This window comes from Ziziphus jujuba, chromosome 1, assembly GCF_031755915.1.
Source record: "Ziziphus jujuba cultivar Dongzao chromosome 1, ASM3175591v1".
Classification (NCBI taxonomy): Eukaryota; Viridiplantae; Streptophyta; class Magnoliopsida; order Rosales; family Rhamnaceae; genus Ziziphus; species Ziziphus jujuba.
Window position 1 is genome coordinate 1,642,855 of NC_083379.1, and position 53,489 is coordinate 1,696,343.

At 34.1% G+C, this 53,489-nt stretch overlaps 1 pseudogene; it reads left to right on the plus strand.

The window, feature by feature from the left end:
• The first annotated feature begins 36,831 nt into the window (after window positions 1-36,831).
• On the plus strand, window positions 36,832-51,063 carry LOC107420174 (GDSL esterase/lipase At1g29670-like; annotated as a pseudogene).
• Window positions 51,064-53,489: the final 2,426 nt, after the last annotated feature.

Consider the following 53,489-nt stretch of genomic DNA (forward strand, 5'->3'; position numbering starts at 1 on the left):
TGAGGTTGGTTTCATTAAACGGTTATCTATTATTACCACGGACTGTGAGGTCGGGTTTATTCAATGGTTTATTATTATTACCACGGTGCCTTGAGGTTGGTATCATCCAACAGTTTATTATTGCCACGGACCGTGAGATTGGGTACGTCCCGATGGTTATTTATTATTTCCACGACACCGTTCATATATTGAGGGTCGTGAGATGGGTATATCCCACGGTTTACAGATTGGTACATCGTAGGGTACATTGTATATGTTTGTATATATTGTTGATTTACAAATATTGTGGTGATTTCTGCATTTTCATATTCATTTGATGGAACTGTATTTATTATAGTTTATGCTCAAATGTTTATATCTTGATTTGAGACATTTCATAATATTACAATGATCGTTCATTCATACTTTTGAGCATCGGTTTTTATGATATTAATTGGGGTACAAGTTTGGGTTTTGTGAAATGACTTTTAAATGGGAAACTTTTCAACCGAGTGGAATGAGAGGTCTTGAGAGAAAGATTTTTCAGAAATAAATCATTATTTTTCTATTATACTATGCCATTCACTGAGATTTCTTTATCTCACGTTTTATTGTTTTAAATTCCTTCCCCTAGGCCCAGACAGCTAGTAGCAGTCTACCTCGCGCACAGCTTATCGTTTTGTTCCTTCCACGACAGCAGCCGTATTTATCTTTCCTTTACCTATTGTTATCTTTTGGACTTATTTATTACTTATTTGTACTTATAGACTTTGTTGACACTCTTAGAATGCTCTGATTTTAAATATGGGATTCAATAGAGACCATGGTACTCATGTGTGCAGTTATGGCCTGTAGTACAGTAGGCTGGTTGTGGACTTATTTATAATATATATATATTGAGGTATTAATGTTAATGCTGGTGTTTGATTATCTACGTTTTAAGGTAAGGTTCCATTGGATATTTTCTAGGGATTGTCCAGTGGGACTTCACTAGGCAGGGCCGCCCGGGAGATCCTGGAAAGATTCCGAAGGTGGGTCCTGTAACCTTATCCCTCCCACCTTACTACAATAATTTCCACAACGGTAGCACTTCGATAACAATTTATATAAAACACATACGTATATATATATATATATATATATATGCAATAAGAATACTCAACTAAATAAACGACCAATTATACCTTTAATTATTCATGTCCGCCTGCACCACCCACTGATTGCCGTACATTTTAAATATTGTGTTACAAAATATACCGATGCGTAATTTAGGAAGAAAAGTAAAACAATCATCACATCAACAACAACAATAATAATAGCAATCGTTTTCATGATAAAAATAGTACTAATATCATCTATCATATTTATTCCTAGGTAATCACTTGTCCAAGAATTATCACATAATCACAGCTGTCCAAAGGACTATCTCACATGCTCAAAAGCTACCATTTGTTCCAAGGACTATTATACTTGCCCAATGGCTATCTTTCTTGTCTGTAGGCTGTGATACTTGTCCGGATATACCATATGATAATAATAATAATAATAATAGAAATAATATTAATAATAAAAATAAAAATAAATAATGGCAATAATAATAATAATAATCATAATAATGATGATAATATTAGTAATAATAAAAATAATTGCAAACATAATTCTGATAAATAATAATTGTAATATTAATAACAAGAATAATATTAATAATAATAATGACAATAAAAGCAATTAAGTATAATGTTAGAAGATAGAATAGTATGAGGTCAAATAATATTTTAAATTCAAAATATATTATGAAATTTACACTCGTATCAAAGGTATAAATGATACCTTCCAACATGCTGTGCAATCCATGATTCCAATTGTCGCCGGCACCTTGCTACCAATATAGTTCGGGATGGTTATCTAGATTGGCCGTCCAATCCCCTGAACTCGTAGGCAACATATTTACGAGGCTAGCTCTTCATGGACCACATCGGATCGCTGTCCCCGTACAGTGTGATACATACAAATATAATATATATATATATATATATATATATTTACAAAAAAAATAGTTAATGCACATATTATATACCAGTGGTGTCCCAAAGCATCGTCTGACGGGGAGGTTAAAGAGAGAAACTGGCATACGATTGCGTGGCGTCCCACTGCACCGTTGCTTAAACCGTCATCCCGGCCATGGAGGGGGCAGCTATGGCCAATATCAAACTTGCCTGTCCTCAGTCCGATGGCAACTCACTGGAGATATTACAACCTACACGCTAATCACATCCACATCCATCTGTGCACTAATCACATCCACAACTACAGAACACCGGTACATGTATGGTGCATCTAAAAACTATAAATTTTTATAGTATTATTAAAATAATAAGTTTCGATAAAATAAAATAAAATTAAGTTTATGAATTAATTAATTAATTAATTAATTAATATATAAATATATTTTATTTTGAAAATACTAAATTAATAAAATCAATTCATATCAAATATCTTTAGAACCACATAAAATGTTATATATAAGTAAATAAATGAGAATACTTTTGCTATGCATCATAACCTCAATAACAAAATTAACAGTAATTTTGCAACAATTGAAAACTACAATTTCCTTAATTTCGAAGATATAAATTAAATGCTATACATAACTTTGGCACCATAATTTTAAAGAACAATTTTATTTAGGCATTACACACATAAATTACCATAATACAATATTTATATATATTTATTTACACATACACATGCTCATGTACTTACAAAATACATGTGCATATAGTAATATATATATAGTAATATATATATCAAACTAGCAAATACCATGGAATGCACCAACACTTATATATCCGCATATGTATACATGAATGAAACACATATACATTTACAAACATACATATACATAAACATATATACACAAAACCCGATTTGCCTTAACTCAAAAGTTGGGGTTTTTCAACATCTTGAGGATTAATTTAATTTAATCATTTCTTTGGCCTCTAACAATCATTAGGAACTTAGCTGTAATGAAATTTGACTGAAGACTTCTCTAATTTCTGTCCAATTTCAACATAAACATAACTTAGTTTCATCAATGGCAACTTCCTAAATACTCAACTATAATTCACATTCTAACTACCAATTTGAAGCTTATGGTGAGAGCACCAAGAATATACCTTCAATTGGTTCAACCGACGCCGAAGATGGCCAGAATCCCGCCGGGACCTTATTGCCAAAATGGGTTTTGTCATATCTCTTACACGAGCAAGTTTTGAGCCAATCCAAGCTTGGAAATGGACTTAGGGGGTCTGAATTTGTAGGAATGGACAACCCATTCGACCTCATGCTCATTAGAAGATGGCGATCGGAAAATGCATCCCTCGCCGGTTTTCATGGCTTCCCGACGAGTCTAGACCATTTCATGGCATGATAAACATGGCTATGGTTTCCTGGGATTGTAGGTTTCAAGTTGGTATAAACATTTCTTGATGGGTGTCCAAAATTGAGAGGAAATTTGTCAGGACCCGTCCAAAGTTCCTCTCCGGAACCCTAGACAAGCCCTCATCCCAGGAAAATACCACCGAACCTTCCAACGGAAAATCCGGCAGCATCTCCCCTAAGGGTAGGACTAACCAAAGATTTCCTGCACTGAAAACACACTTCTATGTACATCCCCTTATTCCTCCCACGTTACTATAAGTTGATTCAAAAAATTTACAGCACTCCAAAAGAATAACAGTAACCCAGTGCATAATTAATACATAAATGTCTGAGACAGTATACAGAGCTTCATGAAGTACTATTAAGCATAGAATACAACAAGGATGAAAGAAATATTACAATAAAATAAATGAAGACAAGGAGGACTTCTCGAACTAAGACAGCGATGAAGATCAAGTCCGCTCCGGATGAATATTGACAAAACCTGATACCTAGAGGAACGGAATTTAAAAAATATGAGATGCTAATCATCTCAGTGAGTGACCCTATCTACTGTACAACTATAATACCACGATAATTAAGTAGATAAATAATAATTAATTGGAAATAATATTTTCTCTCAAAACCCTTACGATTCTCTCGGTTGGAAAAGTTCCCCTTTTAAAACAGTTTCATAAAACCCTTTATTCGTATTCCCCGAAAACCAAGACATCAATTTATTCGACTAAATATCAAATAAAATATAATAAATCAAGCATTCAAAATTTAAAATTAAAAGAAATTAATTTATTGAATAACTAAGTAAAGGGAAAATTAAATCAATTTAAAATCCCCATTCAAATAAATAATAAAAACAGCATTAATTATGTTCTTAATTCCAATACAATTTCAAAATATTTATTTTAAAATCCCAGTTCTGAAAATCACTTGATGCACCCACTATATACCAATGGCGCCAACAGTACCCAGCGTCCCAAGGTACCGCCAGACAGAAGGTTATAGAGAGAAACCGGCATACGGTCGTGTGGCGTCCCACCGTGCCGCTGCAAACAGGTGTCCTGGCCATGGAGGGGCGGCCTACCCTCATCCAATGGCAAACACAAGACAACCCCATAAATCACCTGCGCACTACTCACACCCACCTGCACGCTAATCACATCCATGTGTGCACTAATCACATCCATATATACAGAACACCAGTACGTGTATGGTGCGTCTAAAAATCATAAAATCCACATATTTATCTTATATCTCAAAATCTCAAATTTTCCATAAATATACCGGGTTTATTCCATCCAATTAAACCCGTAAATTTTCCACAATTCCTTTATAATCATCGCCATAAATTCATCACATAAATGCCATAATTTTCAAATCCACCAGCTCTCAATTTCCACCAATTTAAATATTCAAATTTTTCCAATGGCATAATATTTTTGAAATATGATAAATTAAGTCACATAATATTCCATGGGCATACTTATAAAAATTGAAGCCACCAACTTAAACAAATATTTTCCTTGAAATATTTGAAAATCAAATCATGCCCAAAAATAGTATTAAAATCCAAATAAAATTAATTAATTGAAACCACTGTGCTCATGCGTGATAAATACAATTAAATCACAATAAAAATCAGAAATTCATTTCTAGCCCAACTTTTCATTTAGCAGCAATAAACAGATGTATACATATAAAATAATATTTTCCCACAATTAAATTCAATTTCCACCGCATGAACATAATTCTGGATATCAAATTAATATAAAATAAATATAATTAATCACCCCAAAATAAATTAAAGGTGGGTCACTCACTTGGAGCACGTAATTAAACTACGATCCACCATAGGATCGATTCCACAACTCACACGTGCTCCTAGAACAACAATTTACACACAGTCAAATAAAATAATTTTATTCGGATAAATAATACTCGGTACCCGGAGGGTTGAACACAAACGTTAACCAAATTGACGAGTAATATATCGAATCGAAGCTTGAGGGATGAGGATTACGAATCCGGTCTTACTTCCCAGAGATCGGACCGGTGGTGGTCGGAATCTCACCGGAAAGCTTTCGGGATTCAACTCTTTGATTCTCTCAAATTGTCGCGAATTGGAGGAAAAGGACATCGGATCTGGGTTTAGGGGGGTCGAAATTGGTGGGGAGGGACCGGCGGTGCAACTGGGTACTCGCCGGAACAGTGACTTCTCCGGCGAACCGCCGCGATCACCGGCAACCGTCACCGGCGGCGGCACGTCCGGTGGCCGATGGCTGAGATTTTTGGGGGTTTTGTAGGTCAAGGGGAAAGGGTTCCAACGGGATCGGCGATGAGGCAAACGGAGGTTGGAAGGCGAAGAAATCTGGGTTTGAAGATTTTCGGCCCCTCGCCGGAAAATACTTCGATCCCAGCGCGTCGGAGGTCCGGTGGCCATGAAAGTTGGTGGGTAGTCCAGAATTGAGGAGGTGGTGAGGGGTGGCTGGCGTGTGTGGCCTGAAAATGGCCGAAAATGGGTCAAACGGCGATGGCCGGTGGTGGAGTGGAAAAATCACCGTCACCGGAAAACGCTTCGGTTTGGGCACGTCGCTGGTCGGTTGGCCTTGAGATTTGGGTGACCGGTCAGAAATGGAGAGACGCTCCTGCCTGGCCGGCCGTGTGGCCGGACGGTGGCCAACCGGTGGTGGCCGGTCGTTTCTCTCTCTAGCTCTCTCTCTCCTCTCTCTCCTTCTCTCTCCTTCCCCAGCCGTTTTGCCAAAATAAAAGCCATCGTGGGTGACATTGTTCACCCATGTGGACCTCTCAGACGTCGACACGTGGTGTTTCACTGTTTACCGATTCAAAAATATTAAAATATTATAGTAGTGGGAAAACTTCATATGTCCATAACTTTTTAACCAGATGTCCAATTTAAGCGTGCCGCTAGTCTAAAAGTGAACTCATATCGACGAGAACTTTACAACCATACAAAAGCAAAGCAAAATTCTACAACCATAAAAAGTCAACTCCCGGCACCTTTTGGACATTTTGAATCTCCACTTGTTTTGCCCATAACTTTCAAACCGTAGCTCCGTTTTCGACGTGCTACTAGTCTACGAACTCGTGCCAACGTGTACTTCGTAACGGTACCTCAGTCAACCAAGAATTCCATTCAAGTCAAAAAGTCAACGATTAACGGTCAACCTTGGTCAAAGTTGGAAAATTTCCGTTGTACTTTGGGACGGGGTGTTACAAAATTGGTGATGGAATATGGTTGCCGTGAATGAGCGAGGAGAGGAAGAGAGGGAGAGATCCAGAAAATTCCATAAAGAAGAAGAAGAAAAGAAAGAAGGAACAGAGGTCTCCCCGCCCTGTTTTCCCATGTGGGGAAAAGGAAAGAAAAAGAAAAACAAATAAATAAAATAAAGTAATATTAAAATAATAATATAATATAAATAATACAGTAATGTAATATTTAATCATGGCTGACATGTGGCATTAAAGTAATGTAATATTTAATCATGGCTGACATGTGGTATTTTCTCATCGTGACACATGGCACTATGTACTAAGTTACACGTGGCATATACGGTGCACATGTTAAAAAAATAATATTAAAATAATACGATATTTGAAAATTTTTGCAGGCCCATAATTTTAAAATCACATGTCCGAATCGAACGTACCGCTAGTCTACAAGCTCGTATCGATAAGTACTTCACAACCATACATAAGTCAAACCTCAATTTTACAAGAATAAAAAGTCAACTCTAGCATTCTTGGACAGTTCGGACCTCAACTTGTTTTACTCATAACTTTCAAACCGTAGCTCTGTTTTTTACGTGCTACTAGTCTAAGGACTCTGATCGATGCGTACTTCGTAATGATGCCTCGATCAACCTAGAATTCTTACCGAGTCAAAAATTTAATATTTGATCCTTCTCTATCAACGACGGTCAACTTAAGAAATTTTCAGTGTACTTCGGGATGGTATATTACAATTATTGTTGTCACTTTTATGTATAAGATTATTATTGTTTTAGATTTGTTGATAATTGGTTATTTCTTCAGTTTCGTTCTCAATTCCTTGAGAGAGACTAGGACTTGTTGGAGTCCCACCATGCAGCTACAAGAGCAAATTAATAACTGATACAACAACAATTACTTTATACACATCTGCCAATCGTACAAAAAACAGAGATACAGGGGGTTTGAATTCCTAAATTATCCAGTGAAAATAACTTATGGGCTAAGACTGACCCGAATAGAATGATCAAAATCATAATTTAATCGTTATTATATTCCACGTGAAGTAAAATGAACATGTGTGTTGAGAAAACTAGTGTGAATTGTGTATAGCAGAGAGGGAATATAAAGAGAGAATCCATTATTATAATTTTTTTGGGATAGATTATCATATTGAATGCCAAAGTCTTTTTTTGTTTCTTTTTTCTTTTTTTTTTTGGGTTAAAAGGACCCAAACTTAAAAGCATTTTAATTTGGATTTTGATTTGTTATTATTTAATTATATAGAGTGAAAACATTCTATAAAAAGGTGTGAAAAGTAAATAGATAGAAAAATAATCTGTGAAAAGTAAATAGATAGAAAAATAATCATGTTCTATTAAGATGCTCACTTTAATTATATATAGAAATGAGAAATTATTTAGTAGAAACGAGTTTACTACGTCTGCCGCACACTTATCTAATTATATTTTGTCAATTCATTAAACATAACATATCATTTTTGTTATTTTTTTTAAAAATTAATATAATTAAAATTTAAATTATTAAGTTATCCGCCATCAAATTATCTTCCTTATTTAATCCATTTATTAATATTTTTAGTTTCTTCTAAAGAATAACTATATCATTTATTTTATAGTATTCAATATATATACATATATATCTCATTTACTTTTCAAGCAAAAAAAAAATATATATATATATATATATATCTATATCATTTACTATATTTACTTCATTCAATATACATTTATATATAAACCTTAAAAAATGCTAGTATGCATTTCATATTCCATCCAATGTATATATATATATATATATATATATGCACACACAAGCATATTCTTTTTATTTTTGAAAAAGAAAGAAATATTTTTTTATACTTCTTGTTATTATTTTTAAAGAAAAATAATATATATATATATATATATTTATATGCGCCTATGCCAATTTCTCAAAATGCTTATAAAAAATAGAACAATGGTATATATAATGTTTTTATTTTCTTCAAAATAAATTAATAATAAAAAATAATAATATTTGTATTTTTTTTTTAAGATTGTTCGAGAAATAAAATGAACAAGATATACTTTTTAAGAAAATTAAATTTATTAATAAATTCATATTATATGAGCTGATTTCTTTTGAATGAAATATTAAAGGAGTTTGATTTGTTACCAAATTAACTTACCATTTTAGAGTTTAATTATATTGAATTTTAAAACTGAAATAAATGATGTATTATATTTGATGAATTGGTGTAATATAATTAGATAAACCTAGGGAATCGTGGTAGACCCACCCTACTTACTAGGTACTTTCTCTGTACAAATTGACCCATGGCAGCATGGCAAACAATTAATTTCAATGACCAGAACATAAAAAGGAAAACAACACTAAATTCATATATATATATATATTGTACATTAATGTTGAATTAATTCCCAACTAATATTTTTCTGAGGCCCAAACAAAATATATATATATATATATTTTTTTTTTCTTCTTTTAATTAAAATATAGAATCTCAAATAAGGCAAACATTGAATTCGACCACAACATTCCTGATTACTGATGTACTTTAGAAGTTAATCATGTTATTCTAAATCTATAAATATATTATATATACATATATGTTACAAATTCAAGAACATATAGCAAAGTAGAGAAAACAGATGAAATAGAAGATGGTGGCCAAACCCTCAATTTCCTGCATTCTCCTCGTTCTCATAGTACTCACACCAGGTATTATTCTTTCAATTCATATCCCCCCTTAAACAAGCTTGTGATTAATTACTTCCTTTACCTCTTTTTCTTTTTTTTTTCTTTTTTTTTTGGGGTCATTTTCTTTATTTCCATTGCTTGTCGTGAACTCTAATTTCAATGGAAAAGAGGAATTCAACATAAAGCAAATACCAATTAGAATACCCTCAATCTTCATCTCGTTTTCTCTTTTATGTTTGATACTAATTTACTATATAATTATAATTTGATGGATGCAGGTGCAGTTCTAATGGCAATAGGAGGAGACCAGCAGGGTAAGGATAGATAAGAACCGTCTCCACCAATATTGTTACCGGTGATGCCAAATGAAATGTGCAGGTCTAAGATGAGAAAATGTAGTGATGACTGTGGTCCCAAATGTTGTAATGCAATATCTGCGGCAGCGCATAGGGGAGGTTTTGGATTTTGTTATGGCCGCAATCCTTCCGTTTATGGTGATTGCCTTTGCATGTGGCCTCCGCCTTGCTATATCCTTCGTTTTTAGAGTAAAATTATTGTAACACAATAAAAAAATAATAATTTTATTACTTGACAAATAAAAGATTTAATAAAGTTAGTCATCAATCTCAAGCTTAATTGATTTGTTGATTGTTTTTTCTCATGGTTATCAGGATCCGTCCAAGATCCCTCACCGGAACCCTAGACAAGTCCTGATCCCAGAAAAACCCTACCGGACCCTCCAATGAAAAATCCGGCAGAACCTCCCCTAAGGGTTGGACTTACCACAAAATTTTCCTGCACGAAAAACACTTCTAAAAATATCCCCTTATTCCTCCCACCTTACTACAATTTGTTTCCACAAATTTACAACACTCCAAAATAATAACAGGGAATCAGTAAGAAATTAAAAAAATATCTGTCTAATCCGTATACAGAGCATTATACAAATAAATATGAAATTAATACTGTAACAGCCCAGTACAGACCACCCCGTATGCAGATATTGTCCTTTTTGGGCCTGGAGAATCCTCTTACAACCGAACCCTCAAGAATTTAAAACTCATCTCAGTGGTTAGGGGGAATCCTCTTCCAACCACTACCTACCAGTCCCACTAGCCCGGGTCTCCCAGGTCCAACCGAGATATTGTCAGCTTTGGAAGCTAGGTGGTGAGCCCAATCCTACCCCTCACGGTTTTACTTTCCCTCGTAGGAACGCATCTTCAAGGGAAAGGTATCCACACGCTTATAAGCCATGCTTCGTTCCCCTTTCCAATTGATGTGGGACTTTACAATCCTCCCCCCTTGGGGCCTAGCGTCCTCGCTGGCACACCGATCAGGGTACTGGCTCTGATACCATCTGTAACAGTCTAGTCCAGACCACCCGCATGCACATATTGTCCTCTTTGGATCTGGGAAATCCTCTTACAACCCAGCATTCAAGGGTTTAAAATGCGGCTCAGTGGTTAGGGAGAATCCTCTTCCAACCCTTACCTACCAGTCCCACTGGCTCGGCCTCTCAGGCCCAACCAAGATATTGTCCACTTTGGAAGTTAGGTGGTGAGCCCAATCCTACCCCTCATGGTTTTACTTTCCTGTAACACCCCGTCCCAAATTGCACCGGAATCCGTGCACGTTGACCGAGGTTGACCGTTGACCGTTGACTGAAGGGGGTCAAAAGTTGACTTTTTGACTCGGTGGGAATTTCGAGTTGACCAGGGTACCGTGGTGAAGTGCACGATGCCCCGAGTTCGTAGACTGGTAGCACGTCGAAAACGGAGCTACGGTTTGAAAGTTATGGACGAAACAAGTTGCGGTCCAAATTGTCCAGGGGGTGCCAGAGTTGACTTTTTATTTATGGAGAAATGAGATTTGACTCGTGCATGGTTGTGAAGTGCTCGTCGATACGAGTTCACAGACTAGCGGCACGCTCAAAACGGACATCCGGTTAAAAAGTTATGGACGTTTGAAGTTTATCGGATACCGTAATATTTTAATGTTTTTGGGTCGGTGAACGGTGAAATGCCATGTGTCAGCTTCTGATTGGTCCACGTGGCATGAACAGTATCACACAGGGGTTTTTATTTGATAAAATTCTCAGGGAAGAGAGAGAAAGAGAGAGAGGAGAGAGAAAGAGAGAGAGAGAGACCGCCGGCCACCGGAATTTTTTCACTGTTCCGGCCGAGTTACTGTACATGCACCGGCCAGAAAGTTTGCCCTCCCCATTTCCGGTAAAACCTCCAAGTTTCACGGCGAACGGCCGCCGGACGCGCCCGGATCGGACCTCCGAAGATCGGCGGCGACTTTTTCCCCTCCACCGCCGGCCACCGCAAATCGACCCACTTCCGGCCATTTTCTGGCCACACGCGCCGTACACCCTTGATCCTCTCCTCAATTCCGGCCGACCCACCAAAAATCACGGCCATCGGACCACCGACGCGCCGGGATCGGAGCATTTTCCGGCGAGGGGCCGGAAATCTTCAAATGGTGATTTCTCCGCCGTCCGACCTCCGTTTTGCTCACCGCCGGTCCCGTTGGGTTGCTCTCCTCATGATCTACAATTTTGCAAAATTTCCCGACCAACGGCCACCGCACGCACCGCCGCCGGTGACGGTTGCCGGTGACCGCGGCAGCTCGCCGGAAAGTACTGTTCCGGCGAGTACCCGAATTTTCGGCCGGCTCCAGTCCGCCGTGTTCGACCTCCTGAACCCGAATCCGGCCTCCGTTTCCACCAATTCGCGACGGTTTGGGAGAATTGCGGAGCCGAAACTCGAAAAGCTTTCCGGTGAGATTCCGAACCCGTCGGGTCCGATCACCGGAAAGTAAGACCGAATTCGTGATCCTCATCACGCGAGCTTCGATTCGGTATATAACTCGTAACCTTTAGATATCGTTTGGTGTTCGCTCCCCGGGTACCTATTTGGGAATTACCCGAATAAAATATTAATATTTTTGGTTTGTGCACTGTGGTTGTTTATGTGCACGTACGAGTGGCGGAGTTGATCGCGAGGAGGATCTTGGTTGATTTGCGTGCTCAAGGTGAGTGACCCACCTTCAAAAATTATTTTGGGCGATTAATTATATTTAATTGATATTTAATTTGGTATTTAAATTATGCTCATGTGGTGTGGTTTATTATGGTTTTATTTTGGTTTAATGTATTTATTATGCATGAGCAAGGTGTATTTTGGTAGTATTTGTACGTGGTTTTAAATTTGATTTTTCGGGGCATAATTGGGTTAAATATTTTACGAAAATATTGGTTTGAATTTTATAAATTATGCCCGCGGTATTTTTATGGGTGCATCTCGTACTTCGAGAAAATTGTGGTTTGTTGATTATCGCCGTTTCGTACCGGGTTATTAAATAAAAATATGTGGGATGGTGTTTTGTGAGAATTTGGTATACTTCCCACGGTAATTTTGGAAAACGGTACGGTTGGTTATTATTGTTTATTTTTAGACGCACTCATACAGTATTGGTGTTCTGGTGTATGGTGTATGGACACGTGGTAGTGCGCGGTTATTATGTGGTTTAGCGCACGGTTATTACTTCACCCATGAGTTGCCATTGGACCGTGGGCAGGCAAGGTTATTGTTGCGCATAGCCGCCCCCCTCCTTGGCCGGGTGATGGTTTTAGCAGCGGTACTGTCGGGACGCCGAAGTGACCATTGCAGGTTTCTCTCTTTAACCCCCCGCCAGTCGGTGCTCGGGACGCTGGGTATCGGAGGGCATCACCGGTATATGGTGTGGTGCGTCGGTGTAAATTGCAAATAATGGTTTAAACCCCAAAGGTGTTCAAAATTATTTACTATAATTTATTATATTTTTATTATATATATTGGAGTATGTTTTTATTTAATTATTGTTTATCAAATGGTTTAATCCCTTGGTTTTTGGGAGGTTTGTACATTGGGTTTTGCGAAAAGGTTTAAAAAGGGAACATTTCAAACGGAGCGATTGGTGAGAGTTTTGAGGGAAATTATTATTTTCCAACAGTTATTATTATTTATTTATTAATTGTTGGTATTTGTTCCATTCCTTAATTGCTATTACTATTATTTTTATTATCACAAAAGGTGTTCAGTAGTTCGGGTTACTCACGGAGATGATTAGCATCTCACACTCTTAAATTCCGTTCCCTTAGGTGCAAGTGGTGGTAGACGTTCTTCCGGAGCGAACCAAGTTTTCCGTTGCTGTTGTGTTTCGAGAAGTACTTCTGTACTCTTTCATTTCAGTGTATTATTTCTTTCAGCTTTGTTGTATTTATGTTGTTTAGCACTTCTTAAGGCTCTGTATACTATTGGGATACTTCTGTTTTATTTATGCACTGGACTGTTGTTGTTTTTGAGAAGTGCTGAAATTTGTGGAACAACTTGTAGTTTGTGGGAGGAATAAGGAGATGTTTATAGAAGTGTGTTTTCAGTGCAGGTAATTTGTGGTAAGTAAATCCCTTAGGGGAGGCTCTGCCGGATTTTCCGTTGGAGGGTTCGGTAGGGTTTCCCTGGGATCAGGGCTTGTCTAGGGTTCCGGAGGAGGAATTCTGGACGGGTCCTGACATTCCCTCATGGGAACGCATTTTCAAGGGAAAGGTATCCACACGCTTATAAGTCATACTTCGTTCCCTCCAACCAATATGGGACTTCACAAATGCAATGACAGATGAAGCAATACAAAATGGAGAGGAAAAAGGGAGGAAATGGAGACGTCGGGCTCGCCCCGGATGATTAACATCTTCCAACCTGGGCCTAGGAGAACGGAATTTAAAAACACGAGATGCTAATCATCTCAGTGAGTGACACAATCTATTACACGATTATAATATTAATAATATAACAATAAAAGAAACTTAATTAATCAATACCAAACAATTAAATAAATAATTATAATGAATATTTGAAATAATATTTTCTCTCAAAACTCTCACAATTCACTCTGTTAGAAATGTTCCCCTTTTTAAAATGTTTTACAAAACCCGCTATTTGTATGCCTCGAAAACCAAGGAAACAATTAGTCAACTAAATATAAAATAAAGTACAATAAATCAAGGTTCCAAAATTTATAATGAAAATAAAATCAAAATAGAAATAAAAATAATTTTGTAACAATTACTAAATGATTGGTAAATGTCATAAACAAATAATATAAAAAATATTAATGAAACTTACATTAAGAGAATTCAGGAAATAATTAAAATAATTAGAATGAATTAATTAATTGAACAATTAAATAAAAGAATAATTAAACCAAATTAAAATCTCCATTTAAAATAAATGGTAAGAACATAGTAAGATCTCTTTACAATCATCAAATCAATGTAAATAGTAAAATTAAGATAAAATGCATTGTTAAAACATTAATATAAATAGGTAATTAAAAACATAATAAAATTCCATAAAATTTGTATTAAAATCTCCAATTGAAAAAAAATAATAAAAACAACATTAAATACATTCTAATTTAAATATAATTTCAAAATATTTATTTTGAAAATCATGTTCCGAAAACCACTTGATGCACCCACTATATACCAGTGGCGCCAACGGTATTCAGCGTCCCGAGCACCGCCAGACAGGAGGTTAAAGAGAGAAACCAGCATACGGTCGTGTGACATCCCACCGCGCCGCTGCTAACAGGCATCTCGGCCATGGAGGGGCGGCCTACTCTCATCCGATGGCAACCACAGGACAACCCCATAAATCACCTGCGGGCTACTCACACCCACCTGCGCGCTAATCATATCTATGTGCGCACTAATCACATCCATATACACAGAACACTAGTACGTGTATGGTGCATCTAAAAACTCATAAATCATAAATTAATATTTTTTCAAAATCTCAAAATTTCATAAATATCATCGGGTTTATTCCATCCAATTAAACCCATAATTTTCCACATTCTCTTTTAAATCATCATTATAAATCCATCAAGTTCAAATCCATCAATTTGAATATACAAATTTTTCAATGGCATAAGGTCAAGCCATTAATATTTCAATGCATAAATATTTTTGAAACATAACAATTTAAATCCATATTTTTCTCAAATTTTCAAAAATCAATTTAAATCAATAATATGAAAAGCATATAAATTCCATATATAATTAATTCATATAATTGTGCACAATAATTGAATAATAACAATAGCAATAATTAAAATAAATCAAAACCACAATTTCTTTAAATTACCAAATATATTCTTTTGGCACCAAAACATATATTAAAAATATTATAAATTGGCAATACAATTCTAGATAGAAATTCTTATAATATCGAACATATAAACATATTTTTGAAATATTCTATTATGAAATATTCCAACAAATTAATTTAATAATTAATAATTTCAATTTCAATTTCATAAAATTCTTTATATCAAAATATTTCTTAATATATAAATATTTTGATTCACTCAATTTTTCCTAATATAAATATACTAAATATCTATCACATAGAATATCAATTTCAAATATTCAATTAATACAAAATATTCACAAATTTTATTCACGAAATTAATTTGAAGGTAGGTCATTCACCTCAAGCATGCAATTAACCCAAGATCCTCCATGGAATCAATTCCACGACGCACACGTGCTCCTAGAACAACAATATTACATAACTCAAATAAATTAATATTTTATTCGGATAAATAATACTCGGTATCCGGTGGGTTTAACACAAACGTTAACCAAAATTTGTGAGTAATATACCAAAATGAAGCTTATGGAATGAGGATCGCAGATTGAGGCTTACCTCCTGGAGATCAGACCCGTTGTGGCCGAGATCTCGTCGGAAAGCTCTCGGAATTCAAGTCCTCGATTCTCTCAATCCGTCGCGAATTGGAGGAAAGCGACCTCAGATTTGGGTTTAGGGAGGTCGAATTAGTGGGGAAGGATAGGTGGGGTGATCGAAAACTCACTGGAATTGGATTTTCCGGTGAGCCATCGTGGTCACGGGAATCCGTCACTGCCGACGGCGCGTCCAGTGGCCACTGGCCGTGAAACTTGGTGAAGTGGTAGATCTGGTGATAGGTAACTCAACGGGACCGCTGTGAGGCAAATGGAGGTCTGGTTTGGGAGATATCGGCGAGAGAAGGAAATCGACCACTCGCCGGAAAATGTCTCAATCAGGGTGCATCGCCGACAATCTGGCCGTGATTTTTGGTTGGCCAGTCGGTTTTCAGGTGGGCTTCAAGCTAGGGTGGCGTGTGTGGCTTAAAAGTGAATGGATAGCAGTCAACGGTGGTGGTGGCTTCTCTCCCTCTCTCTCTTTCTCTCTCTCTCTCCTCCACTCTTTCTCTCTCTTCCCCTCGGCTCACGTGTTTTGGCCAAAATAAAAGCCACCCGTGGGTGGCACTGTTCACTCATGGGATTGGCTAAAAATACGACACGTGGCACACACTGTTCACTCAAGTCAAAATATATTAAAATATTTCGGTATTTGGAAAATTTTACATGTCCATAACTTTCAAAACACATGTCCAAATAGAATGTATCGCTAATCTATGAACTCGTATCGATGAGTACTTCACAACCGTACATGAGTCGAAGCTCATATCCCCAAAAATAAAAAGTCAACTGGCACCCTTGAACAATTTGGACCCCAATTTGTTTTGCTCATAACTTTCAAACTGTAGCTCCGTTTTCGACATGCTACTAGTTTATGGACTCGTGATAACGTGTACTTTTTAATGGTATCTCAGTCAATGTGAAATTCCATCACAAGTAAAAAGTCAATATTTGACCCCTTCTCGGTCAACAACGGTCAAACCTGGTCAATTTTGGTCAAATTTTAGAAATTTTCGATGTACTTTGGAATGAGGTATTACAAATGAAAGATTCCTTATTATATCAAAAATTAAAATTAAGTTAATTTCATTTTAATACTTTTGATTTTTAAAATCTTACAATTTAGATATTCAATTTTCAAATGTAGAGCTTTTTAAGTTCTCAATTATCAATTTATTATAAATTGGTTCAATCTTTAATTTATCAAATAAATTGATAACGGTTTCGTCCATGTGACTGATTTCTTTTATTTGCTCAAAGACTACTTTTTCCACTCCATTACAAAATCAAGTTTACCAACCAAACATTCATCAATTTGTTAGGCCAAATTGGGGATTGAACTAATCTATAATAACTTAAAAATTTAAGGATCTCAACCGCTATTTTTGAAAATTAAAATATCTAATAAAATTGTTAGATTGTTATTATTTTAGGTTTGTTGAAAATTGTTGGAGTCCAAGCCATAAGTATTAGAACTGTTGCATCCCTCACCTTACAGTAGCAGGAGCCAAATAATTGATACACGAGTAACAATTACTTTATGCACAGCTGCCAATTGTACTAGAAAACAGAGAAAAACAGGGGATTTGAATTCCTTAATTGTCCAGTGAAGAAACTTATGGGCTAAGGCTGACCCGATTAGAATGATCAAAATCAGTCTAATCGTTATTATATTCCACTTGAAGTAAATAAACATGTGCGTTGAGAAAACTAGTGTGAACTTTGTATAGCAGATAGGTAATATAAAGAGAGAATGCATTATTATCATTTTCAGTTTTTTGAGGTAGATTATCATATTGCATGGACCCAAAGTTAAAAGATTTTAATTTGGATGCTAATTTATTAATGATTTGATTATATGGAGTGAAAACATCTTATAAAAAAGGTGTGAAAAAGTGTAGAGAGATAGAAAAATAATTAATATTCTAGTAAAGGAGCTAGCTTTAAATATATACAAATTGACTCGTGGCAGCAAGGTAAACAATTAATTTCAACGACCCGAACAAAAATAGGAAAACAATAATGAATTCATATATATCCTGTCCATTGTTGATTTCCCAACTTATATTTTCCTTTTAATTAAAATATAGAATCTCAAATTAGGCAAGCATTGAATTCCACCAAAAGATTCCTAATTATTATATATTTTAGAGATTAATCCTGTTACTCGAGATCTATATAATATATATATATATATATCAGAAATTCAAGAACATATAGCAAAGTAGAGAAACACAGATGAAATTGAAGATGGTGGCCAATCCCTCCATTTCCTGCATCCTCCTCATTCTCATAGTATTTACATCAAGTATTTCTTTTTCTTTTTTCATTCATATCCCCTTAAACAAGCTTGTGATTAGTTTCTTCCTTTACCTTCTTTTTCTTTTTTTGTCATTTTCTTTATTTCCATTGCTTTTTGTGAACTCTAATTACAATGGAAAAGAGGAATTCAACATAAAACAAATACCAATTTCCTTTTTTTTTTTTGTGCTTTTTTTTTTTTTTTCAATCGTCTAGTTAATTAATTATTTTGAATACTTATAGAATACCCTCAATCTTCATCTTTGTTTTCTTTTCTTATATTTAATACAAATTTACTATATGATTATAATTTGATGGATGCAGCAGCAGTTCTAAAGGCAATAGGAGACCAGCAGGGTGAGGATAGACAAGAACCATCTCCACCAATGTCGCTGGCATTGAGGCAGGCGGGGTTACCGGTGATGCCAAACGAAATGTGTAGGTCCGATATGCAGAAATGCAGTGAAGACTGTGGTACCGAATGTTGTAATTCAAAATGTGCGCGAGCGCATACAGGGGCTTTTGGATTTTGTTATAGCGGCGGCGGTCCTGACATTTATAGTGAATGCCTTTGCATGTGGCCTCCGCCTTGCCAGCCTCCTTTTTAGCGTAAAAATTATTGCAATCTAATAAAAAAAAAAGTTTTTGTTTTTTAATTTAATTGTTTGACAAATAAAAAAGTTTAATAAAGTTTAGTGATCAATCTCAAGCTTAATTGATTGGTTGACTGTTTTTCTGTTGGTTAACAAAAAGTTTCTTATCATATTATAAATTAAATGTTTAAATTGTTATTTTTAAAAATAAAGTTGTATATAAAATTATTGGATTATCATTTAAAAGATAATAACCATTTATTGATAGAATTCAATTGTTATTAAGAGTGAACCTAATTTTAATAAAATAATGAAAATTTTATTTGAAACTGACTATACTTATATATATATATATAAACAAAAATTCTCATATTATGATGATTTTGATGAAAAATCAATAGAACCTTCCTTATCATCCATCAAATTGCTTAAAGGGTAGAAATTTAAAATATATATAAGATTTTTATTAGTCATGATAGAGTTTATTTTACATTCTATGCCTTTAATATGTCATTAAAAGATTATATTTTTAAATATTACCTTTTGAATCAATATACAAAGGTTAGTAATTTTTCATCAAGATGCTATGATAGAAAATTGACTATATATCTATATATATAATTTTAGTCCTCTCAAAACTATCTTCTTTCCCAAAATAAATAAATAAATAAATTAGAAGAAAAAAACTATTTGCTTATTTATAATAGAAGGCATAGGAATTATAATATGAGAAAAACATGTTTTTTACACTAGATTATTTTCATAAGGACGTTTATCCAACTCCTTATACATAATATAAAATTCTCAAATTATTTATGTAGGTTTCTAGGGCATGTTTCTATCCAAATTTAAAAAAAAAAAAAAAAAACGTTTCAAGTTTTGTTTTTTGTTTTTTTTTTTTTTTTTTTGTTTTGTTTTGTTTTGTTTTGTTTTTTTGTTTTTTGTTTTTTGTTTTTTGTTTTTTGTTTTTTTTGGGAAAGAATGATATCGAAAAAAAACAAACTGGAAAATTGAAAACTATAACGACAAAAACCAGAAGACGCAGCAAGAAGATAACAGTAAAGCTAACATCTTGTTCAAGTAATCAATTCATTTACTTCCCCGGTTTATTCATAAAGTTTTTCTTTTCAAAAAAACAAGTGCATTTTCACGTCAATAGACGAACAATGCAGCTTACTGTGAAATATTTTCTTCAAATGCTGCTTTTGGCAGTTCATCCACAAAGTCAAATTTAGTCATTCCATAGAAGAATAAGAATTAAAGAATGTATATAATATATCTCCAGCAATCATTTAGCCAAAACGATGCCCCCAACAAAAAATATGTTAGCCAATACCATGGCTACTTTGGAATTCTTATGTCAGAATAAGCAATCACGGTGTAAATACATATGAGTTTATGATGAAGAGAAAATTTTCTTCTTTTTTTTTTTTTTTTTTGGGGGGGGAAGAATGATATCAAAAAAAAAAAAAAGAAAAAAAAAAGAAAAACAAACTGGAAAATTGAAAACTATAACGACAAAAACCAGAAGACGCAGCAAGAAGATAAGGGTTAAGGGGGAATAGTAAGAAGTATATTGAGAAGAATTTGGAAGTTAACAAAGATGGGTGTTCCCTCCATAATAAATGGTTAAAGCCGTCCTCGCAGAAAACCACAGGATTGCACAAACAGAAGAACAACGGAAGCATTTTGAAACGGAAGTAAACAGACTTCAACTGAAAGTGAAAGCTTTGAAGAAATACAGACAAAGACAGACACGTAAAAGACAAAGTGTAGACGGAATTTATTAGAAAATGAGTCACAACAACCAAAAAACATAACAATACCAAACGGGTCTTGGAAATCCAGCATTCCAAATTTACACGTTAGAGCTATCACGAATTACTATAATCTGAAATCCGATAAAAGATGCAGTTAAATTGCACGGCAGAAATTTACACATTTAAAGAAAAATAAATTTACCCAAAAAAATCAAGCTCAGCTGAAATCGAGCAATACAACATCATAATTTGCATTGGATCAGCGAAAACCAATTACATCATACCCATCCGTCAATCCGATCAATCCCACAAGAGCAAAAATATTGGAAAAAAAAACTAAAAAAATAAAATAAAAAGAATCAAATTTTGCTAAAATCTATAAGAATTTATTGAGAAACACATTTCACTAATCCCACACCTCAAACAAAAAGCTCACACATTTCAAAGGGTTTATTTTATTGGATTTCGCAAAACGAAACAAATATTCACCAAACTCATTAACATTAATAAAAACCAAAATTGACAAAAAGCAGAGGAAAACCAAAAAAAAAAAAAAAAAAAACCCAACATCAGAATCCAAAAACTGGTAGCGTACCTGATGGTCTCGAGGACGAAATCCGATTAAGAATTTGCATAAAACAGAATCAAAGAATCAGATCCAATCCAACGGACAAAAATAACTGGAATATATATATATATATATATGATAGAATTTTCCAAGGAACAGCAATTAAAGACAAAATTACGGAAAAAAGCTTAGCTGAAACAGTAAAGTGGGGGCCGCTAGAAGAAAAAGAAGAGGAAGTAAAATGAGGAAAAAAAAAAAAATGCTAGAGAGAGAGAGAGAGTGAAAGAGAGAAAAGCAAAGAGACAGGCGGAGAGAGAGCGAGAGAGAGAGAGTGAGATAGAGAGAGAAAAGAGAGGAGTTGGAGGGAATGATGAGTTGCCAGGCGTGCTTATCACTAACGGCAACAAAACAACACCCCAACAAAGGACATATAAACTGTGAATCCCCTCCCTTCCTTCCTCCTCCTTTTAGGTATATTCAATTTAAAATAAATTATAAATTTAAAAAATTCCGATAAATTATAATAAAATTTTATAGAATTTATGGATAATTTATAAAAATCTAATAAAATTTTTAAAATTAAAATTAAATTTTATATTAATCATTTTTTTCATAATTTTACTGTTAAATTTTTTTTAAATTTATTAATATTTATTATTTTTTAAAATTATAATTTTTTAAATACTATTATATTTTAAAAAAAATTTATAAAATATTAATTAAATATATCTAAATTTTTATAAAATTTATTAAAATTTAAATTGAATATTATTGAACTTGTATATATTTTTTTAAAATCTAAATAGAATATATTAAATATATTTCCTTAATTATATTTCATTTTCCGTTTTCTACTTGTTTGGAGGGACTTAAGCCATTCCCCTTTTTCCCATTTTCACTTTCTTTTCTTTTCTTTTCATCCCCACCAACGGTTAGAAAAAAAACAAAAAACAAAAAACAAAAAAATATTTTTTTAACTTTTTTTAATAAAAAAATGTTAGAATTCAGAATTCAGCTGCCCATTTTTCGGTTTTTTTTTATTATTTATTTGCTCAATATGTAGAAAAGGTTAAATCTTTGTAAACCCGCATAGATAAAACAATGTGTTCTTATTACATAGATAAACTATGTGGGAAATATTTGTAAACCCACATAGACAAAACTGTGTTATTACCACGTAGATAAACTATGTGGGTTTGGTTGGAAAGTTAATGAAAGAACAGTGAAAAGGTTAATATGTCCATTTGAAAAAATTATAAATATACAAATAATATTACAGAGAAAGATAGATGAGGTCAAATAAAGGAAATGTAGTACCTTGAATCAAACCCCTTTACAGGTAGAATCTGTTGCTGTTTTTTGGGTTTTGACGCATTTTTGGTTTTCTTTCTCTGTGAAAATGTGTACGTATCTTTGTCATCTGAATTTTGTTCTTTTTTTTTTTTTCTTAATAATTCGATAATAAACAATTAAGAAAATTAAAAGAAAAAAAATGGGAAGGAAAAAAAAAAAAATGAAAGAAAGAAAGAAAGAGATGGGAGAGATTGACAAAGGTGTTGATGGCTGGTAATGGGGAAGGCAGACTTCCGCTTTGTGAGGAATGAAAATGAAAAAATAAAAAATAAAAATAAAAATAAAAAGGAGAAAAATTTTGAGAGACTGTGAAAAAGGAAAATAGAAAAGTCGGTCACCGGCCATCATTCTTTCTTTGGCTATTAACCTTAAGGTGGGGCTTTATGTTAGGCTTTTCCTCCTTTTTTCCCTTTTCTTTTTTTTTAATGGTTAATTTCATTTTCAAAGATTAGCCTATAATACTTTCATTTTCCCCTTTTCTTGCCGCCTCTGATATGGATTGGGACCCATTTTTCTTTTTTTTCTTTCTTTTTTTTTCCCTCTTTCCTTTTCATATTATATATAAAAAATATAATATGTATGTATATTGGTTACATATGCATGTCATGGAAAAAGTAATAATCCAGCACAACCATTGCTGTTGATATACCCCACCTTTTAAATGGCATATATTTATAGAGTAGCATTATATTAAGATTCCTAATATAAATGATCTTAATCTAATAAGAAGTAAAAATAATAGTAACATATATATTAACATGATCTTCTAAAGAATATTACTACAATTTTAGTTGAACAACATATCACTTATTTTTATTTTTTGACTTTTTCTTTTTTTCTGTTTTTGTTTTGTTTTACGTATTAGTTTGAAGGAGGGTGATAATAATTGTGAAACATATTGATGATGGAATTGGAAAATGTGGAAAATGGAGTTGTGGATTAGTAGTGGCAGACCGACCAAGAAGAATCTCTTTGTTGCCGATGGAGTACAAATTATATCTGCTACTCAACCTTTGTGAATTCTGTTCAAACTTTGGGGGATCCACTTTTGAGATATTTTGAATGTCTATGAACTCTTCAGCTGGTTTTTCATTGAGAAAAAAAACATATATGTATATGTTATATATATATATATATATGATGCGCGTACCAATTCAGATAATTTTTGCTTCTAAATATCTTCTTCTTCTTCTTCTTTTTTTTCTTTTTTTGTGGGGATTGAAAAGAAACTTCATTAAGCTAAACAGAGGAAGATACATCATCCTTTAAAGAAGGAAGAAGCCCAAAAGGCTAGCTTCTTCTAAATAGTTATCGTTTTTGTTTTTTTTTTTAATCCTTCTTCTTCTTTTTTGGTACATGTTGTTTTCAGCATTTAGATTCATTAAAACGTATTTTTATTTTCTAACTTTCCATCCTTTTGTCAAAATTATCCAACTAACAATTTGCATTCTTATTACTATTAAAAGAAGAAATTAATGGGCCAAAGCTTTATTTGGAAATTTGATCTTACTTTAGAAACGTGCTTTTCAATTAATAACTTTTTGGGGAGTCGTAGTATATGGCCCTCCTGGTCCACCATTAACATCATGAAAATATAGAATTTATTAGAATTTATTCAACAAGCTGACATGATCATTTTAATTGCATGTAACTTTCAGAAGTATAGGAGCATATATATGTAAAATAAGCCGCAAAACACAGAGGAGCTTAATTAAATCTAATCATAAAGTTTTCATAGTTGTTTTCAGTGACAATTAATATTAATTTGACCCTAAGAAAGCAAATTATATACATATATATATATATATATATATATCGTAATACATTGAAAATAGAAAACAAGAAAACAAAAAGATAGTCAATAAAAAGATATGTATTAAACCAAATATATTATGCTCTCAGATCGCTATAATTGTAACTTTTGTAGTTTGTGGCTTTCCCTTCCATATTGAAAATGATTAAAAAAAAGGGTGAATTTCATTGGCATATAATATCTATATATATATATATATACAGTATAGATGTATTTGCATGTCCTCATATAATTGAATATAAAAGTTGGCTTTTTCCATCGGATTTCAGGATTGATCTTAGATGCAGGATTTAGAATTTAACAGTAAAAAAGTGTATAAAGGTGTGCTACAGTAATTAATTAATTCACTCTATGTATCTAAATGGAAATTGGTTTGATGAAATCGTCATATACTTTATTTGAGCTAGCTTAGCCAGCTAGATGCTTGTGTACCTACCCAAATTCAAAAGCTTTGAAGGGCTAAATACTGGGGACTTAACAACTAATGGCATACCATACATATATATATATATATATATATAATATTTTATACAAAACTGTCACATTGAATGGATAGGAGCTAGGTCTGGGTCACTCCAGGACATATCTAGATGATAACAACTTCATAATTATCACACAGCCTTTCACCACAAATTATAAATGGACTCCTCCTTAGACTTTTCTTTAGAATATGTCGTGCTGGATCTCCTCCTCGTACTGATTGTGAGGTTCGAGTTCCTTTTTCAACCATATGCATGGATTTTAGCCGAAATTTGATACAAACAAAGGAATTTTTTTTGCTAGATGTAGAAACAAAGGAATGTAAAGCATATATACGTATACCATGCACACATATATATATATATATATATATATATATGTATATATGTATTCGAAGTTGCAAATCCTTATATACGTAGCATAGCAAAGAAACTGTACCTGGACTAAAGTGAAATTAAGGAAAGGGGTAGCCAGTGAAAGTACCTAAGAAAAACAACTTTTTTTTGTCTGCTTAACTCTTTCCTGGTAGTTGGCCCTGTATGTATGTGTATGTGTGTATGTATTTGAATTTGCATACTTATATACATAGTAGTTGCATGCTTATTTATATTCTGTGCTTTTGCAGTTTCTAAAAAAATTTTGTTTTGTTTTGAAATTACAATTATTATATATGTACCTGCCTTGTTGATTTATTCTGTTTGAACTAAAGTTGTCAGGACCCGTCTCAAAATCCTCACCTGAACCGTAGACAAGCTCTGATCCCAGAAAAACCTTACCGGACCTTCAAATGGAAAATCCGACAGAACCTCCCTTAAGGGTTGGACTTACCATAAATTTCCTACACTGAAAACACACTTCTATATTCATCCCCTTATTTCTCCCACATTACTACAATTTAAGTTTCACAACTGGCAGCACTTCGATAACAAATTATATAAAAGGCATATAATGGAATTAATTTAGTAAATAACCAATTAAAATATGCCATCATAGATTCTCGTCCGCCCACACCATCCAGTTAGTGCTACACATGCCAAATACACTTTAAATATCGTTTTACAAATATGCTAATGCGTAACATAGAAAGAAAGGTAAAACAACATCACATTAACAATAAAAAAAACTATAACAAACATTTTAATGATGATGGTATTGATGTAACTTGCCTTAGGGCTATTATATTCCCATACATATATTAATGTAACTTGCCTGAGGGCTATCATCTTCCCATACATGTATTAATGTAACTTGTCTGAGGGTTATCATCTTCCCATACATGTATTAATGTAACTTGCCTGAGGGCTATCTCACCTATCCAAAGGCTACCACTTGTCCGAGGACTATTATACTTGTCCAATGGCTATCTTTCTTGCCCGTAGGCTGTGATATTTATCCGAAGGTACCATATGGTAATAAGAATAATAAAAACAATAACAAAATTAAAATTAAAGATCTCATAATAGTGTTAATAAAAATAAAAATAAAAATAATAATCAATAATAACAACTATAATTATAATAATGATAATAATAGGAATTGGAATTTCTATAAAAATAATTATTATAAATAATAATAACAATCTCGATAACAGTGACAATAATGATTAAATAAATAGTTAAATACAATTAATAGTAATAAGAATATAATAACATCGATTAAGAATATTAGTAAGAAATTAAATCACAAATAGATAACATAACATAAATACATAAAATCATATCTTAAAATCCATAGCATAAAATGAAATATGCACGCTCGTAATGGAGATACATACGATACCTTCTAACATGCTACGTGATCCATGATTCTAGCTGTCGCAGGCACTCTGCTACCAATACAAACCAGGATGGTTGCCTATATTGGCCATCCGATCCCTTGGACTCGTAGGCAACATGGTTATGAGGCTAGCTCTACATGGACCACATTGGTTCGGCTCCTCTGTATGGTGTGGTATATACAGTATAATATCAAATAATATAGCATACAAATATATGTACGAACATATAAAAAATACTTAATGCACCATACTATATACCAGTGATGCCCGAAGGTACCCAGCGTCCCGAACACCGACTGACAGAGGTTAAAGAGAGAAACTTGCATACGGTCGCTTCAGCGTCTCGACAGCGCCGCTGCTTATAACCGTCATCCCGGCCATGGAGGGGGGCGGCTTATGGCCACTAATCAAACTTGCATGCCTTCAAGTCCATAGCAACTCACGGGAGACACTACAACTTGCGCGCTTATCATAATCACATATATAGTACAGAACACTGGTACGTGTATGAGTGCATCTTAAAAAAACTATAAATTTCATAACATTATAAAATATTAAATTTAGATAAAATATCATCCAATTCATATGCTTTTATCAAATACATAAATAATAATAATAAATAATAAATAATCAAATATACGGATATTCTTGATCACAATAATTTAATATAATTATTTTTTTTCTTCTCAATCCTTCAATTCACTTAATACCAAAATTTATCATCAAGGCCACATACAATTTCACATACAAGTAAAGATATACATTAAAGATATCACAATACAGTTTATTATAAGTCATCCATAGATATCTACGTATATATTCGCATATATATATATATATATATATATTTACATTTTCACACATTTAAATATATATATACACGATAAAACCTTTAACAACCAATTTAACAAGCATAATGTTCAGATAAATATGTATAAATACGTTTTGATATGCATAATCAAAGGCTTCAACAATACATATTTATACATATATATACATATATATACCCACTCACACATCTCAATATATATTCACATGTCACCATGTATTTATATACATCACCGCACATGTATATATATACATATATATATATATATACATATATATATATATATATGTATATATATATATATAATACATGTATTTACCAATACTCCCATACACATGTATACAGAAAACACACACACACACATATATATATATATACAATTTAATTTAAATCTCCAATTTTCATATTTAATTTAATAATTTAATCAAAAATAACAACCTCTCAAATACACATCCATAATTTACAAACAAGATATCAATGCAAGGCTAAGGATATGGAGAATGCAATTCTGACTTTCAATTGGCTTAAAACCGCCAGCGATGGCCGAAATTTTCGTCGAAAGCCGCTGCCGACTTGCCCCCACCCCCCCCCTAGTACACCATGAACGAGCTTGAATTGGAGAAATTGGAGGTCATCATCAGCTTCAGAGGATCCAAATTAAGGGGAAGGGACCGAGAACACAGTCGGAAACGGTGGGAATCCGGTGACCAGAGCACACTTCGACGAAGCTCACATGATGGGCTGCCGGTTGGTGTGGTCAGTGCAGCTTGGGTGCACCGGAACACAGCGGATTCGACCGGAGAGACAGAGAGATGGCTGCCGCCGCTTCCACCGCTCGATCTAGGTGTGTCGCCAGCTGACCGGCCACCAAATTTGGCAGCCAAGCTCGCCGGCGGCTGGGTTATGCCTATGGACAGCGCGTCTGAGCATGGGTGGCTGGAAATGATGAAGGCCGATGGACTCGAGGGAGAGAAGAAAGAAGGAAGAAGAAGAAGAGGGAAGAAGAAGAAGGTTCGGGGCTCGGTCCTTTTTTCCGACGTGGGGGAAGGAAGAAAAAGAAAAAGAAAGAAAAAGAAAATAAAAGAAAATAATTAAATAATATTATTGTATAAAATAATAATAAAATAATATGGTATTTAATCATGGTTGACATGTGGCATCTCACCATTATGACACATGGCACCCTTTATTAAGTAACACGTGGCACACTCTTCACATATTTAAAAATAATATTAAAATAATACTGTATTTGAAAAACTCTACAAGTCTATAACTTTCAAACTACATGTCCAAATCGGACGTGCCACTAGTTTATAAACTCATATCGACGAGTACTTTACAACCATGCATGAGTCAAAGCTCAACTTTGCATGAACAAAAAGGCTATTTTCTTTCTCTTTTTTGATGGATCTATAACTTTGCTTTTCAGTCAAACTGGTGTTCAAAATTGACCAAGAAAAAATTGCTATTCAAAAGAAAAACATATAAAAAGTTATTGTACAACATTGTGGGTAGATGGGAATACAGGCCAATTAGATAAAGACATTGATGTTGTCCTCTTAATGCAAGTCTAATTTAGGCTACGTGTCTCAAGATGGTCATTTTCATTTTTTTTTTCCTATTTGGTTAATTAGCAAACAAGATATATAAAGTATATGAGCTAGTCACCATAAGTTGTTACCTTGGAATGCATCTCTCTAGTGTCCTAGTAAAAACCCACCTAGCTGTAGCCTATATATGCCAAGAAAACTTCCTTTCTCGATTTGAATCAAAGTCCTTACAACAAGAATCATCAACCTGTTTTTTGTTACGTGCTTATTAACCATGCCAATTTTTTTAAACTTGAAATATATGTCGGTACCTAGTTAATTTAGGTTTTAATCATCCGATTAAAAACTTTCATTGATACAATGTAATGACATTGTCCATAAGATTCATAATATACTGCTAGGATTAAAAAAAAAAAGAAAAAGAAAAACAAGCATAAACAAACATAATTAAAATCGAATAGAGGATCCTTAATGCATCTCACACGCTGTGCATGTTTTCGTAAAATTTTCTTTGCGTCTCCTTTTCTCCAAATTGGTTTTCTCTACTAGTATAACTGTGGAGTTGTTTATGGAGAAAAGGAATCAATGGGATTTATGTGTGTTTAGGGTGATTTGGCTAATCACAATTCTGTCTTGTAGGATATACTCTATTAGGAATTGTTTCCTTATCTTGCCTAAATATGCATTAGTGATACAATGAAGTGAGTGAACTATGTAATCAATTCTTCGATGTTGAACAAAAACATTGTTTTTGTGGCTGAAAATACCAAATTCAAAAGTTATATAAGTTGTATCAAGACTATTTTGAGTTCTTCCTTGCTACAGCCAGCGTATATACAGTGCTTCGTTTATTTGCTCCGTTTCAACTAAAGTTCCGACTCATTTGTTGCTTAGATAAGATGGAAAATATATAAAGTTTGTTTATGGTGCGGATCATTTTGTATGTGGATTTGAAATATTGATAACAATTTTTGAAGAAATCATCATCAATATTGAATTTGCATAGGGACTGTCTGCATAGTAAAATTTTTCTATATATATATATATATATAGTTCTACCAGCATACATACTCATTTTTGTTTTCCTCTGGGTCTATAACAGGCTATTCAACCAGAATGCTGCTCAAAATTAATCCAAAATGTCAAAAAATGGTTGGATTAATAGTAAGTCTCTTACGTCCATATTATGAAGTTGTTGGTAGGGAATACGCCCTCCTCCCGTTTGAAGCAAAAATTATTGTAAATTAGTAAAATAAATAATAATAAATAAATTGACCTATAAAAATTCTATTCAAAAGTAAAAAAAGAAAAAAAAATTACTGTCCCATATTTGTTGGTAGATCGGAATATAGGCAAAAGAAGATATAGACATTGACGTTGTCCTTTACATATTAAGCTAATTGTCTCAATATGAAGCTGTAGAAACCAATTTTCTTTTTTTATCTTTTTTTTTTTTTTAAAAATGTAAGTTATAGTGAAAATATTGAATTTGTGATATGACAAGGCTACATCGGATTTTACCATTTTAATGTATAAGATATAAAAAGAGTTAAGGAGAGAGTTTTTGGTCAAAAAGTTCGGGGAGTTGCATCCTTTACAACCTACAAAGGTAATTTTCAAATCGGGGAATTTGGCCCAATACCCTCATAGGGAGGAGGTTAACAATTTTTGCCCCCTCATTTGATATCTTTTTTTTTCTACCCCTCAATATCTATTTTAACCTTAAAACAAAAAAAAAATTACTTACATATCCTGTTATATTTTAAACAAAACAAAAATTTGTTTGAGCATGTTAGAGCTGAATGCAGTCGCAAGCTTTGTGAGGGTAACTGTCAGATAATCATATGCCTCAAATTGCATATTTGGCAATTGTTGGTAACCCTTTCACCCCTCCAACTTCCATCGCTTTCAAGGCACATTTTCTGTGTGTTTGGTACAAGGATGGGCGATGAAGAATGAAGAGTTGATCCTTGATTGGTGTAGAAGCGTGATGGAACGTCCAGTGGCCATGCAAAAACTTTCCTTCCAAAATTGGAATGATTGGACTCTTTCTCCGATCATAAAGCCCCCTGATCCCTTCCTTTTGTCTTTCATCCACCCTGAACAGAATAAGTAAGGCCCCGTTCTTGCTAATTCAAAAATGAAAATAGAGGCGAAGCGCCCAAGTGGCGAAGGCCCCAAAGCAAAGTAATATATAGATGTAGTTTGTATTTCATTCTTTTATTCTGCCATTTTATATCAAAAACCATAAGCCTTGCATGCTCTGTATCCTTTCTCTAGTCATTGTACGTACTAGATTACTCTTGAATTATTGCTTAAATTTCAATTTGATTCTTCAGCATTTACCGGTAATACATCTAGAACTAGGTCTTTATGTCTAACAAGCAATTTCTATTATCAATATGTTAAAGAAAAAAGAGAAAGGAACTGACGAAAAAGGAGAGAGAAAAAATAAGAACAAGTCAAATAAGTGGATGGTTTGTAGTGTCGATGTGGGTCAATATACATAGTGATGTGAAAATGCCATCTTCCTTCTCTTGCACTGAAAAGCAATTTCCCACTAAAAAATTGGTTATGAAGCCATTCTTAACTCAAATCATTTATTTTCCCAGAAAAAAAATTGGTTATGAAGCCATTCTCAATTCAATCATTTATTTGTTGGATAAAAGATTATGGGTATATCTACTATGGATCTATAAGTAAAACATTATATTTGTTGGATAAAAGATTATGGGTATATCTACAATGGATCTATAAGTAAAATATTATACTATATTGTTGGATAAAATTACATTTTTGAAATGGAATAAAAATAAATTTTTTTTTATACACTTGAATATTGGAAGATCATATCATCTTCTCAAATTTATCAAGTTTTTTCACCCTCTGCATAGACCTAGCAAACAATGCCAAAAAGACTCCTGCACAATCGCATAAAAACCTACACAAACCTAGTTCAACTTCATAGAAAACCAGAAAAGAAATCTTTTATGCCCAGGTCTTAGAAGGTTAAAAGTCTAAAAGGTCACCTGCACCGATGAATGATCCATTAGCAATAACTTGACTGCCTTGGCTGCTTAAAGTGAAAAAAATACGATGACTGTAGACCTTCAGTAATTCCTGATGAAACCGTTGGTAACCAACATATACCCTCTGGAAAAATTACCGAAGGTTTCGTCGGTAATTACCGAGACCCCTATGGCAATCACATTTTACCAATTTGTTAGGCCCCACAAGTCCCATAATGTGTGTTAAATGCAAAAACATCCAGAATATGGATTCTAAAATTATCCTAAGGAGAGAAAATCCCAAAATTGGTTAAAAATTTCTCAAATTTTCCAAAAAAATACGATGACTGTAGACCTTCGGTAATTCCCGATGAAACCGTCGGTAACCAACATATACCCTCTGGAAAAATTATCGAAGGTTTCATCGGTAATTACCGAGACCCCTATGGCAATCACATTTTACACATTTTTTGGGCTCCACAAGTCCCATAATGTGTGTTGAATGCAAAAGCATGCAGAATATGGATTCTAAAATTATCCTAAGGAGAAAAAATCCCAAAATTACTTGAAAATTTGTCAAATTTTCCAAAACAATACGATGATTGTAGACCTTCGGTAATTCCCGATGAAAACGTCGGTAACCAACATATACCCTCTGAAAAAATTACCGAAGGTTTCATCGGGAATTACTGAAGATCTACAGTCATCGTATTTTTTTGGAAAATTTGAGAAATTTTTAAGCAATTTTGGGATTTTCTCTCCTTAGGATAATTTTAGAATCCATATTCTGCATGTTTTTGCATTCAACACACATTATGGGACTTGTGGGGCCCAAACAATTGGTAAAATGTGAAAGCCATAGGGGTTTCGGTAATTACCGACGAAACCGTCGGTAATTTTTCCAGAAGGTATATGTTGGTTACCGACGGTTTCATCGGGAATTACCGAAGGTCTATAGTCATCGTATTTTTTTGGAAAATTTGACAAATTTTCAAGCAATTTTGGGATTTTTTCTCCTTAGGATAATTTTAGAATCCATATTATGCATGTTTTTGCATTCAACACACATTATGGGACTTGTGGGGCCCAAAAAATTTGTAAAATGTGATTGCCATAGGGGTCTCGGTAATTACCGACGAAACCTTCGGTAATTGTTCCAGAGGGTATATGTTGGTTACCGACGTTTTCATCGGGAATTACCGAAGGTCTACAGTCATCGTATTTTTTTGGAAAATTTGACAAATTTTCAAGCAATTTTGGGATTTTTTTCTCCTTAGGATAATTTTAGAATCCATATTCTGCATGTTTTTGCATTCAACACACATTATGGGACTTGTGGGGCCCAAAAAATTTGTAAAATGTGATTGCCATGGGGATCTCGGTAATTACCGATGAAACCTTCGGTAATTTTTGAATCAAAAACAAATTGAACGTTATCATTTTTTAATGCAGTTTGATCGCTTACTTTGTCAGAATTTATCATTAATAATGCTACATTTAGCATGTTATTGGTTGGAACACACATGATTGAAGTTGCCGGATGGAATTGTGGTGATTCATTTACGACGGTGTACAAATGTCAATTACCGACGATGCATCGGTCATTATCATTGGGCAGTAATATCATCCATGCAATAGTAAGAAACATATAAACAACTGAACCAAAAACTGAACACGGAATGATATGTTATCAAAACAATACGACAGATGAATTTGACAACAAAAGAACACATAAAACCAATGTCTATTATGCCAAAAATTTTATAAAAATATCGATAAAATTACGAAAACTATAAATATTTAATTTAGAATACAAATTTATGTATATGAGATAATTAATATAGTAAATTAATATAAAAAAATATAATAAATGTCGAAGATATGATTTTATAGAAATATCGATGAAAATGTCGATAAAATTTCAAAAACTGTAAATATTTAATTTAGAATACAAATTTATACATATGAAATAATTAATATAGTAAACTAATATAAAAAATTATAATAATTATAAATTACGATAATAAAATAATCTATAAATATTTTAATTTTAATATTCATCAAATTTATAATTTTGATATATTGATACTTGAATATTTAAAATATTAATCAAATTTATTTTATTTATCTAATAAATATTTATTATTGGTGCATATAGAACCACTATATATATATTTTTTTGGATACTGATTTTAGGATATTATTATTATTATTAAAAAATAATTATTGGAAGAATCGTTAACAAGTAGCTCAAAGGTCATAATAATAAGATAGCAAAGAATCCAGAGAGCCCAAATTAAACTAATTACGAATAGAACATTGGTACAGAGAGGAAATGGTGCGCTATGTTTGAGCGAAACTAATACTAACAACGACGTTTAAAGTGCGCGCCATGTTAAGCAAAATTATAATATTTTTGGGCTCCCCTAAAAGTGAATCAAAGAGAAGAGTCTAGACCGTAGCGCAGAGAGAATCTACAAAACACAAAAACAAAAGAATACCACATCTTGTTGAAAAGACCTTCATTCATGCATTACAGAACCCCAAGTGAAATTAGCATCATAATCATCATAATCAAAGCACCTAAAACATCACTCTGTTTTTTTTTTTTTTTTGTTTTTTTTTTTTTTCTTAATTCCCCACTTGAAATCATCCCCAAAAGACTGGGTACTCGTGGGAGCTATCTGCAGAGGAGTGAAAGAGAGGTAGCCGACCCCAGATTTCATTAGATTTCCTTTAATTTCCATGAACATTCATCGACTTTCCACTGGTTTTCCGAATTTTGGCCGACTTCTACCAACAACAGTGACATTACACGGCAACAGCGACATTACAATATTTTTGGGCTCCCCTGAAAGTGAAGCAAAGAGAAGAGTCTAGACAGTAGCACAGAGAGAATCTACAATACACATAAACGAAAGAATACCACATCTTGTTGAAAAGACCTTCATTCATGCATTACACAACCCCAAGTGAAATTAGCATCATCATCATCATCATCATAATTAAAGCACCTAAAACATCACTCTGGTTTTTTTTTTTTTGTTTTTTTTGTTTTCCCCTTAATTCCCCACTTGAAATCATATTTTCGTTGTTCCTAACTTAATATGACTTTTGCTCTCTCCCTCTGTCTCTCTCTCTCTGTATATATATATACATATATATACATATATATAGTTACATATAATTTATTATAATATATCTTATGAATTTAGATGTATTTGGGCTTCAATTAAATTATTAATATTTAATATCAATATAAATCAGAATTCCTAGCTATTAAATTAATAAATAATAACATAAATGAATAAATATATTATGTCTAATTACAACACTCTTTTGATCACTTTAATTAGATTGCAATAATAGAAAGGCTTACTACTAAAAAATAATGTCTTTATTTTGAATTGTTGCAATTAGGGCTCCTGTTTTAAATACTTTTGGTTTCAATGTAGGTAAGTTGTTAACAGAGGTTTAATAGATGCTATCTTTCGAACCCATATGCCTCTCACTTGCAGCAAACCTCAGCCATCTTTTATTTACCGACATTCATTCTCTGCATTTGAGAGAGAGAAAGACATTGAAAGAGAAACCTAAGAATAAAAAATAAATAAATAAATAAACATATGAGAATGGGAGGTTGTAAAAGACTGAATATGAGAATGAGGTGGTGGTGTGTGGGGTTTAATGATGACCAGAAATGCTGCAAATTAATCTCATAGACTGAGATAAAGCAAAGCAGCAAACATAAGCAGAGTTTAGGCCCTTTATTGGCTCTCAAAGTCATCGAAAGAACCCCTTCTCCTTGTCATCCTTTTTTTTTTTTTTTTTTTTTTTTTTTTTTTTTTTTTTTAACTCAACTTCTTCTCAATTAAATGCAAACTAGAGATATGCAAAATTCTCTCTTTTTTTTTTTTTTCCCTCACTTCTAACCTATAACTTTTCGGATGTTAACAAGAATAGCTTACCTACCAATTCAGCCTCACTTAACTATGCAAAGTTCTTTTTGGTTCTAAGATATTGAAAGCCACTCTTAATTATTCTCATTCTCTGCCTCTTACAAATGCAGACATCTATAATGGATTTGTGAACCCAAAAAAAAAAAAAAATCGTTTACAGTTTGCCGATGAGAGACAATTGGGCAAAGATCACTTCAGTGAAAGCTCTGTCAAGGATTTACCTTTGAAACCAAAAGTAAAACAGAAGAGGGCCCTAATTAAAACATTTAAAAACAGAAGCACAGTTTTAAAATTTGAAACTAATGTACTCAACAAAAATTACTACTAACGATATCAATTTTTCTTTGGGCCCAAAATTAAGAGTTAGGCCTCTCACCATCTTTCTGGTCAAAGGGGCCCAAATCTATTGGGCTGGGCCTCATGTCTGGTCAGATGTCCTTTGTGTTTGACATACTATGCTCTCCCTGTGGGATTTGAAAGGGGAATTTGGCCCAATACCCTTGTTTTAAAGGCTCTAATGAAAACTACCCACCCGTTTCCAACCTTTTTTGTTTTACCCTTCTATTTTCAAATATCCCCATATTACCCTTTGCAAATGTGAAAAGGAAGAATGAAGATGTAAGGTTACGCCATTTTTCCCCTAAACGGAGCACGAAGAAGAAGAGGAAGAGAAAGTGAAAGAGAATGGCGAAGCGTTTTGGGACAATCGGAGTTCTTCAGGAGGAGGAGCGAGTGGAGGAAACATCCAAGGCTCAGCAATCAGCTCTGTCATGCCCTTCTCGGTCTTAGCCTCAGAGTCAACGAGCTGGTCTACAACAAACTCCTCCTTCCTCTTCTTCTTCTGCTTCTTCTTCTTCTCACCACTTTTCCCATTCCTCTGCTTCTCACTGACTCACTGAGACAACTAAAACAATAACCTCATCAGGTGACGATGATCATTCAGCCCCCTTAAATCTTCTTTTACTTTTTGTTTCGTTCAGTTTTTTGGGTCTGCTTTTACTTTTGTTTTTATTAGCTGTTCTGGAAATTTTGTTGATTATTACAATTGAAAATATTAAGTTAATGGATCTTATACATGGGATATAGTAATTATTAATTACTGAACTTGTTTTTAGAATGCTATTATTTTTGGGTTTTATTATTTGGGGCCAAAATCATATGCATTTTAAATGTTTGTTGATATGTTTTATTGGGTTGCATGTGTGTGGTAGAAATTATATAATGCTTTTGCTCATACAAATGAAGAGAAAATTTTAGTAGTGAAGCTATTCCATAACATGCTCTGTTAAAGTCTTGGATGTGTCTATATGCTCAGATCTTCCTAAGATCTTATTATTGGCTATTTCCTATATGTCAATTACGAATTTCAATCTCCAGTTCCTCTAATCTAAGAAAATTTTATCATATATAAATACATGATATGTTGATATACTTTTAATTGGTATTTTAGGATGATGGATCTGTTGTCAGGACCCGTCCAGAATTCCTTCCCCGGAACCCTAGACAGCCCTGATCCCAGAGAAATACTACCGAACCCTCCAACGGAAAATCTGGCAGAGCCTCCCCTAAGGGATTTACTTACCACAAATTACCTGCACTGAAAACACACTTCTAAAAAAAACATCTCCTTATTCCTCCCACATTACTACAGATTGGTTCCACAAATTTCAGCACTTCTCAAAAGCAACAATAGTCTAGTGCATAAACAACTACACATCCAATACAGTATACAGAGCATTATACAGATACATGCGGAATTTATAAAAATGACAGATAAAGAAGCAATACAAGTTCAAGAGCAAACAGGGAAGAAAAACTTCTTGAACCTTCGGCAACGAACTGAGACGTTAGGCTCGCCCCGGACAATCAACGTCTCCAACCTGGACCTAGGGGAATGAAATTTAAGAGTGTGAGATGCTAATCATCTCAGTGAGTGACCCTATCTACTATACAATATAATACCACGGTAATATAGTAGATAGATAATAATTAATTGGAAAATAATAATTTCTCTCAAAACCCTTACAATTCTCTCAGTTGGAAAAGTTCCCCTTTTAAAACCTTTTCACAAAACCCTTGTACGTACTTCCCAAAAACCAAGGAACCAAATAAATTAATAAACAACAAATAAACAAATAAATACATAAATAAATGAACAAATAAATAAATAAATAAATACCCAAAATATAATTAAACTGCAATAAATTATAATAAATAATTTTAGAACACCTTTGGGGTTTAAAACATTATTTGTAATTTACACCGACGCACCACACCATATACCGGTGATGCCCTCCGATACCCAGCGTCCTGAGCACCGACTGGCGGGGGGGGGGGGGGGTTAAAGAGAGAAACCTGCAACGGTCACTTCGGCGTCCCGACAGTACCGCTGCTAAAACCATCAACCCAGCCAAGGAGGGGGGCGGCTGTGCACAACAATAACCTTACCTGCCCACGGTCCAATGGCAACTCACGGGTGAAGTAATAACCGCACGCTAAACCACATAATAACCGCGCGCTAAACCACGTGTCCATACACCATACACCAGAACACCAATACTGTATGAGTGCGTCTAAAAATAAACACAAATAACCAACCGTACCGTTTTCCAAAATTACCGTGGGAAGTATACCAAATTTTCACAAAACACCATCCCACATATTTTTATTCAACAACCCGGTACGAAACATTGATAACCAACAAACCACAATTTTCTCGAAATACGAGATGCAACCATAAAAATACCTCGGGCATAATTTATAAAATTTAAACAAATATTTTCGTAAAATATTTAACTCACTTATGCCCGGAAAATCAATTTTAAAAACCACGTACAAATACTACCAAAATATACCTTGCTCATGCATAATAAATTAAACCACAATGTAATTCATAAATAAATCACACCACATGAGCATAATTTAAATACCAATTTAAATACCAATTAAATATAATTAATTGCCCAAAAATAATTTTTTGAAGGTGGGTCACTCACCTGGAGCACGCAATTAACCCATGATCCACTACGGGATCAATTCCACGACTCACCGGTGCTCCTAGTACAAAATTCACAGACAGTCAAATAAATTAATATTTTAATCGGATAAATAATACCCGGTACCCGGGGGTCAAACACAAACTTTAACCAAAATAGGCGAATAATATACCGAATCGAAGCTCGTGGGACGAGGATCACAAATCCGGTCTCCATCAACCCCAATTCCGCCGGAGGTGGCCGGAATTTGGTCGGGAAGCTTCGACCGGTTTTGATCTTGAGGGATCTTTCAAACGGTGGGGATTTTGGGCAATCTAACCCCGAAAATGGACTCAGAGGGGTCGAAAATAATGGGATAGAGGTATGGGACGGGCTGGGTTGGTCGAAAACGGCGAGAATCGCCGGAAAAATTCCACCTCGCCGCCATGACTTCGCCGGCCCGATCTGGGCGCGTCCGGCGGCGGCTGGCCGGGAAACTTGGTGGCCGAGGTCGCGAGGTGGCAGGCTTGGACGGTGGCCGGCGCGTGTAGCACTCCGGCGACTGCAATCCGGCGAAACACCGGTCAAACAGGGAGAGGGAGAGAGTCAAAGGAGAGAGAAAGGGAGAAGAGAAATTCTGCGTTTTTTTTTTTGTTGATGGGTCGGGGAAGAGAAGGAAGAAAAGGAAAAAAGAAAAAGAAAAAGAAAAAAGAAAAGGGTGTTTTCCCACGTGGGGAAAAGAAAAAGAAAAAGAAAAAGAAAAGGAAAAAGAAAAAGAAATAAAATAAAATAAAATATATATAAAAAAAATAATTAAATACTAATATTATTATTTAAAATAATAATAAAAAATAATTTGATTTTACACATGGTTGACATGTGGCATTTCACCATGGTGACACATGGTCACCTTCAGTAAGTCACACGTGGCACCTCGTTACGCGTGTAAAAAAAATAATATTAAAATAATACAATATTTGAAAAACTTTACAGGTCCATAACTTTCAAACCACATGTCCAAATCGGACGTGCCGCTAGTCTACGGACTCGTATCGACGAGCACTTCACAACCATGCATGAGTCAACACTCAACCTTGCATGAATAAAAAGTCAACTCTGGCACCCCTTGGACAGTTTGGACCTCAACTTGTTTTGCTCAAAACTTTCAAACCGTAGCTCCGTTTTCAACGTGCTACCAGTCTACGAACTCGTGCCAACGTGTACTTCGTAACAGTACCTCAGTCAACCTAGAATTCCAACCGGAACAAAAAGTCAACTTTTGACCCCTTCGGTCAACGGTCAACAGTCAACCTCGGTCAACGTGCAAAAATTTCCTACATGGTTCGGGACGGGGTGTTACACTGTTATATGTATATTTTCTCTTTCTGGAAGTAATGCCCAAGATGGACATTTAGTTGCTGGTCGTAATGGTGTAAAGCACCTTAGAACTATAAGTTCTCATCTGTTTTACTCTTTGATGTGGTTAGTATTTTTCTTGAGAAAGTTCTTATTCTCTTTGGTTTCTTGGATTGGTTTAAATATTCTTCTATTTGCAATTTTCAATATTTTGGTTGCTACTTTTTTGAATTTAGATATTAGCAGATTGATGCATTGTGGATTTTCTTGTCACATACACCTATCAAAATCAAAGAGGGAATTGATATGGAAGATTCTCACATCCCTGAAATTTGAAATCCAATAATCTGATAAAATTTAAGTGTAATATTTTTGTAAAAAATGTTTAAATTTTTGATTTTATCAAGCATTAACTCAACATGGTTGTTTTTTCAGAGTCCATAGATTTTGTTTGATAGTATGCCTATTTTTCTAAAGCTTTAATACATGTTTTGTTTCCCTGTCTAGCTACTTTATCCTTCTGTTACTAGCCTTCTGTAAAGGAATTTTTCTGCGATACCTACTAGTATAAAAAGGTCACATTTGTTCTTTTCAGGTCAAATAACTAAATATTTTATCGTTCCTTTATAGTATGGAGACTAAAACTTTTTGTGGTAATACGACAAAGGTTGCTATCTATATTGTCATAGAGCCTGTTGTTCCACTATTAGAAAAGATCAAGGAACTAAATTTGGAAGGTACATAAAGGTATAAACAATCTGGTCTTCCTGGTTGATATTGGTTGTTTGATTGGATTAATCTGATTGCATGATACACGTAATTCTTCTTGTGCTAAAAAATGTTTAAGGTACTTGCATTAATGGTGATAGCATATGAAGAATCTTGGAGAATTTAAAGCTACTCTTTGACTTTTTCTTTTGAAAATGGAAAATCTAAATCAATATTAGCCACCCGTTTAGTAGGTTATTGGAAACTCTTCTTGGCCAACTTGGTTTCTTTGATTCATTAAGAGAATATGTTCTATCAGTGTGATGTTAACTTTTGTTTTAGTGCTTCTCTTTATTTAAAAATTGAAATTTCCATCTAAATGCAAACAGTAACACGTAATATCTTTTGGTTTCTTTGTATGATTGTGCATACATAGGACGTGTGCCAATCCTGTTTATCACCATCTTGAACAATTTTGTAATGATCCTATTCAGAATGGTTTTCAGTGGTTTGGCTAGTAATATAGATTGAAGAAAATGGAGAGGAAAGTGAAGTAATAGAACTCGACTACAAAAACTATTGTCAAATATTTGTTAAGGCTGTTGAGTGTTTGCACTGATGCCTTTTAATGTTTTCTCCAAAATAGTTTTGTCCTACAAACAATTGGAATTCTGAAGCTGTTGTTAATTAGATTTTCTATATCTATTCTTCAAGTTTTTGAGTCCACTTTTAGCTGTTCCTTTGGTAGCTTTAGTTGGATTTGGGCTCTACGAGTTAAGTTTTCCTGGGGTAGTGTTATTCTGCAGCATTAATCATGGTTTACGAAGTGAATTGTTTAGTGATATTGTTTTCAGTGCCTTTCTTTGAGTTCTATGAATGAGTTTTCAATTTAAAGTATTTGCATTCGTACCGCTTCATAACACTTAATATCCAATGTAAATGCACTTTGTTTTTCCTTTATTTTTTTGTATCAGCATGCATTTTTCTTTCTATTTTTATTTATATTATTATTATTACTTTAATATCTTTTATTCAAGTAAATTATTCTTGTGTCAAAGAGATACTTCACAAATATTGTTCTCCATTTTCTTTGTTGATATTTTTTGTATTTATCCCCTTCTAATTTAGTCATTTCTCATACATGTTTATTGATTTAAACAGTCCATTGGGGCTTTCATTTATTGATTTAACTCAAACTCCAGTTATGATGTTGTGGAATCATTTCCCTCTGCACTTCATGTTAAAAGATGCAATGATAGGTTAACGTATGATAATAATAGAAAACTATGGGAGCTATGCAAGGAAGACATTTTATATGAGTTCCTCGGTTTGGCTGCGAATCAATTATGCTTTTTGGAAGTTAGCCACCACTATATTATCTATTGTATTGACAAATACACACACATTAAGGGGAAAAAAGCCAAGAAAAGATATTAGAAAACAGGCAAAATCACAATGAATGTAAAATAAGGTGTTCATATGAAAAAACGAGTAAACCAATTGAAATTGCACAAATAGATATCAACATTTACATGCACTTCAAAATTTAGATGTTGCTTTTCCTCATTTCATCATTAGCCAGACTAAAAAATTTAGATGTTCTGAAATTTGGAGGTCCATTTGGTTCCTATATTGGTCAAAGTAGTGCAATAGTATTATTACCTATATTCTTCTTGTTCAGTTCATATTTGCTGACCTTCAAATTAAGGTCAACATTGAGTTCCTTTCATTGTTGTATATTTGTACATTCTACACACAGGGAGTTGGCATTTTGATCTCTGACTTGGTTGGAACTATTAATGGATCCTCATTATCTGTATAACAATGTTCAAATTAATATCTATGCTTTAGCTTTCTACTTTATTTTACCGAACCACAGAATTTCCACCTTTATCTAAGAACCTTTTTTCTCCTGTGCACTTAATAACTAGTTTTTAGGATTTTAAAAATTAAGCAATTTATTTGTCACATGTTCTGAAACATTGTTAATTTTTAAGAAATGCTCAATCCTCCCTGCTATTTGTTATGTGGGATGAACTTTTTTCTCTTTAGGGTGAAAGGAACTAGTCGAAGATTATTCACTCAATTGTATTTGTGTTGTCATCATATTATGATATCATGAAGCTCTTTCACTTTAGGTTTCTATTCAAAATTTTAAGGACCACAAGGACCACAGCTGTTGTGGTTTGGATTATTGGTAGGTCCATGGTAGGAGCCGCATTTGATGATTATTATCTTCTTGGGGACATATTAAATGTTTTATATGAGAAGTCTACTTGCTGTTGATGTTTTATGATATCTAAATATCCACAGTTATAGTCTTTAGTTAACTTTTAATGCTTTTATTATGTGATTACTGTGTTTAATATTATATTGGTTGATATTATATGGGTTTTGTTATAATTTAGTAGTTTTTTTTCCTTGCGTTAGAAGGCATGGTCTACTATAATTATCATGAGGAGGAAGGGCAATACTAGAGTTTGTAATGTTTTTGAGCTATTTTGTTTGCAGATATGATTGAAGAATTAATCAACAAGGGGTATGAACATCGAAATAACGCAGCTGCAATGCAAACTCTTGTTACTAATTGGTTGGAAAATATCATGCAAGAGCGCTCAAATAATGGCAGAGGCTTACGTGTTATTCTATTGAACTTATACAAGTTTCAAATTGTTGGCTATGGCATGTTCGTTGGAGTAGTCAACTTAGAAAATAAGACATGTTCATGCAAGGAATTCGACATTGATGGATTTCCTTGTGTCCATGCAATTGAAGCATGTAAGCATCGACATATTTCTCCATATATCCTTTGCTCAGTGCATTACTAAGTTAACTCACTCTGTGACGCATATTCGGAAACCATATATCCACTTGGAGATAAATGTTAGTGGTATGCTCGAGATGATGTCATAAACCAGCTTGTACTTCCACCTAAGATTGGCAAACAGTGAGGAAGACCAAGAAAGAAGAGGATTCTGTCAGGACCCGTCCAGAATTCCTTCCCCGGAACCCTAGACAGCCCTGATCCCAGGGAAACCCTACTGAACTCTCCAACGGAAAATCCGACAGAGCCTCCCCTAAGGGATTTACTTACCACAACTACCTGCACTGAAAACACACTTCTAAAAATATCCCCTTATTCCTCCCATAATACTACAAATTGATTCCACAAATTGCAGCACTTCAAAATAAATACAGTAATCCAGTGCATAATAAATACAACAAGAATGAAAGAAATATTACAACTGCAATAAAAGAAAAACAGGGTACAGTACGAACTAAAACAGCGAGGAAGATCAAGTCCGCTCCGAGTGAACGCCGACAACCTGGTACCTAGAGGAACGGAATTTAAGAGTGTGAGATGCTAATCATCTCAGTGAGCGACCCTACTACTATACAATATAATACCACGGTAATAGGTATATCAATAATAATTATTTGGAAAATAATAATCTCTCTCAAAACCCTTACAATTCTCTCAGTTGGAAAGGTTCCCCTTTTTAAAACATTGTCACAAAACCCTTATTCATATTCCCCGAAAACCAAGACATCAAATAATTAAATATCGGAAGCAGTAATAATTAATTTTATTTTTCCAATACAGTTTCCAAACATTTTATTTTTAAAACACAGTTCTGAAAATCATTTGATGCACCCACTATATACCAGTGGCGCCAACAGTACCCAGCGTCCCAAGGTACCGCCAGACAGGAGGTTATAGAAAGAAACCGGCATACGGTCGCGTGGCGTCCCACTGCGCCGCTGCTAACTTGGTGTCCCGGCCAATGGGGGGTGGCCACCCTCTCCGATGGCATCCACAGGACACCCTCATAATATCACCTGCGCGCTACTCACACCCACCTGCACGCTAATCATATCCGTGTGCACAATATCCATATCACATATACCATATCACATAATCAGAACACCAGTACGTGCACGGTGCATCTAAAAATCATAAAATTCACAATTTAAATTATAAAACAAATTTCACATTTTTCATAAACATAGCGGGCATAATCCATCCGCTTGAACCGGGAAATTCTCCACAATTTCCTTATAATTAATACCATAAATCCCATGATTTTCAAATCCACCAACTCCCAAATCCATCAATTCAAATATCCACATTTTTTCCAAGCATAAATAATTTCTCGAAATATCATAATCAAATCCCATAATATTTTATGGGCATATTTCATAAAAATCGAAATCACCAACATAACCAAATATTTTCCTTGAAATATTTGAAAATCGAATCGTGCCCAATTTACCATTAAACCACACCAATTTCAAAATCCTCAAAACCATAAAATAATTCCACACGGCATAAATTTGTAGAATTCGCATTTTCTTAAATCCAATAAATTCATAAATAATTCTACAATAAATCCAATAAATATTTGGCACATAGAAATTAAATTCCAAATATTTAATTCACACATCATATATTCATCAATTAAATTCCCCAAAATTAATTTGAAGGTGGGTCACTCACCTGGAGCACGCAATTAACCCATGATCCACTACGGGATCAATTCTACGACTCACCGGTGCTCCTAGAACAAAATTCACAGACAGTCAAATAAATTAATATTTTATTCGGGTAAATAATACCCGGTACCCGGGGGGTCAAAACACAAACGATAACTAAAATTTACGAATTATATACCGAATCGAAGCTCGAGTGATGCTAATCACAGATCCGGCCTTAATTTCCGATGATCGTACCCGACGGGGTCGGAATTTTATCGGGAAGCTTTTCGGGTTTCGGCTCTGCAATTCTCCCAAACCGTCGCGAATTGGTGGAAACAGAAGTCGGATTTGGGTTCAGGAGGTCGAACACTGCGGACTGGAGCTGGCCGGAATTTTCGGGTACTCGCCGGAACAGTAATTTCCGGCGGGCCGCCACGTCACCGGCAACCGTCGCCGGAACAGTAATTTCCGACGGTGGCCGTTTGCTGTGAAATTTTGCAGATTTGTAGATCGTGAGGAGAGCAATCCAACGGGACCGACGGTGAGCAAAACGGAGGTCGGACGGCGGAGAAATCACCGTTTGAAGATTTTCGACCCCTCGCCGGAAAACGCTCCGATCCCGGCGCGTCGGTGGTCCGATGGCCGTGATTTTTGGTGGGTAGGCCGGACTTGAGGAGAGGATGCTGGGTGTATGGCGCGTGTACTGTATATCGGCCGGAATAGTGCCGATTCGCGGTGGCCGGCGGTGGAGGGGAAAAATCGCCGCCAAACTTCGGACGTCCGATCCGGGCGCGTCCGGCGGCCGTTCGCCGTGAAATTTGGAGGTTTTGCCGGAAATGAGGTGGGCAATCTGGCTGGCCGGCGCGTGTACAGTAACTAGGCCGGAAAAACGTGAAAATGGCCGGCGGCCGGCGGGTCCTCTCTCTCTCTTTCTCTCTCCTCTCTCTCTTTCTCTCTCTTTCTCTCTCTTCTCTCTCTTTCTCTCTCTTCCCCGAGAGTTTTTCAAAATTAAAACCCTGCATGACACTGTTCATGCCACGTGGACCACTCAGAAGCTGACACGTGGCATTTCACTGTTCACGACCCAAAAACATTAAAATAATACGGTATCCGGTAAACTTCAAACGTCCATAACTTTTTAACCGGATGTCCGTTTTGAGCGTGCCGCTAGTCTGTGAACTCGTATCGACGAGCACTTCACAACCATGCATGAGTCAAAGCTCAATTCCCCATAAACAAAAAGTCAACTCCGGCACCCCTTGGACAGTTTGGACCGCAACTTGTTTCATCCATAACTTTCAAACCGTAGCTCCGTTTTCGACGTGCTACCAGTCTACGAACTCGTGGCATCGTGCACTTCGCCACGGTGCCCTAGTCATCTCGAAATTCCCACCGAGTCAAAAAGTCAACTTTTGACCCCTTTGGTCAACGGTCAACAGTCAACCTCGGTCAACGTGCACGGATTCCGGTGCGATTTGGGACGGGGTGTTACAATTCAATCTCAAGGAGAGGAGCATCTTCAATATAGATGAAGGGGATGCAAACAGATTAATAACAGCAGCCGATCATGCTCGACTGCCGTACCTCTTGATCGCACTACCAACCAACAGCACCATTCAACTGAAGGACCATAAATTGATCTACGCTATATTAAGCCAATGGGGGCATGTTATACGATATTCGTGTGTTATGCAATGTAGTAGGGAATGCAATTAGTAGCTCAACCGCTAACATGTGCATATCTTCGACATTTTCATTGATACGGATATTTTCATCACCGATTGGAACCATCAAAGCACCTAAAGTGAATTGGATTTTTTTTTTTCTCTCTATAATTGGGTTGCAGAATTTTTAACTTTAGAAAAACTGAACATGCTTATATACATACAATGTGTGTGTGTGTGTGTGTGTGTGTGTGTGTGTGTGTGTGTGTGTGTGTGTGTGTGTGTGTAATTTAACATTTTATAATTTAATGTGTGTGTGTGTGTATAATTTAACATTTTATAATTTAATGTTAAAAAATTTAACTAATATATTAAAAATATATTAGTTAAATTTTTTAACATTAAATTATAAAACGTTAAATATAAACTACTAAAAATATTTAATATATCTTAAAAAATTATAAAGTATGTGTTGGGGCCAAAAATAGATCATATGGGATAAAACTAAAAGTCTCAAACCAATGGCTGTTGATTCAATTTGTGTAATTTTTTTTTTTTAATTTTTTTTTCTCCTTTGATGGTTCAATTCGTTTCAAATTCAAACAAAAACTGAACCAACAGTGCCCACTCCCAGATATAGGAGCTATATATCATATAAATATAGTGCCCACCCTATAGTCATTTATTATTTATTTATTTATTTTGAAAAACCTATAATCTCATTTGAGTATATACAATATATAATGTATCCGTGCAGGTTGCCAGCCTATAATTAAACCAAAAATGTCAATAATATTTTATAAATTATATTAATTAATAAATTTTAAAATTTTCAACTTTTGATTAATTTGGGCGAAGCTGACTCCGAGTAAATGAAGAGTATAGATTTTTATTTCAGGTAAAATTCATATCCACACACAAGATTCATAAGGCCGAAATAAATTTGATGCATGGAAGGTTAATTTGTAATAAACACTATCGATCTCATAAAGTATTATTATTATTTTTTGAATATATAGTAATGCAGGAATGAGCTCTGGCCATATATGTACATATATAAGGGAACAGCCGAAAACATTACCCCTATCTAATTAGAATGGGTATAAAATATGCTAACATAAAAAATTAGATTAAAAACAAAAAGGGGAAAAATTGTTTAAATAATGTGCCAATTAGTCAAATCACATTTAATTTAAAGGTCTAATTAGTTACAAAACATGGGGACCAATCTGTGCTTGTGAATTCCGAACTCATTACGGAAGCTTTCTTTCTATCCTCAATCCTCAGCTTATAAATTGTTATCTAAAATTGCCTCATTTTTGTCCACCAGTCCTAGACATAACTTATTACCTTATTACTTGCCAATAATTTCTTCATATTTTGTTTAACTCAAATGGCATCTGAGCTAACTAAGACATTTTGGGGGTTTTTGACTCTCTTATTGGTTTCAAATTTGCAATACTATTATTTGGTTGAGGCAAGTGCCTTGTTTGTTCATATTTGGAGACGCTTTTTCGGATACTGGGAATAACAATTGCTTCCCACATTGTTCAAAGTCAATTATCTTCCATATGGGATTGACTTTCCCAGAGGTCCCACAGGAAGGTTTTCCAATGGCCGCAATTATGCCGATGTTGTTGGTCTGCCATTTTTCCTTTCTCTTTTATTTTATTTTTTCCCCTCCTCTCCTTTCAAAAATTAAGTACCGTTATATGTTTATTAAGAAAAGTTTCAATTTTCGGAAGGTTTTTAATGTGTCTGTAGAACTTGGTAAAAGAATATTTATGTACATGGTTCATCAATATTGGTTTTGGTCTCATATGTGTTCGAAATTGTGTATGAGAATTGATTAATCTTCAGGATATAGGAAACGGAATGTCATAATATTTTTCACATAAGATATCTGGATTTTCACAAAATTTGGATAATGTCTATATTTACAGGGTTACCCAAAAAACATAAAAAATTTGAATACAGCATATGATAATTTTCATATATATATATATATATATATTTGCGTCAATAAATAATAAATATTATTTTTATATATCAAAATAGAAGGGTTCTCATTTTTAATTTGTTTATATATATTATATGATCTATCAGCTTGTGTAAATTGTATTAATGATAATTACTAAACTTATAATTAACTAACGTTCAGCTGAGCATCTTGTTGAGAAGTATCTTCCAGTACTATTTGCTTCGGCAATATCGAGGGCAGATATTCTCAAAGGTGTAAACTATGCATCAGGAGCAGCCGGTATCCATGATAAATCTGGATATACGTATATCCAGATTTATACTGAGGTCAAATATATTCACACACACACACATATAAATATATATATATATATATATTTACGCAAGTTAAAAATTTACATTCTAATTTAATAAAATACATTGTTCATCTAACACTTTTGGATTCATTTAGAATATTAAACTGAATTATTTCAAATTTTGTATTCTAATAAAAATTTAAAATAGCTTAGTATAATATTCTGTACATATTAAAAAGCAGTTTTTTTTTATTTAAATTTATTTTATTTCTTTATTAATGTTGTATGGGAGTGCAAAAGAAAAGATAACACAGACACCTCCTAAAGTCCCCGCGCGCACACACACACACACACACACACACACACACATATATATATATATGTATATCTGTATATGAACAAACAACTCTGTTATACCTTGCAGGGTGCTCGGATAAGCTTGAATCTGCAGCTGCTAAATCACAAAATTATAGTAGCAAGAATTGTGCAGATATTAGGAAATAAGGAATTGGCTGCTCAACACCTGAGCAAATGCATATACTTGGTCGGAATCGGCACCAACGACTATGCGAACAACTACTTCCGACCCCAGTTTTACCCAACTAGCAGACTATTTACTCCTGAGCGGTATTCCATAGTTCTCATTCAACAATTGCGTCTACAGTTACAGGTTTCTACTTATTAAGCTCCACATCAAACCTTAATTATTTGATATTTAGCTTTATATATCATTTTTTCCCCAAAAAAATATATATATATTAGTGTCACATATCTTTGCTGGACATTTTAATACTAACAAAATCTATATTATTTTCTTGGACAATGATTCGAAAATAAAATAAATAATGTATAAATAAAATTATAATTGACAATATCCAAAGACATTGTACAATCTTGGGGCAAGGAAGCTGGCACTTTCTGGATTGGGCTTGATAGGTTGCACTCCTTATGAAGTGGCTACGTATGGCACAAATGGCGGTCCATGTGTGGACAACATTAACAATGCCGTCCAACTTTTCAACACCAGACTTAGATCTCTTGTAGATGACCTCAACGCCAATCTTACCAACACTAAATCCATCTGCATTAACAATTATGAAATCCAGTCATCCACCAATGCCTCATCTGGTACCTTTTTTTTCTTTTCCTTTTTCCTATAATTTTTTTATTTGAAAAGAGGAAAAAATATTATTTATTATTTATTATATATATTCAAAAAAAATTTTGTTTGGTATTTCAGGTAATTTGATTGTTAGAAATGCCTCTTGTTGTAAAGTTGATGTTGGTCAAGTTCTATGTATTCCGTTTGGGAATACCTGTGCGAATAGGAATGAATACGTATATTGGGATGCATTTCATCAAACTGAGACAGCAAATGTGGCGTTTGCAAGTAGAGCATACAAAGCTCTGTTGCCTACTGATGCTTATCCATATGATATCAGCCAGTTAGCTATAGCTTGATGACAAATTGAGCAGCTGCCAGCTGGAAGAATATTATTGGAAGACTTTTCATATGCCCTATTATATATTATCCATAAAGAAAAAAAAAATATATATATATATATATATATCAAATATACAAGTATAAATATGCTATATACATATAATAAATGTATGCACGTATGTATTATGTATTATGTACGTGTTTGTGTGGCTAGCTAGCTCAAAATGCGTCAGCAAAATACAGTGCTTTATATGACATTGTAATACTATGCACGATGAATAAAGAATTTATTGTTATTAATATATATATTCATACGAGAGTTGTATGCGCATTAAGGAACGTCTCGGTCCAGTAGAAAATTCATATATATTTTAACAAGTACGAATCAATATTTAGAACTATTGAAGGAAAAAGGGAAACATTGTTTTCTTTAAAGAAAAGGTGTTCAAGGCTACAATATTAATTGTAAAGATTTAAAGGGTTCATTTGCCACTGCGGCAATGCGAGTCGATTGGCACAACTGATATGCAGGTGCCGTGGTGTGGAAGCCACAAGCGTATGCAGCAAGCAAAGTGAGAGAAGCGAATTGAAAGAGTGATGAATGATTACGTGTGGTCAGTTATCGATTACTTAAAGATGCAACCGGACTTGAGACTGTTCGATCCGAGATCATGTGGATGCCCCGGAGAGTATCGCGGATTTCGGGTATATCCATAGAAAGCGCATATGCAAGGCAAGCAAAAGTGTACAAGGCCTCGCGGGATGTGGCTCATGTTGAAGTTTTCAAGCATCACTTCTATGTGTAGTGATATCAACGATTACAATTACAAAGCAAAAAAATTGAGTCCTTTGCTTTTTGAATATTTGATTTGCCGTATACTACCGCCTTTTTTTTTTTTTTTTCCTCTTCTTTTTTTAATTTTTGGTGGTCTGTATTACATATTATTGTCTTATAGATATTGTAAATAGGTGTATCGTTATAGTATATATAGTAAATTGTCCAGAACTTTCCATAAACTCTTATACAATGACATACTTGTAATGTTCAGAATATATTAAGTCACTAACATATAACATAGATATTTAAATAGCTTCCCCCCCCCCCAAAATCCTTTAGCAAAATACACAGAAAATAATTTAACATAAGAAAGATATATATAAAGACAGAATTTTTTCTGTAGAGTGTAAAAGCTTTGTAAGAGATACTCTGTTAAAAATTGTTCCCTTGTCTTAAACTTTGCCTAAATGTGTATTAATGATACAATGTAGTGAGTGAAATAAGTAATCAATTCTTCAGTGTTAAACAAAAACATTGTCTTTGAGGATGAAAATACTAAAGTCTCCAGAATACTAGCAGTTTATAATTTACCTCGACCTCTCATTCTCATATGTTCATTCATTCATTTATTTTATACTTAGGCTTCTCTATCCATGTCTTCTTTTCTTTTCTTTTCTTTTTTATTTTTTTTTAATTATTATTTTTTTTCTTCCTCTCAAACGCAATGAATGAATGTAGGTATATAAAGAATATTTGAAGTTATGCAGCAAGTGAGAAGCATATGGGTTAGAAAGATAAAACCTCTACTAACAAATTACCTAGATTGAAACTTAAATTGAAATAGAGGCTACTACCAGAAACAATTGAAAATAAAGGCACCATTTTGAAACTGAGGGTAAACCAGAACGCCTAAAAAGTGTAGCTAACCATTTTTATTTTATTTTACTGGAATCTAATTAAAATGATAAAAATTGAAAAAAAAAAAAAAAAAAAAAAGAGGGGGGGGGGGGTAATTGACCACACTACAGTAATTTGATATTGATATGGAAGGAGACAAATGAACTTCCGTATAATTGTGTTGGAGTTTTAGCCTCCACTTTTCACAGAAAAAGAAACATAAAAAATAACAAAAAATGAACTTCCGTAAAAAGAAACAAGAACTATATGAATGGATATAAACCGAATCGGAACATCAAACCACCTAAAGTGAATTGGCATTTTATGTTTTTCTTTTTTTTCCTCTCCTTTCTATAATTGGGTTGGAGAATTTTTAACTTTAGAGAAACTGAACATACATGTATACATACACATGTATATATATATACATATAGATATATAAATATACATATATTTATATATTATTTTTATTATAGTAGTTAAAATTTTTAATATTAAATTATAAAATGTTAAATATAAATTACTACAAAAAATTTAATATTTCTTAAAAAAATATAAAATATATTTTGGGGCCTAAAATGGATCATAATGGGCTACAACTAAAAGTCTCGAACCAATGGTTGTTGGTTCAATTTGATTTTTTTTTTTTTCTTGTCTTTAGTGGTTGAATTCGTTCAATTTGTAAAAATTCAAACAACAACTGAACCAATAATGCCCTCTCCTAGACATAGGTGCTATACCATATAAATATTGACCATCCTATAGTGA